Source organism: Hippoglossus hippoglossus, chromosome 14 (assembly GCF_009819705.1).
Source record: "Hippoglossus hippoglossus isolate fHipHip1 chromosome 14, fHipHip1.pri, whole genome shotgun sequence".
Taxonomy (NCBI): domain Eukaryota; kingdom Metazoa; phylum Chordata; class Actinopteri; order Pleuronectiformes; family Pleuronectidae; genus Hippoglossus; species Hippoglossus hippoglossus.
In genome coordinates this window covers 6,549,197-6,610,144 of record NC_047164.1, presented here as the reverse complement: position 1 = coordinate 6,610,144, position 60,948 = coordinate 6,549,197, and the positions used below count along the sequence as shown (strand labels likewise).

At 38.6% G+C, this 60,948-nt stretch overlaps 15 protein-coding genes across 16 annotated transcripts; 8 read left to right on the top strand and 7 right to left on the bottom strand.

The window, feature by feature from the left end:
* Positions 1-230: 230 nt before the first annotated feature.
* On the top strand, positions 231-1,214 carry LOC117774822 (olfactory receptor 52E8-like). The gene has a single exon (XM_034607479.1). The coding sequence runs from the start codon at positions 231-233 to the stop codon at positions 1,212-1,214; it is 984 nt and encodes a 327-aa protein (XP_034463370.1).
* A 1,680-nt stretch (positions 1,215-2,894) lies between these two features.
* On the top strand, positions 2,895-3,878 carry LOC117774816 (olfactory receptor 1500-like). The gene has a single exon (XM_034607467.1). The coding sequence runs from the start codon at positions 2,895-2,897 to the stop codon at positions 3,876-3,878; it is 984 nt and encodes a 327-aa protein (XP_034463358.1).
* A 1,693-nt stretch (positions 3,879-5,571) lies between these two features.
* On the top strand, positions 5,572-6,555 carry LOC117774815 (olfactory receptor 1-like). The gene has a single exon (XM_034607466.1). It carries the CDS (start codon positions 5,572-5,574, stop codon positions 6,553-6,555), a length of 984 nt encoding a protein of 327 aa, XP_034463357.1.
* Positions 6,556-8,248: 1,693 nt separating this feature from the next.
* LOC117774814 (olfactory receptor 1500-like) lies at positions 8,249-9,232 on the top strand. Its single transcript, XM_034607465.1, has one exon. The coding sequence runs from the start codon at positions 8,249-8,251 to the stop codon at positions 9,230-9,232; it is 984 nt and encodes a 327-aa protein (XP_034463356.1).
* Positions 9,233-10,909: 1,677 nt separating this feature from the next.
* LOC117774813 (olfactory receptor 1-like) lies at positions 10,910-11,893 on the top strand. Its single transcript, XM_034607463.1, has one exon. It carries the CDS (start codon positions 10,910-10,912, stop codon positions 11,891-11,893), a length of 984 nt encoding a protein of 327 aa, XP_034463354.1.
* A 1,707-nt stretch (positions 11,894-13,600) lies between these two features.
* Positions 13,601-14,584, top strand: LOC117774812 (olfactory receptor 1500-like). Its single transcript, XM_034607462.1, has one exon. The coding sequence runs from the start codon at positions 13,601-13,603 to the stop codon at positions 14,582-14,584; it is 984 nt and encodes a 327-aa protein (XP_034463353.1).
* A 1,917-nt stretch (positions 14,585-16,501) lies between these two features.
* Positions 16,502-17,473, top strand: LOC117774811 (olfactory receptor 1F1-like). The gene has a single exon (XM_034607461.1). The coding sequence runs from the start codon at positions 16,502-16,504 to the stop codon at positions 17,471-17,473; it is 972 nt and encodes a 323-aa protein (XP_034463352.1).
* Positions 17,474-19,215: 1,742 nt separating this feature from the next.
* Positions 19,216-20,643, top strand: LOC117773860 (olfactory receptor 146-like). The gene is made up of 2 exons (XM_034605625.1): positions 19,216-19,352; positions 19,434-20,643. The coding sequence occupies exon 2, from the start codon at positions 19,443-19,445 to the stop codon at positions 20,424-20,426; it is 984 nt and encodes a 327-aa protein (XP_034461516.1). The 5' UTR covers positions 19,216-19,352; positions 19,434-19,442; the 3' UTR covers positions 20,427-20,643.
* A 5,523-nt stretch (positions 20,644-26,166) lies between these two features.
* LOC117774809 (olfactory receptor 1M1-like) lies at positions 26,167-27,165 on the bottom strand. Its single transcript, XM_034607460.1, has one exon. It carries the CDS (start codon positions 27,163-27,165, stop codon positions 26,167-26,169), a length of 999 nt encoding a protein of 332 aa, XP_034463351.1.
* Positions 27,166-30,597: 3,432 nt separating this feature from the next.
* LOC117774808 (olfactory receptor 1M1-like) lies at positions 30,598-31,606 on the bottom strand. Its single transcript, XM_034607459.1, has one exon. It carries the CDS (start codon positions 31,603-31,605, stop codon positions 30,598-30,600), a length of 1,008 nt encoding a protein of 335 aa, XP_034463350.1. The 5' UTR covers position 31,606.
* Positions 31,607-34,805: 3,199 nt separating this feature from the next.
* On the bottom strand, positions 34,806-35,814 carry LOC117774807 (olfactory receptor 1M1-like). Its single transcript, XM_034607458.1, has one exon. The coding sequence runs from the start codon at positions 35,811-35,813 to the stop codon at positions 34,806-34,808; it is 1,008 nt and encodes a 335-aa protein (XP_034463349.1). The 5' UTR covers position 35,814.
* Positions 35,815-38,653: 2,839 nt separating this feature from the next.
* On the bottom strand, positions 38,654-39,726 carry LOC117773859 (olfactory receptor 2AT4-like). The gene has a single exon (XM_034605624.1). The coding sequence runs from the start codon at positions 39,724-39,726 to the stop codon at positions 38,671-38,673; it is 1,056 nt and encodes a 351-aa protein (XP_034461515.1). The 3' UTR covers positions 38,654-38,670.
* A 906-nt stretch (positions 39,727-40,632) lies between these two features.
* LOC117773862 (cytochrome c oxidase assembly factor 4 homolog, mitochondrial) lies at positions 40,633-42,450 on the bottom strand. Of its 2 annotated transcripts, none has more exons than XM_034605628.1 (3): positions 42,289-42,450; positions 40,989-41,281; positions 40,633-40,950 (listed from the first exon to the last, which is right to left on the bottom strand). In XM_034605628.1, the coding sequence occupies exon 2, from the start codon at positions 41,249-41,251 to the stop codon at positions 41,000-41,002; it is 252 nt and encodes an 83-aa protein (XP_034461519.1). In that variant the 5' UTR covers positions 41,252-41,281; positions 42,289-42,450; the 3' UTR covers positions 40,633-40,950; positions 40,989-40,999. The 2 variants fall into 2 exon arrangements, with proteins under 2 accessions (XP_034461519.1, XP_034461520.1); XM_034605629.1 differs by having other exon boundaries at positions 40,633-40,932.
* Positions 42,451-48,933: 6,483 nt separating this feature from the next.
* LOC117774806 (olfactory receptor 502-like) lies at positions 48,934-49,884 on the bottom strand. Its single transcript, XM_034607457.1, has one exon. The coding sequence runs from the start codon at positions 49,882-49,884 to the stop codon at positions 48,934-48,936; it is 951 nt and encodes a 316-aa protein (XP_034463348.1).
* Positions 49,885-55,357: 5,473 nt separating this feature from the next.
* Positions 55,358-56,305, bottom strand: LOC117773861 (olfactory receptor 2A12-like). Its single transcript, XM_034605627.1, has one exon. It carries the CDS (start codon positions 56,303-56,305, stop codon positions 55,358-55,360), a length of 948 nt encoding a protein of 315 aa, XP_034461518.1.
* Positions 56,306-60,948: the final 4,643 nt, after the last annotated feature.

Genomic DNA, 60,948 nt, shown 5'->3' with positions numbered 1-60,948 from the left:
GAATGATATATTATAATAAATGCAGTATAATAGTTGTATTGAGAAGTTTTTTCCTGCTTGCATACAGCAGACTCCAGGGACCAGACGCTGACCATCTATGATATAAACAGAGGATCAGTGAATAAAACTTGTCGGAGCTTCTTCATCAGAGCAGAGTGAGACAAGCTCACCTCCTTCATCCACACAACAGAACCTGCTGCACTCTTCTTCACCTCACTCCATCTTTCACAATGGAGCTTTTCAACTCGGCTCTCGGGAAGAACATCACCTTTGTGCGTCCTGCTTATTTCATAATAAGCGGATTTATCGGAATACCTCATGTTAAGTATTATTACATCTTTCTGTGTTTTGTGTATATCTTTTCAGTGCTGGCAAACACTGCAGTCATGGCCGTAATATGTTTGGATCCCAATCTGAGAACTCCAAAGTATATCATAGTTTTTAACCTGGCCTTTACGGACCTGTTCAGTAACTCTGCTCTGGTGCCGAAGGTCCTGGACGTCTTCCTGTTCAACCATCACCACATCCCCTACAACGACTGCCTGACCTTCCTGTTCTTCTGCTACACCTGTCTCTCCATGCAGTCTCTCAACCTGGTGGCTCTCTCCTACGACAGACTCATAGCGATCAGTTACCCGCTGCAATACCGAGTGAAAATCACTCACAGGTTCATGTTTTCTGTTGTCGCCTCTTTATGGCTCTCTGTCGTCACTGTGGTACTGATCGTAATCGGCCTTCTCACCAGACTCTCCTTCTGTCAGTCCGTAGTGATCAGGAGCTATTTCTGTGACCACGGCCAGTTGTATCGTCTGGCCTGCAACGACATCACAACCAGTTTTATCATGTCCAATCTGTCACTAACTCTCATCCTCTGGTTCCCTCTGATATTCATCTTGTGCACGTACCTGTCCATCAGCTATGCTTTGAGCAAAGTGACCACGGTTCAGGGCCGGGTGAAGGCCTTAAAGACCTGCACAGCTCATCTGTCACTAGTGGCCATCTACTTCATCCCGATATTAGTCACATTTACGTTTGGGAGGAATATTCATCCCAACGCCAGGATCATTAACTTGTCTCTGAGCTCCGTCTTTCCTCCCACGTTGAACCCGATTATCTATGTTCTGCAGACGCAAGAAATCAAAGACTCTGTGAGAAAATTATTAAAGATCAGAAAGAAATCTGGGATTAAAGTAAAGAAAGTTATTATCAAGTAACAATTGCTGTTCTGTTCAGGACATTATGTCTATTACAGTCAAATCAATGAGTGAGTGAATAAATATGTTAGAATCCCACAAATGTTGTGATATGAATTTATAATAATTATTATATTTCATCTTCAAATCAAGTGACATTTTTAAAAGAACAAGTGTGAAATAAAATAACTCATTTCAAGACAGAAGTTCGTTGTAAATTGCATTTATTTATACTCATGTACTGTGTGATAACTGCAAGTTTATTCTACAAACATGTAACTATAGTTCTTATTTTCATTTTAATGTTTTAATGTTGTTCTTTTATTGTTTCATTCTAGTTCTTTCATCTGTTTTGTTTCATTGTATTGCTGAGTATGATCTCTTATTTTTGATTTTGTGACGCACCTTGTAACTTTGGTTTTGTTAAAGGTGCTATAGAAATAAAGTTTATTATTGTTATCATCAGTTTCCTGTATATATATATATCAGAGTATTTTTCATTTTTCATATATTTCATGAAACACTTAAGATGGAAAAAAAAGATGATTTTCACAATTGTATTATTTAAATCAATGATTAAAGAAGAAAGATAATTTAAGATCAAACTTTTGGCTTCCTCGTGATTATTGATTCCTCATAAAGTAAAACAGAATGAGAGCTTTTCTGTCTTTATGTGTTTTTCTCTTCTGCAGCACTTCACTCTCTCCTGAAACACAAGTTCATATTAAACCTCTGCTGCCGTTCAAGGACATCATGACTTCTCTTTTATTGTGAATTTTATTGTGAGGCATCTTCAGGAAGTGCAGATTCTGTATATGTGAACTTTGAGATTTGTAAGATGATTGAGAAAAGATTCTTCAAAAGCTGTTCATCATCGTCGTCGTGGAACAAAGTCAGTTTCTGGGATATTTGAGCCGACAGTGTCTTTTTTTAGCTGCAGGAGGATTTGATGCACATCTTCATGTCTGTGAGGCCGATGTGTACAGATCATATCTTTCATTAAACTTTTGTGTTCCATATTATATATAAAAGCAAAGACTTCAGTATATCACAGAACCTGATTCTAGGCACATGTGCTTTGAGCTGCAGGTCCCTGGTTTGAATCCCGGCTCGACCATTTTCCTGAATCATTCCTCTTCTCTCTCTCTCACCCATCCGTCCATTCATTTTTTGACAAGAGAATATATGTTAATATCATTCATTTGGGTGTAAAAGTAAATAAATACAGAGCCTCATTGTATTTGCAGTATTCAGGTTGTGAGTGGATCTTATAACCTTTAAGATCCTTAATCATTTATACAAGTTTCCTCTTAACTGTGTAAATTGTGCCTTTAGTGTTTTTTGTATATCTGTGATTATCTATATAGAAAACAAATGAATTAAACACAGCAAACTAACCAAACTGTCACAAACTAAAATACATAAAAATAGATGCTCCGACTGCATTAATGTAATATAATATACAATATATGAATGATATACTATAATAAATGCAGTATAATAGTTGTATTGAGAAGTTTTTTCCTGCTTGCATACAGCAGACTCCAGGGACCAGACGCTGACCATCTATGATATAAACAGAGGATCAGTGAATAAAACTTGTCGGAGCTTCTTCATCAGAGCAGAGTGAGACAAGCTCACCTCCTTCATCCACACAACAGAACCTGCTGCACTCTTCTTCACCTCACTCCATCTTTCACAATGGAGTTTTTCAACTCGGCTCTCGGGAAGAACATCACCTTTGTGCGTCCTGCTTATTTCATAATAAGCGGATTTATCGGAATACCTCATGTTAAGTATTATTACATCTTTCTGTGTTTTGTGTATATCTTTTCAGTGCTGGCAAACACTGCAGTCATGGCCGTAATATGTTTGGATCCCAATCTGAGAACTCCAAAGTATATCATAGTTTTTAACCTGGCCTTTACGGACCTGTTCAGTAACTCTGCTCTGGTGCCGAAGGTCCTGGACGTCTTCCTGTTCAACCATCACCACATCCCCTACAACGACTGCCTGACCTTCCTGTTCTTCTGCTACACCTGTCTCTCCATGCAGTCTCTCAACCTGGTGGCTCTCTCCTACGACAGACTCATAGCGATCAGTTACCCGCTGCAATACCGAGTGAAAATCACTCACAGGTTCATGTTTTCTGTTGTCGCCTCTTCATGGCTCTCTGTCGTCACTGTGATACTGATCGTAACCGGCCTTCTCACCAGACTCTCCTTCTGTCAGTCCGTAGTGATCAGGAGCTATTTCTGTGACCACGGCCAGTTGTATCGTCTGGCCTGCAACGACATCACACCCAATTTTATCATAGCCTATCTGTTACCTGCTCTCATCCTCTGGTTCCCTCTGATATTCATCTTGTGCACGTACCTGTCCATCAGCTATGCTTTGAGTAAAGTGACCACGGTTCAGGGCCGGGTGAAGGCCTTAAAGACCTGCACAGCTCATCTGTCACTAGTGGCCATCTACTTCATCCCGATATTAGTCATATTTACGTTTGGGATGAATATTCATCCCAACGCCAGGATCATTAACTTGTCTCTGAGCTCCGTCTTTCCTCCCACGTTAAACCCGATTATCTATGTTCTGCAGACGCAAGAAATCAAAGAATCTGTGAGAAAATTATTAAAGATCAGAAAGAAATCCGGGATTAAAGTAAAGAAAGTGATTATCAAGTAACAATTGCTGTTCTGTTCCGGACATTATGTCTATTACAGTCAAATCAATGAGTGAGAATCCCCCAAATGTTTTGATATGAATTTATTCCAGAAGAATTCGAACATAATTATTATATTTCATCTTCAAATCAAGTGACATTTTTAAAAGAACAAGTGTGAAATAAAATAACTAATTTCAAGACAGAAGTTCTTTGCCAATTGCATTTATTTATACTCATGTACTGTGTGACAACTGCAAGTTTATTCTACAAACATGTAACTATAGTTCTTATTTTCATTTTAATGTTTTTATGTTGTTATTTTATTGTTTCATTCTAGTTCTTTCATCTGTTTTGTTTTATTGTATTGCTGAGTATGATCTCTTATTTTTGATTTTGTGACACACCTTGTAACTTTGGTTTTGTTAAAGGTGCTATAGAAATAAAGTTTATTGTTGTTATCATCAGTTTCTTGTATATATATATATATCAGAGTATTTTTAATTTTTCATATATTTCATGCAACACTTAAGATGGAAAAAAAAGATGATTTTCACATATGTATTTTTTAAATCAATGATTAAAGAATAAAGATAATTTCTGATCAAACTTTTGGCTTCCTCGTGATTATTGATTCCTCATAAAGTAAAACAGAACGAGAGCTTTTCTGTCTTTATGTGTTTTTCTCTTCTGCAGCACTTCACTCTCTCCTGAAACACAAGTTCATATTAAACCTCTGCTGCCGTTCAAGGACATCATGACTTCTCTTTTATTGTGAATTTTATTGTGAGGCATCTTCAGGAAGTGCAGATTCTGTATATGTGAACTTTGAGATTTCTAAGATGATTGAGAAAAGATTCTTCAAAAGCTGTTCATCATCGTCGTCGTGGAACAAAGTCAGTTTCTGGGATATTTGAGCCGACAGTGTCTTTTTTTAGCTGCAGGAGGATTTGATGCACATCTTCATGTCTGTGAGACCGATGTGTACAGATCATATCTTTCATTAAACTTTTGTGTTCCATATTATATATAAAAGCAAAGACTTCAGTATATCACAGAACCTGATTCTAGGCACATGTGCTTTGAGCTGCAGGTCCCTGGTTTGAATCCCGGCTCGACCATTTTCCTGAATCATTCCTCTTCTCTCTCTCTCACCCATCCGTCCATTCATTTTTTGACAAGAGAATATATGTTAATATCATTCATTTGGGTGTAAAAGTAAATAAATACAGAGCCTCATTGTATTTGCAGTATTCAGGTTGTGAGTGGATCTTATAACCTTTAAGATCTTTAATCATTTATACAAGTTTCCTCTTAACTGTGTAAATTGTGCCTTTAGTGTTTATTGTATATCTGTGATTATCTATATAGAAAACAAATGAATTAAACACAGCAAACTAACCAAACAGTCACAAACTAAAATACAGTGAAAATACATACAAATAGATGCTCTGACTGCATTAATGTAATATAATATACAATATATGAATGATATACTATAATAAATGCAGTATAATAGTTGTATTGAGAAGTTTTTTCCTGCTTGCATACAGCAGACTCCAGGGACCAGACGCTGACCATCTATGATATAAACAGAGGATCAGTGAATAAAACTTGTCGGAGCTTCTTCATCAGAGCAGAGTGAGACAAGCTCACCTCCTTCATCCACACAACAGAACCTGCTGCACTCTTCTTCACCTCACTCCATCTTTCACAATGGAGCTTTTCAACTCGGCTCTCGGGAAGAACATCACCTTTGAGCGTCCTGCTTATTTCATAATGAGCGGATTTATCGGAATACCTCATGTTAAGTATTATTACATCTTTCTGTGTTTTGTGTATATCTTTTCCGTGCTGGCAAACACTGCAGTCATGGCCGTAATATGTTTGGATCCCAATCTGAGAACTCCAAAGTATATCATAGTTTTTAACCTGGCCTTTACGGACCTGTTCAGTAACTCTGCTCTGGTGCCGAAGGTCCTGGACGTCTTCCTGTTCAACCATCACCACATCCCCTACAACGACTGCCTGACCTTCCTGTTCTTCTGCTACACCTGTCTCTCCATGCAGTCTCTCAACCTGGTGGCTCTCTCCTACGACAGACTCATAGCGATCAGTTACCCGCTGCAATACCGAGTGAAAATCACTCACAGGTTCATGTTTTCTGTTGTCGCCTCTTTATGGCTCTTTGTCGTCACTGTGACACTGATCGCAACCGGCCTTCTCACCAGACTCTCCTTCTGTCAGTCCGTAGTGATCAGGAGCTATTTCTGTGACCACGGCCAGTTGTATCGTCTGGCCTGCAACGACAGCACACCCAGTTTTATCATGTCCAATCTGTCACTAGCTCTCATCCTCTGGTTCCCTCTGATATTCATCTTGTGCACGTACCTGTCCATCAGCTATGCTTTGAGTAAAGTGACCACGGTTCAGGGCCGGGTGAAGGCCTTAAAGACCTGCACAGCTCATCTGTCACTAGTGGCCATCTACTTCATCCCGATAATAGTCACATTTATGTTTGGGAAGAATATTCCTCCCAACGCCAGGATCATTAACTTGTCTCTGAGCTCCGTCTTTCCTCCCACGTTGAACCCGATTATCTATGTTCTGCAGACGCAAGAAATCAAAGACTCTGTGAGAAAATTATTAAAGATCAGAAAGAAATCCGGGATTAAAGTAAAGAAAGTGATTATCAAGTAACAATTGCTGTTCTGTTCCGGACATTATGTCTATTACAGTCAAATCAATGAGTGAGAATCCCCCAAATGTTTTGATATGAATTTATTCCAGAAGAATTCGAACATAATTATTATATTTCATCTTCAAATCAAGTGACATTTTTAAAAGAACAAGTGTGAAATAAAATAACTAATTTCAAGACAGAAGTTCTTTGCCAATTGCATTTATTTATACTCATGTACTGTGTGACAACTGCAAGTTTATTCTAAAAACATGTAACTATATTTCTTATTTTCATTTTAATGTTTTAATGGTGTTCTTTTATTGTTTCATTCTAGTTCCTTCATCTGTTTTGTTTTATTGTATTGCTGAGTATGATCTCTTATATTTGATTTTGTGACGCACCTTGTAACTTTGGTTTTTTTAAAGGTGCTATAGAAATAAAGTTTATTGTTGTTATCATCAGTTTCCTGTATATATATATATATCAGAGTATTTTTCATTTTTTATATATTTCATGAAACACTTAAGATGGAAAAAAAAGATGATTTTCACATATGTATTTTTTACATCAATGATTAAAGAATAAAGATAATTTCTGATCAAACTTTTGGCTTCCTCGTGATTATTGATTCCTCATAAAGTAAAACAGAACGAGAGCTTTTCTGTCTTTATGTGTTTTTCTCTTCTGCAGCACTTCACTCTCTCCTGAAACACAGGTTCATATTAAACCTCTGCTGCCGTTCAAGGACATCATGACTTCTCTTTTATTGTGAATTTTATTGTGAGGCATCTTCAGGAAGTGCAGATTCTGTATATGTGAACTTTGAGATTTCTAAGATGATTGAGAAAAGATTCTTCAAAAGCTGTTCATCATCGTCGTCGTGGAACAAAGTCAGTTTCTGGGATATTTGAGCCGACAGTGTCTTTTTTTAGCTGCAGGAGGATTTGATGCACATCTTCATGTCTGTGAGGCCGATGTGTACAGATCATATCTTTCATTAAACTTGTGTGTTCCATATTATATATAAAAGCAAAGACTTCAGTATATCACAGAACCTGATTCTAGGCACATGTGCTTTGAGCTGCAGGTCCCTGGTTTGAATCCCGGCTCGACCATTTTCCTGAATCATTCCTCTTCTCTCTCTCTCACCCATCCGTCCATTCATTTTTTGACAAGAGAATATATGTTAATATCATTCATTTGGGTGTAAAAGTAAATAAATTCAGAGCCTCATTGTATTTGCAGTATTCAGGTTGTGAGTGGATCTTATAACCTTTAAGATCCTTAATCATTTATACAAGTTTCCTCTTAACTGTGTAAATTGTGCCTTTAGTGTTTATTGTATATCTGTGATTATCTATATAGAAAACAAATGAATTAAACACAGCAAACTAACCAAACAGTCACAAACTAAAATACAGTGAAAATACATAAAAATAGATGCTCTGACTGCATTAATGTAATATAATATACAATATATGAATGATATACTATAATAAATGCAGTATAATAGTTGTATTGAGAAGTTTTTTCCTGCTTGCATACAGCAGACTCCAGGGACCAGACGCTGACCATCTATGATATAAACAGAGGATCAGTGAATAAAACTTGTCGGAGCTTCTTCATCAGAGCAGAGTGAGACAAGCTCACCTCCTTCATCCACACAACAGAACCTGCTGCACTCTTCTTCACCTCACTCCATCTTTCACAATGGAGTTTTTCAACTCGGCTCTCGGGAAGAACATCACCTTTGAGCGTCCTGCTTATTTCATAATGAGCGGATTTATCGGAATACCTCATGTTAAGTATTATTACATCTTTCTGTGTTTTGTGTATATCTTTTCCGTGCTGGCAAACACTGCAGTCATGGCCGTAATATGTTTGGATCCCAATCTGAGAACTCCAAAGTATATCATAGTTTTTAACCTGGCCTTTACGGACCTGTTCAGTAACTCTGCTCTGGTGCCGAAGGTCCTGGACGTCTTCCTGTTCAACCATCACCACATCCCCTACAACGACTGCCTGACCTTCCTGTTCTTCTGCTACACCTGTCTCTCCATGCAGTCTCTCAACCTGGTGGCTCTCTCCTATGACAGACTCATCGCGATCAGTTACCCGCTGCAATACCGAGTGAAAATCACTCACAGGTTCATGTTTTCTGTTGTCGCCTCTTTATGGCTCTCTGTCGTCACTGTGGTACTGATCGCAACCGGCCTTCTCACCAGACTCTCCTTCTGTCAGTCCGTAGTGATCAGGAGCTATTTCTGTGACCACGGCCAGTTGTATCGTCTGGCCTGCAACGACAGCACACCCAGTTTTATCATGTCCAATCTGTCACTAGCTCTCATCCTCTGGTTCCCTCTGATATTCATCTTGTGCACGTACCTGTCCATCAGCTATGCTTTGAGCAAAGTGACCACGGTTCAGGGCCGGGTGAAGGCCTTAAAGACCTGCACAGCTCATCTGTCACTAGTGGCCATCTACTTCATCCCGATATTAGTCACATTTATGTTTGGGAGGAATATTCCTCCCAACGCCAGGATCATTAACTTGTCTCTAAGCTCCGTCTTTCCTCCCATGTTGAACCCGATTATCTATGTTCTGCAGACGCAAGAAATCAAAGAATCTGTGAGAAAATTATTAAAGATCAGAAAGAAATCTGGGATTAAAGTAAAGAAAGTGATTATCAAGTAACAATTGCTGTTCTGTTCTGGACATTATGTTTATTACAGTCAAATCAATGAGTGAGAATCCCACAAATGTTGTGATATGAATTTATAATAATTATTATATTTCATCTTCAAATCAAGTGACATTTTTAAAAGAACAAGTGTGAAATAAAATAACTCATTTAAAGACAGAAGTTCGTTGCCAATTGCATTTATTTATACTCATGTACTGTGTGATAACTGCAAGTTTATTCTACAAACATGTAACTATAGTTCTTATTTTCATTTTAATGTTTTTATGTTGTTATTTTATTGTTTCATTCTAGTTCTTTCATCTGTTTTGTTTTATTGTATTGCTGAGTTTGATCTCTTATATTTGATTTTGTGACGCACCTTGTAACTTTGGTTTTGTTAAAGGTGCTATAGAAATAAAGTTTATTGTTGTTATCATCAGTTTCTTGTATATATATATATATCAGAGTATTTTTAATTTTTCATATATTTCATGCAACACTTAAGATGGAAAAAAAAGATGATTTTCACATATGTATTTTTTAAATCAATGATTAAAGAATAAAGATAATTTCTGATCAAACTTTTGGCTTCCTCGTGATTATTGATTCCTCATAAAGTAAAACAGAACGAGAGCTTTTCTGTCTTTATGTGTTTTTCTCTTCTGCAGCACTTCACTCTCTCCTGAAACACAGGTTCATATTAAACCTCTGCTGCCGTTCAAGGACATCATGACTTCTCTTTTATTGTGAATTTTATTGTGAGGCATCTTCAGGAAGTGTAGATTCTGTATATGTGAACTTTGAGATTTCTAAGATGATTGAGAAAAGATTCTTCAAAAGCTGTTCATCATCGTCGTCGTGGAACAAAGTCAGTTTCTGGGATATTTGAGCCGACAGTGTCTTTTTTTAGCTGCAGGAGGATTTGATGCACATCTTCATGTCTGTGAGGCCGATGTGTACAGATCATATCTTTCATTAAACTTGTGTGTTCCATATTATATATAAAAGCAAAGACTTCAGTATATCACAGAACCTGATTCTAGGCACATGTGCTTTGAGCTGCAGGTCCCTGGTTTGAATCCCGGCTCGACCATTTTCCTGAATCATTCCTCTTCTCTCTCTCTCACCCATCCGTCCATTCATTTTTTGACAAGAGAATATATGTTAATATCATTCATTTGGGTGTAAAAGTAAATAAATTCAGAGCCTCATTGTATTTGCAGTATTCAGGTTGTGAGTGGATCTTATAACCTTTAAGATCCTTAATCATTTATACAAGTTTCCTCTTAACTGTGTAAATTGTGCCTTTAGTGTTTATTGTATATCTGTGATTATCTATATAGAAAACAAATGAATTAAACACAGCAAACTAACCAAACAGTCACAAACTAAAATACAGTGAAAATACATAAAAATAGATGCTCTGACTGCATTAATGTAATATAATATACAATATATGAATGATATACTATAATAAATGCAGTATAATAGTTGTATTGAGAAGTTTTTTCCTGCTTGCATACAGCAGACTCCAGGGACCAGACGCTGACCATCTATGATATAAACAGAGGATCAGTGAATAAAACTTGTCGGAGCTTCTTCATCAGAGCAGAGTGAGACAAGCTCACCTCCTTCATCCACACAACAGAACCTGCTGCACTCTTCTTCACCTCACTCCATCTTTCACAATGGAGTTTTTCAACTCGGCTCTCGGGAAGAACATCACCTTTGTGCGTCCTGCTTATTTCATAATAAGCGGATTTATCGGAATACCTCATGTTAAGTATTATTACATCTTTCTGTGTTTTGTGTTTATCTTTTCCGTGCTGGCAAACACTGCAGTCATGGCCGTAATATGTTTGGATCCCAATCTGAGAACTCCAAAGTATATCATAGTTTTTAACCTGGCCTTTACGGACCTGTTCAGTAACTCTGCTCTGGTGCCGAAGGTCCTGGACGTCTTCCTGTTCAACCATCACCACATCCCCTACAACGACTGCCTGACCTTCATGTTCTTCTGCTACACCTGTCTCTCCATGCAGTCTCTCAACCTGGTGGCTCTCTCCTACGACAGACTCATAGCGATCAGTTACCCGCTGCAATACCGAGTGAAAATCACTCACAGGTTCATGTTTTCTGTTGTCGCCTCTTCATGGCTCTCTGTCGTCACTGTGATACTGATCGCAACCGGCCTTCTCACCAGACTCTCCTTCTGTCAGTCCGTAGTGATCAGGAGCTATTTCTGTGACCACGGCCAGTTGTATCGTCTGGCCTGCAACGACATCACACCCAATTTTATCATAGCCTATCTGTTACCTGCTCTCATCCTCTGGTTCCCTCTGATATTCATCTTGTGCACGTACCTGTCCATCAGCTATGCTTTGAGCAAAGTGACCACGGTTCAGGGCCGGGTGAAGGCCTTAAAGACCTGCACAGCTCATCTGTCACTAGTGGCCATCTACTTCATCCCGATAATAGTCACATTTATGTTTGGGAGGAATATTCATCCCAACGCCAGGATCATTAACTTGTCTCTGAGCTCCGTCTTTCCTCCCACGTTGAACCCGATTATCTATGTTCTGCAGACGCAAGAAATCAAAGACTCTGTGAGAAAATTATTAAAGATCAGAAAGAAATCCGGGATTAAAGTAAAGAAAGAGATTATCAAGTAACAATTGCTGTTCTGTTCCGGACATTATGTCTATTACAGTCAAATCAATGAGTGAGAATCCAACAAATGTTTTGATATGAATTTTTTCCAGAAGAATTAAAACATAATTATTATATTTCATCTTCAAATCAAGTGACATTTTTAAAAGAACAAGTTTGAAATAAAATAACTCATTTCAAGACAGAAGTTCTTTGCCAATTGCATTTATTTATACTCATGTACTGTGTGACAACTGCAAGTTTATTCTACAAACATGTAACTATAGTTCTTATTTTCATTTTAATGTTTTAATGTTGTTCTTTTATTGTTTCATTCTAGTTCTTTCATCTGTTTTGTTTTATTGTATTGCTGAGTATGATCTCTTATATTTGATTTTGTGACGCACCTTGTAACTTTGGTTTTTTTAAAGGTGCTATAGAAATAAAGTTTATTGTTGTTATCATCAGTTTCCTGTATATATATATATATATATATATATATATCAGAGTATTTTTAATTTTTTATATATTTCATGAAACACTTAAGATGGAAAAAAAAGATGATTTTCACAATTGTATTATTTACATCAATGATTAAAGAAGAAAGATAATTTCTGATCAAACTTTTGGCTTCCTCGTGATTATTGATTCCTCATAAAGTAAAACAGAACGAGAGCTTTTCTGTCTTTATGTGTTTTTCTCTTCTGCAGCACTTCACTCTCTCCTGAAACACAAGTTCATATTAAACCTCTGCTGCCGTTCAAGGACATCATGACTTCTCTTTTATTGTGAATTTTATTGTGAGGCATCTTCAGGAAGTGCAGATTCTGTATATGTGAACTTTGAGATTTCTAAGATGATTGAGAAAAGATTCTTCAAAAGCTGTTCATCATCGTCGTCGTGGAACAAAGTCAGTTTCTGGGATATTTGAGCCGACAGTGTCTTTTTTTAGCTGCAGGAGGATTTGATGCACATCTTCATGTCTGTGAGGCCGATGTGTACAGATCATATCTTTCATTAAACTTTTGTGTTCCATATTATATATAAAAGCAAAGACTTCAGTATATCACAGAACCTGATTCTAGGCACATGTGCTTTGAGCTGCAGGTCCCTGGTTTGAATCCCGGCTCGACCATTTTCCTGAATCATTCCTCTTCTCTCTCTCTCACCCATCCGTCCATTCATTTTTTGACAAGAGAATATATGTTAATATCATTCATTTGGGTGTAAAAGTAAATAAATACAGAGCCTCATTGTATTTGCAGTATTCAGGTTGTGAGTGGATCTTATAACCTTTAAGATCCTTAATCATTTATACAAGTTTCCTCTTAACTGTGTAAATTGTGCCTTTAGTGTTTATTGTATATCTGTGATTATCTATATAGAAAACAAATGAATTAAACACAGCAAACTAACCAAACAGTCACAAACTAAAATACAGTGAAAATACATAAAAATAGATGCTCTGACTGCATTAATGTAATATAATATACAATATATGAATTATATACTATAATAAATGCAGTATAATAGTTGTATTGAGAAGTTTTTTCCTGCTTGCATACAGCAGACTCCAGGGACCAGACGCTGACCATCTATGATATAAACAGAGGATCAGTGAATAAAACTTGTCGGAGCTTCTTCATCAGAGCAGAGTGAGACAAGCTCACCTCCTTCATCCACACAACAGAACCTGCTGCACTCTTCTTCACCTCACTCCATCTTTCACAATGGAGTTTTTCAACTCGGCTCTCGGGAAGAACATCACCTTTGTGCGTCCTGCTTATTTCATAATAAGCGGATTTATCGGAATACCTCATGTTAAGTATTATTACATCTTTCTGTGTTTTGTGTATATCTTTTCCGTGCTGGCAAACACTGCAGTCATGGCCGTAATATGTTTGGATCCCAATCTGAGAACTCCAAAGTATATCATAGTTTTTAACCTGGCCTTTACGGACCTGTTCAGTAACTCTGCTCTGGTGCCGAAGGTCCTGGACGTCTTCCTGTTCAACCATCACCACATCCCCTACAACGACTGCCTGACCTTCCTGTTCTTCTGCTACACCTGTCTCTCCATGCAGTCTCTCAACCTGGTGGCTCTCTCCTATGACAGACTCATAGCGATCAGTTACCCGCTGCAATACCGAGTGCAAATCACTCACAGGTTCATGTTTTCTGTTGTCGCCTCTTTATGGCTCTCTGTCGTCACTGTGGTACTGATCGTAATCGGCCTTCTCACCAGACTCTCCTTCTGTCAGTCCGTAGTGATCAGGAGCTATTTCTGTGACCATGGCCAGTTGTATCGTCTGGCCTGCAACGACATCACACCCAATTTTATCATAGCCTATCTGTTACCTGCTCTCATCCTCTGGTTCCCTCTGATATTCATCTTGTGCACGTACCTGTCCATCAGCTATGCTTTGAGTAAAGTGACCACGGTTCAGGGCCGGGTGAAGGCCTTAAAGACCTGCACAGCTCATCTGTCACTAGTGGCCATCTACTTCATCCCGATAATAGTCACATTTATGTTTGGGAGGAATATTCATCCCAACGCCAGGATCATTAACTTGTCTCTGAGCTCCGTCTTTCCTCCCATGTTGAACCCGATTATCTATGTTCTGCAGACGCAAGAAATCAAAGACTCTGTGAGAAAATTATTAAAGATCAGAAAGAAATCCGGGATTAAAGTAAAGAAAGTGATTATCAAGTAACAATTGCTGTTCTGTTCAGGACATTATGTCTATTACAGTCAAATCAATGAGTGAGAATCCCACAAATGTTTTGATATGAATTTATAATAATTATTATATTTCATCTTCAATTCAAGTGACATTTTTAAAAGAACAAGTGTGAAATAAAATAACTAATTTAAAGACAGAAGTTCGTTGTAAATTGCATTTATTTATACTCATGTACTGTGTGATAACTGCAAGTTTATTCTACAAAGATGTAACTTTGTTATTTTCATTTTAATGTTTTAATGTTGTTCTTTTATTGTTTCATTCTAGTTCTTTCATCTGTTTTGTTTTATTGTATTGCTGAGTATGATCTCTTATATTTGATTTTGTGACGCACCTTGTAACTTTGGTTTTGTTAAAGGTGCTATAGAAATAAAGTTTATTATTGTTATCATCAGTTTCCTGTATATATATATCAGAGTATTTTTCATTTTTTATATATTTCATGCAACACTTAAGATGGGAAAAAAAAGATGATTTTCACATTTGTATTTTTTAAATCAATGATTAAAGAATAAAGATAATTTCTGATCAAACTTTTGGCTTCCTCGTGATTATTGATTCCTCATAAAGTAAAACAGAATGAGAGCTTTTCTGTCTTTATGTGTTTTTCTCTTCTGCAGCACTTCACTCTCTCCTGAAACACAGGTTCATATTAAACCTCTGCTGCCGTTCAAGGACATCATGACTTCTCTTTTATTGTGAATTTTATTGTGAGGCATCTTCAGGAAGTGCAGATTCTGTATATGTGAACTTTGAGATTTGTAAGATGATTGAGAAAAGATTCTTCAAAAGCTGTTCATCATCGTCGTCGTGGAACAAAGTCAGTTTCTGGGATATTTTAGCCGACAGTGTCTTTTTTTAGCTGCAGGAGGATTTGATGCACATCTTCATGTCTGTGAGGCCGATGTGTACAGATCATATCTTTCATTAAACTTTTGTGTTCCATATTATATACAAAAGCAGAGACTTCAGTATATCACAGAACCTGATTCTAGGCACATGTGCTTTGAGCTGCAGGTCCCTGGTTTGAATCCCGGCTCGACCATTTTCCTGAATCATTGCTCTCTCTCACCCTGTTCTCTCCTTCACTGAAAGACCAAAAAGATGAAAGATGTGAAAAAACATTGAGCTCAAATCCCTGTGAGATCCAGCAGAGACGCTCCGACACAGACGAGCCTGAGTGACTGGTCTGTAGTTGAAATCCTGCCAGAGGTGAAACTTGAATCAGTAGTTGTGTTTCAGTGGCTGACAGTCTGTGCTCAGGTCGGTTCAGCTCTGTGTCAAACTCAAATCCAGGAGAAGCAGAACAGAGAGATTCACTGAATCAGCTGATAAAGTCGTTTACTGATGTGACAGATGAATAAAGTGTCTGAACACTGATGTGATGGAGGTTTAGTTTGTTCCAGAGCCACAGACACAGTGGGGGGGGGGGGGGGGGGGGGGTGTTCAGATTGTGTTAAATTATAATCACCAGGAACTAGAGGAAGCAAAACAAATTTTAAATGTGCCACTGGCTAATGAACTTTAATGAATTTACATAAAATGAAAGAAAGACAGGTAGATAGATAGATAGATAGATAGATAGATAGATAGATAAACTTAACAGCCGCCACCCCTCCACTGCACGACCTTGTCTGATGATGAGGGGTGAACACGTAATAGACTCAGGGGATCAGACATTGAACTAATGTGATGGAGAAGAGGAAGAGTACGACCGGTTCTTCAGTTTCCACCTCTGTCAAACCAGATAAAAGCTTCTGTCATTAGAGCGACGGGGAGAAAGAGAGGAGGAGAAGACAGGAGGAGAAGAGAGGAGGAGAAGAGCTCACCTCCATCTCTATGCAGACACTTCTCCACATCCCTCGCTGCTCTCACACAGTTTTTAATATGAACTTATTCAACTCAGCTCTGCGGAAAAACATCACCTTCGTCCACCCGGCGTATTTCATAATCAGTGGGTTCGCCGGCATCCCAAATATAAAACTTTACTACGTCTTTCTGTTTTTTGTGTATATCATTTCAGTGCTGGGGAACACCGCCGTCATGGCCGTAATATGTTTGGATCACAATCTGAGAACTCCAAAGCACATCGCGGTGTTCAACCTGGCCTTCGTGGACCTGTTCGGGAACTCTGCTCTGGTGCCGAAGGTCCTGGACGTCTTCCTGTTCAACCATCACCACATCCCCTACAACGACTGCCTGACCTTCATGTTCTTCTGCTACACCTGTCTCTCCATGCAGTCCTTCAACCTGGTGGCTCTCTCCTACGACAGACTCATCGCGATCATATTTCCGCTGCACTACCAAGTGAAAGTGACCCACAGGTTCATGCTGTGTTTGATCGCCTCTTTCTGGGCCTTTGTTATCGTCGCTGTGCTCATATCAGTCGGCCTCATCACGAGACTCTCCTTCTGTGAGTCTGTGGTGGTTAACAGTTATTTCTGTGACCACGGGCAGATCTACCGGCTGTCGTGCAACGACCATTACCCCAATTATGTGCTCAGTTGTTTGTACCCGGTTCTTATTTTCTGGCTGCCACTCGTTTTCATCTTGATGAGTTACATGTACATCAGCTGCACTTTGGCCAAAGTGGCCACCGCTCATCAAGGTCTCAAAGCCTTTAAGACGTGCATCGGTCATCTGTCATTGGTGGCCGTTTACTTCATCCCTCTGTTGATCACATTCACCCTGATGGAGAAGATCCATCCAAATGCCAGGATCATAAACCTGTCCCTGACCTCGGTCTTCCCCCCCATGTTGAACCCCATCGTTTACGTTCTGCAGACGCAGGAAATCAAAGAATCTTTGAAGAAGTTGTTAAACATCAAAGGGAAATTCAAAAAAATAACAGCAATGTGACCATTTAGTCCTGGTTTATATTATATAGTGTATCTTAGTGCTTTGTTTGCTGTATATGGAATATTAGAAAAATATTCACATGATCGTTACAAATCTATACAAGAAGTAGATGTTTTATATTGAAATCAAAGCAGCATAAAATAACCACAAACTGTCACGTTTGATGTCGCTGAGGTAAAACTGTCTGTGATTTCAAAGTAAAGCTGCTGTTAATGTTGTCATAGGAATATTTAAATATGAAAACTATATGAAGTTTATTTTAATCTAGTTTATTTTGTATTAATTTATTGTAAACTGTGTATTGAAGCTGAATATAGTTTTTATAAAATCTGTGATGAGTTAGTTTTTGTTGTTATAGATATTTCTGTGCATTATAACTGAGTTAAATTTCTACATGTAGAAAACAATATTTGATTTTTATGTAAAGAATCTAAGAGTCTATAGTGATGTTAGTGCAGGGTACGGAGGCATTTTGAGTTGAATGCTATTAAAGAAATTATCTTTGTTTTCATAATTCATAGCAACAAGCCGAAGACACTTTATGTCATTTTTATAAACTGAAAGATTCACATCATGTTTAACTGTGTCACTGCCATTAAAACGGAGCTGAATGAGATATTTGTTGTGTCCTTTCTGTCTGACTCCACATAAAACCTGCATCTAACTGATGTGTAACAGGAGGAAACTGCCTCTGTCGATGGGTTAACGACTATATCAAGTGTAAAGAATTGTAACTGTCCAATGCAGATCAGTTTAAAGCTTTGTAATGTGGAACTTTGAGCTGAGATTATTTGACTACACAATTAACTGACTGTAAGAAATGAACCAATATGTGATTCAATAAAACACTAAGAGTCTCTATCTCGTTAATTTTCTTTTAGATTTTCTCGATATCTACCTTTATTTTGATGTTATTTCTAAATAAAGTATTTAATCATCCCGAGCAGGTTTTTCTTTTTCCTGATCTAGATTCCAAATCAACACAACATTTCAACATTTTTACTCTTTTTCCAGGGAATAGTTCATGAATGTTCATGAAAACAATCAGGCACATTTAGGGAAGTGATAATTATGAGTGTGTGTAATTTGGTGAGGATTTGGTGGATTTAAGAGGAGTGTTTGGGCTTCGGAGGAGGAACGTGCACTCGATCGAGTGTCATTCTATTTTTTCAGTGTGAAACCAGGTGAATCAGGACTGAATGAACTAAATTAAATTAAATATTGGTTCAGTCTGATTAAATCTGAGTCAGGTCATAGTGGAGCTTTAAAATCACAATTTAATACACCAACTAAAATAAAATAAAAAGTAATCCATGTAGGTTTCATTCCCTTTGAACATGAAAAAGTAAAACATCGAAGACCCATGATTATGTGAGTCTTGCGCCATCTAGTGTTTTAATTGTATTTTACTGTAGTAGGACAACTTGACATTTCTTTGTTTCTTCATCTCTATTATCAGCAAAGCTCCACAGGGAAAAATTCAAATTTTAAAGACTTCGTCAGACTTTCTGTTTTTAAAGATCCTTCAGTATAAAAACGAAACCTGAGATTCCACAGTGTATTTATGAAAAATCTTCATCACCAATTACTTAATTGTATTCACTTTTTAGCCTCTTATTTTACTTGTACACTCTTTGTTTGTATTTACTTTACAACACTTTCGGGTTGTTTCAAATAAATTAACTTGACTGTGACTTTGTTAACTCAACGAACCCTGTGGTGAAAAGTGAACTAAGTGGATTGCATCATCACACCAGAGTTAAACACAACAATAACTTTGGTGTGTAGTTTATGACCACGTGACCCGGCCTCCTGCCTCCCCCACAGTGAAGAGGATGACATATACCTGTCACTTCTGCCACACACAACTCAGTCTGAGGTGAGTCTGGTCACAACACTTCCCTGTCTCGTCTTTTATTATCATGTATTCTCTCATTCTCTCCTCTCAACATCTGAACAGATTCTCATAATGGGCTCAGAGGAGAAAGCTGCTGCCTTGCTCAATGCCACGTTTGTTCGTCCGGCGAGGTTCTACCTCAGCGGCTTCTCCAACATCCCTCACGTGAAGTATTACTTCGTGTTCCTGTGCTTTGTGTACGTCTTCACTGTCCTGGGGAACGGCCTCCTCCTCTCGGTGATCTGCCTGGCGAAGAGCCTCCACACGCCCAGATACATGATCGTGTTCAACCTGGCCGTGACGGACCTGTGCGGCAGCACCGCGCTCACCCCCAAGCTGCTGGACATGTTCCTGCTGGAGAGGAGGCACATCGCGTACGAGGCCTGTTTGAGTAACATGTTCTTTGTCCTGTTCTTTCTGGCCGTGCAGTCGTGGACGCTGCTCACGATGGCGTACGACCGGTGTGTGGCCATTTGCTTCCCCCTGAAGTACCACAGCGTCGTGACCGGAGCCTCCATCGGGGCCGTGCTGCTGTCGGTGTGGGCGTCGCTCCTGGGCCTGGTGGCCTTCACCGTGGGCGTCATCGATCGCCTCTCCTTCTGTGGCTCCGTGGTGGTGAGGAGCTTCTTCTGTGATCACGCTCCGGTGTACAAGCTGGCCTGTAACGATACGTATTTTAGCAACATAATGGCCTACGTTGGCTTCGTTGGAGCGATCGTCCTCCCTCTGATATTGATCGTGCTCACATATGTCTGGATTTCCGTGGCCCTGAGCAGGATCGCGTCGGCGGAGGAGCGACTCAAAGCTCTGAGGACTTGCACCTCTCACCTCATCATCGTGGCAATTTTCTTTCTACCGATTCTGGGCAGCAACATAGCATCTGTGGCGTCGTCCCTCCACCCCAACGCCAGGATCATGAACTCCTCTCTGACACACACCATACCCGCTTTACTCAATCCTATAATTTACTCCCTGAAGACGGAGGAGGTGCTGATCTCCATCAAGAAGCTTTATAAAAGAAACAGACTTAGTAATTTCACCTCGTCCAAAATATGATCTAAAAAGTGTTGCAGTAGCTGGATAATGATGTGATGTGTTGCTACTGCAAATTGACAAATTATTATTATTATTATAAATAACTGATTTCACCAGGAACTGTTGCTTTACAAGATTCCAGTGTGACTATGTATGTTTAAAATATGATAAAACATTAAAAGCAAATATTATATAAGAAATTACAATTATTAAGAAAACAACAACTGGAAAAGCAGGAAAAACAAATCTGTACATCCCAGTGGTTGGATCTTTTAGCACAACAGATATTAGGGCTACAAAAAAAAGGTTGAAGAGTTTAATAAAGTCGACTCAACAATCCTCCAATCTATTCTGTTGCCGGTGAGTTGATGCCACAACATATACGTGAAAAGTAAAGTAATGTAAACATAAAAAAGAACGGAAAGGAAATGTGGAAATGTGTTGAATGAACAGAACAAAATACCAGCCTGAGAGATTACGTTTATTTTTACCACTTTGTTTGTTTGTCTTTATATTATTTGTGTTCTAGTTATATAATTATTATCATTATTTTTACTATCATGATTTATTTGTTGTGTTTGTATCCAAGGGGCAACATCAGCCAAGGGGCTGAGCGATGAGGCCAATACGGAAGTGCAAAAAGCTGCAGTTCACTGGGTGGCCACTTGAGGCTGGCTCCAAGAAGGAGTCAATTCCCATTGACTCCCATGTTAAAAAGCCCGACTTTAGAGCAGAATTAAACCTGTTTACAGCATGGTTCAAAAAACGGTTTTAGTCTCAATCACTTAGTTCTTCCTTCATGACAACTCTGAGGGGGGTGAATTTTTTTCTAACTCACTCGTTTAAATTATATAGAGGTTTGATATTATGAATAATTATCACTTGATGGACAGGTGACGTCACCGTTAGCTCGCGACTCCAGCTCCTAGCCTGTTGCCTGCTCGGCTTCACCTGAGCTAACAGGCTAACAGGCTAACCCCCGTCACCGAACAGGACCTGAGTCTGTGGAGAGGTTTCACTCACATATCGGATGAATAATACGGTTTGATGTTCGGCTTGTTCTCCTGACGGAGAAGTTAAAGACGTCTGCGCTCCCGTTTCTGTGGTAAGTAAAGTATAGTATAGTATGTTATTTATGTGTTAGTAGTGATGAGCAGGTATCGGTGTCTCTGTACCTGGCTTGTTAGCTTAGCTCCGCTAGCCTGCAGGCAAGATACCAGCAGTAATGGCGATGCTAACGGGACCGTACGGGAGTTATTGAACCGACATGAACCGAGACAGGAGACTGTGTGTTTGGAGAATAAGCTCCACCACGTAAGATATCTAATGTTATGTAAAGTTGTTTCACCCGCCAACCCATTTGACTTGACTACGTTACACAGATTATTATTATTAGGCAGACTGTACTGAATTATTGTTAAATAAGTGGACATGCAGAATAATGTATTTTTTTTTCACATAAATCAATTATAGGAAGTGTAACTTTACTAGAATAGACATTCACATAGAGAACCTGAGGCTGATGTCCACCACCTATTTCCTAAGCTGAAATGATTATGATCTGATGAACTTTGAAGTAATAAACTTTTATTTTTACCATGTAAAAGTCTGTTAAGGAGTTAACCTGGCACATGTATGACTTTACATATCTGTGTATTTGTGTTGAATGTTCCTCTAGGTGACTCAGACAGCCTGCACCTGTGGATGTCCAACATGAGACACGAGTGGAATCCAACCAGACTGAACACTGAGTCATCACTTCAACACTGACTCCAGGTACAGACCTGTTTTCATAACTTACAAACAATCAAAGCAAAGTATTGCACATAATGCATTAAATTATAAATGCAATACTATTAATGTGGAAGAACTCCATACTGTACATTCATTGTCTTGGTAGTGCACTGTTTAATCCAAAACCATATTCAAATACATAGTTGAATATCCACAGAAAATAAGGATACAAACTTTGTTCATAAGTAACACTTCCTCTACAATAATGCCATACTTTTATGTTTCCTGTCATTTTATTAGGGACGGACGAGCCTGAAGGACACAGCTGTGCTGACCGTGTTCTGTCTCTTATGGCAAAGAAGAAAAATAAAACACTGGGTTTTTATCTAAAGTGTATCAAATCAGAAAGTAAAAGACAAACATTGTTCTGATAAGTGTTCATTTTTTTAACCAACCATAATGAATATAGAAATTAACTCTATTATCCATGACACTTAGCAATGACTCTAAACAGCTGCAGGCCATCTTTAGTTAAGGGAGGAAAACATGAAGTGTTGTGCAGATGAAGCTGGTGCAGGTCGTCCTCATGTTGACCAGCCTGAAGCTGCCGATCTCCACCATGTTGCTGCTGCCACAGTGGATGCTGAGGACATCAGGTGCTGCAGTGCTTCATCTAATGAAAAGAAGAAACTCACTATAAAAGGATGTTTTATGTTGTGTATGTTCCAGCAAAGACTGGTTCTTACAGTTTATTCTGTGTTCAGCAGGTGGAAGCACCACAGATTTCAGACAGAACCAATGTACTGGGCTCTGGGTTTGTACCCTCATGGTTAAATGCACATATTGTAAGTCGCTTTGGATAAAAGCATCAGCTAAATGAAATGTAATGTACTGAAAGAAATATAACATTGTACAAATAGATAAAATGTCTTTCTACCTCATCTGTAATATTCAAGGTGATAATCTCCCACAGAGCTGTTGATAACAGTCCACATCAAGTCTCTCCACTTCTCAGTGTGAAAACACAATTATATAATAAATATGAGAACTGTTTACAACAGTGGTGTGTGGAGATTATAATCTTATCTAAACTGTCTAATTCACTGTAAATTCCATAACAGGCTAAATAAACAAGGTGGCTATAATAATGGTGGTTATACCAGCCTGTATCAGAACATTTGTGAAACATATAGTTACTATCACATGCAACTTACACATGTAGCGTATTGATATTAATTTATTAACTTATTAAAATCAAGTCACAACCAAACACACGACTCTGTAGTAGTGTAGTTAATTTGCTTCAATCTGTTCATTACACGTGTTAAATAAACGGTTACTTTTATAACAATTACATATTAAAAACCCCTTGAGGCATGTAAGCATATGATTATGATAATAGATAAAGCAATGGGTTTTGTTGTTGTGTAGTTTCAAGGTTACTTACCTCTAGTGAGTTCGTTGTAAAGATCGCGACCATCCGGAACCAGCAACACCGCAGCGCTAGCCGGTTAGCAGCCGCGGGTAGCATGTAGCCTAGCTCCTTAGCCTGAGCTAACCAGGTAAATTGAGCTCTGCGGGCGTGGCTCAGCTGTCAGTCTTCACTCGCGCTCCTCCTCTTTGCCCATTTATTGGTTAGCCAGGAACTAGGAGGAGTCAGCACCGGCAAGATGGCGCCGGGTGAACGCCTACTACTAGCCTCATTTTCACTCTTCAGAAACCAACGGGTGACGTCACGGACCCTACGCCCATTATATATACAGTCTATGGTTTGTATGTCTTTCTCCACACACTGTGTCCACTACCTATCTGTATCCCTATCTATGTGTGTGTATATGCACTGATCGGTGAATAAAGGTTAATATTACATGTGTGTTTAAATGAAAACACTGTCGATATTTTTCTTTACGACTCTGGAAACTGCACAATGATAATGTGTTCATATGTCAGAGGTCTCAGAGATATTCAACTTCATTGCAGACACAAAAGGTTTATGTCTAAATGTTTATGTCTAAAAATGAAAATAAAGTACAAACAACAACATATAAATATAATCACAGCAGCTCACAAGTGCAAAATGTTGCTATCAAAACACATAAAGTGTTTCCAGAAACAAGAGGACTAACTTGTCACTCTGTCGAGGCTCAGTTAAGCAAATAAATGTTAAATATGTGATAATTTATTGACAAGTTCATTTTAAACAACATATATTTGCTGTTTACTTTTTCGTTAACAGAGATCATCATGAAAGTAACTCTAAAAACATGCAGCAACAATAATGATAATAATCTTTATTTATACAGCACCTTGAAAAACAAAGTTACAAGGAGCTTTACGAGGTGGAAATGAAGAATTGGAGTCAAACAATAGGAAACAATGAAAGATACTTTGAAGATCACACATTAGTTAACATTAGGGCGAAAGTGGCAGAAATATAAGGGTAACAATGTTACAAATTAGAAAAGAATAAAATGAAATAAAACAAAATGAAGAAAATTTAAATAAAATAGAGCTTAAGATCAGAGCCAGGATAAAGACTTTGTACAATAAAAACTAAAATGTTCTGAGGATAAGTACTGAAGATACAAAAACAACATGTATCATAGTCGTGCTAAAGTCCTTGTATGGAGAAGAACAGTAAATTACATTGAATCCTGTTGTCATGTGTAAATATTTTTCATAGCTATTATGTTTTTTCTTTATTCATTATTTTATTATCAATTTAACTCTCTTGATTGCACCTAATGAATGTTGTCTTTAAAACCGCTCTTGTTTTTTTAATGATCTGAGAAAGACTTTTTATTCCACTACACTTGAATTGAATTGAATAACAAACAGGCTGAACTGCACATTAACTTTACTGCCTGCTAACGCACACTTCTAGTCACCAGCCTCTCCTCCTCTTGCTCTTCCTCCCTCGTTGTTTGTCCTTTCAGTTTCCCTGTTGTCACATTGTGCTTCTTTTTATTCTTCTTGTTTATCTTCCAGATGTTTTCCCTGTGCTGCCTGAGCAGAGAGACATTTAATTTAAACCACAATCTTTATGATATAGATAACAATTTTTTCTTTTTTCATTATTTTAATAGGAATTTAACTCATTTAATTGCCCTTAATGAACGTTGTCTTTGAAACAGCTGTTTCTTTTATTCCACTATGTGTTTATGTATGGAATGCCGTTTGAGTCGAAATTAAATAAATAGGTAAATAAATACATAAATAACTAAATATGGCTATGAAATAAACCCTGAAATAAAAATATATGGCAAAAAATATATAAATATAACAAATTATAAATATATAACTGAAACCATTTACTTAAATAAATACAATTAGTTATTTCAAAGTGATATTTTTCAAAAGACGACATTTATTTATTTCACGGTACATTTATTTCATAATGCCACATTTATTTATTTCATGGGACTTTTATTTTTTAAGTCCCATGAAATAATATGTGAGGGGCGATTCACTGCCCCTCACATATTATACAGCACATCATACAACATATCATACAGCACTATACACATAGATCCACTAGAGGGCAGCCCCTCATCATAATATCATTGTCCATACTGTGAATACGAATGATATGAGGAGTACATGTACCGGGATGTTGTATTAGTGAGTCCAACTCATTTTCAATTTTTTCCAACAAAAGAAAACAACTTGTTTTTATCAGTTTCTCCAAAAGAACATCTTAGACTCATTTGCTGGTCAGAACATTTAAAATGCAACAGAGCACACAGATGTACATTTACAGCATAAAACCTTCAAGAGAAAACAAACTGTAAAGAAACTATTTATTTATATTCTACATTTGGCCTCCTTTGAAACCTTTCAGCTAATTTTATTCGAATACTGTACATGATTTAAACCATAGAAAGGCAACAATTCATCAGTTAATTAAAATCTGGAATGGCAAAGATTTGTGACAGTCTTGTTTCTAATTAAGAAACCTCCCAGAGCTCGGGGAATTTCCTAAAAATTCAACCGTCTTCAAAAAACACTCAGGGTCCAGATTTTTTTTTCATGGAAGAACCCTGCGAGATTTGCTCTTAAAACGGTCTGCCCCAAACTTATCTTTTCTCACCAGCGCCAGGGCTCTGGTTTTGATCTCTTTGGTTTTCAGAGAATACACAATGGGATTCACGCAGGGTGGAAGACAAGAGGCCAGTGACAGGCTCAGCACTCGCTGGTCCGTGTCGATGATTCGCAGGTAAAACCCTATGGTGAAAATGGTGATGAGAGGAATGTAAAACACAGCGACGAGGATCAGGTGCTCGACACACGTGGCCAAAGCTTTGACCCGACTGTCCAGCGATTTCATCCTCAACACTGTCACCAGGATGCTGAGATAAGACAGGAGGATAAAAGTGAAGGGTCCAACGAGGAGCAGGTAAGTGAACAGAGAGGCCACAGACCAGTGCATGGTGTAGTCATTACAGGCGAGTCTGAACACAGGTGCATAGTCACAGAAGTAGCTGAGGACTCTGACAGAGTTGCAGAAAGACAGTCGATTCATTATAGCCACAGAAAATGCAGTGATTCCCACAGCAAAGCACCACGTCAGGCCCACGATACAAGACATGTTCTGCAGGGTGTTGATGGAATTGTGACGCAGGGGGAAACATATCGCGATCAACCGGTCGTAGGCAAGTATAGCAAGAGCGCACGACTCCAGAGTTCCAAAAGCATAGTAGAAAAACATTTGAACCAAGCACAAGTTGAAAGGAATGAAATTGTCCTTCACCAGAAATATCTTTATCATGCTGGGAATCGTGCACGTGTTCAGGATCACGTCGATCACTGCCAGGTTGACCACGGCCAGAAACTTTGGCGTGTGCAAACAGTGGTTAAAGGCAATGACGTAGATCACCAAACTGTTGAAGAGAACCGTGACCACGTAGACAAACGCCAGGAAGATGAAGTAGACGCTGATGGAGGGATACATCTGAAATCCAATGATGTAGAAGCCCGGAGGACGAACGATGACAGAGTCGTTTAAAACAGTCCTGGGAAAAGACATAGTTGAGCTCACACAGCTTCTTCAGTCTGAGAAAGAGAGAAAATCACAACATGGTACAAACATGGATCACTGAAGGGTTTACATCATATTTAGTCCAGTTCAAAAAACTCAGTCACAGAATCTCACCTGATTTCCAGGTTGACTTCAACCCTGCGTGACAGCGACTCCTGCAGCAGAAGTGTCTGCAGCAGCTGTTGGACTCTTTGACGGCAGAAAATATACTTTCCTCATCAACCTCCAGAGATTTCTACGTCCAACTGATACAGAGGAAGTCAAAGCCGTTTAATTGAATCCATAGAGAGAAGCGCCAGAGGTCAGATTTGGATTTAACTGGATCAAAACAAACTCCTAATTGTTCTGATCTAAATGATTTGATGAGTTCGATCATCTCACCGTTCTTTGATAGAACTGTTTAACTGAATGTTTTATAAAGTGCTATACAACATGATTGTTGTTAGTACTCTTCTTCTTCTTCTTCTTCTTCTTCTTCTTCTTCTTCTTCTTCTTCTTCTTCTTCTTCTTCCAAATACCAATAATACAAATAATAATGATAATAATTGGGTTCAAGTATTAAAGACTTGATTTCATATATTTTATTTATAATATGTGAACCACTTTCTTTGGCAACTCTGGTCTTTATCTTTTTATGTAATGATCGGGTTGATTGGTTCCTTTTCCCTTCATCACCACCTTATAACCTTAAGTCATTTAATATCCCTGAACTGAATAATTGACAAAAACTACAAATGTGGAGGTTTGATTCACAAGTTTGTCATTCATATAAATTCAGTATTAAGTCTGAGTCTTTCCTGATCAAACAGCTGAGATCCAGTCCACTTTGACCATGAGCAAAGAAACCGTTCGACCTGCTGAGGACGACCTCTGACCTCCTGTGAAGAAGTGAAGAAGTCAGGAGGTCCACAGTTTCTCTCTTGTGCTTGGTCACATGAAATAATGTTGCTTATTTAGATACAAATAAATTTACTCTTCCAACACGTTCATGAGACACTTTATAAAACTTTGAGAACTTTTTGAGAACTTGGTTTTCACAGTGCAACAGACTCGTCTATTGCATCAAGTTCCCTGAGGATGAATTTCTCATTAAACAGACGATTGTGAGCAAACAAAACGACTCTAATGAGAGAAACGTCACCAGAGAGTCATAGTTAACGACCTTGTCTGAAACAACTGAAGCTTTTTGTGTTTAAACTTCACGCTAATTAATCTCAGTTGCACCTATTAAGAATAAAAACAATTAAAAACTTTAGGGGAACAAGTGCACAGTAATGTTTTTCTGGAGCTTTCATTATACAGTATGCAAAGTACATTCATTGTTCACCACTGACTTTTGCATTCATCACGACAACTGGAAAAGTAGATTTTAATTTAAGATTCCTATTTGCTTTTATAATTACTCACCCACTTGTATGTGTTTCATGTTCATGTAGCACTGATCTGTAGTTGGCATCGTAACTTACAGAGTCTTTAAAGTCGTTCAATAAATAACAAAGATAATAATACTAACAATAATAATAATAATAACATCAATAATAATAATAATAATAAGATTACACTTTACACACTTTTTAGTGTTCTGATTCTTTAAACCTGTTTTTTGTTGAGGTTCCATGTTCTCCCTGTGCCTGTGGGGGTTTTCCTCAGTTACTCTGAACGCTGCCCTCAGCTTAAACACAGTAGCAGGTTAAGTGGAGACCCTTAAAGTGTCTGTAGGTGTGAATGTGTGGTTGTTTGTCTCTGTATGTCGGCCCTGAGATGAACTGATGAGCTGTCCAGGATGTATCCTGCCTCTAGTACCCCGACCTCCTGCTCTCATATGACCCTCAATGGATAATGATGAGGAATGAATCAGTGATACAGTAGGTCACCTTCACCAGAAAATTATACTGAAATTAAGTTGGTGAATCATAAATGGTCATATTTGTCTTTTTTTGAATTACAGGAATTACATCGGAGAGCATTTCCTGATTTTACCTGAGTCCTAACTTTCTTTATAACTGTCTTTTAATTCATTTCGTTGAACATTTTCACACGGCACTGGTATTTATACACTAATTTATTTGACCTGTTTCTTCTAAACCTGATGTTTTATGATCGCTCTGTTTTTAACTTGCTGCCTTTGTAAAGCACTTTGTAACATATGTTTTGAAAAGTGCTCTATAAATAAAGATTATTATTATTATTATTATTAATATTATTATGATCTAACCACTAATGTCTGACCTAAAGATACATCAACCCTGTTCAGTTTTATCAGTGAAATGTCTCATCAGTTAAACTCAACATTAGTGAACAGCTGAAATGGTTTGAAATGTGAAAAACCTGCAACATTAACAAAATCACTTGCATGACATGAGGGGAGTTTCCCTGCAGGGTCAATCGCCCCAAACCATCTTCAGTGTGTGTGTTTGAGGAGCAACAGAACCTGGAGGACACGTTTCCCTTGTGTTAACAGACTTGATGGGTGTAGAATACTTGTGATGAGTGGATTGACAGGATGTATGATGGTCCATCTAGGATCGATTAAACCGTGAACACTAACTGTCAAAGTAAAAGTACTTTTAAACCTGCTTGTATTAAACAAGGATTCATACAGACAAGATATATATACTTATACATATACTTTAGAGCCCATTCATTAATTGGAAATTATATATAATTATATGAAATTATATATATATATAATTATATGAAATTTTATATATATATATATATATATATATATATAATTTCCAATTAATTAATGGGCTCTAAAGTTTATACAATTATTCATCCAATACATTTAATGCTATCGTGTGAATTTTTGTTCATCAAGCGACCGAAAGTTTATATGAGGCTTTCTTTTAAACACTTTTATTGATCATAATGCTTATTTAAAGACATACGGTCAAGATTCCCCATAAATACATGTTAATAAAACAAAAGAATCTCATTTCTCAGTGGCCATTGCAATCTGTAATATTTAAAAAATGTAGAATTAAAGAATGACCCTGACGGCCCCTCACTCATATAGCACTATGCACATAGACCCACTAGAGGGGAGCCCCTCATCATAATATCATTCTCCATACTGTGAGTAAGAATGAGATGATGAGTAAATGTACAGGGATGAAAAGCAAACATTTTATTTCATCAGTTTCTCCAACAGAAAAGTGGAATCATTTGAAAAGAAACAGAGCACAACGATGTTAAAACTACATTAACGGCATAAAACCTTCAAGAGAAAAACAAACTGTAAAGAAACAATTTATTTATATTTGACCAATTACCTATTATTATATTTGGCCTCCTCTGAAAGCCATTCAGCTCATTTTTTCAAATACTGTTAATGACTTAAACTATACAAAGGCAGAGGGTTAATTATAAATTAATTAAAATCTAAATCCAACCATTTTTCTGTTCATCCGTCTTCACTCACTTTTTTTTCACTGGAAGAACCCTCCGAGATTTGCTCTTAAAACGGTCTGCCCCAAACTCTATTCTCACCAGCGCCAGGGCTCTGGTTTTGATCTCTTTGGTTTTCAGAGAATACACAATGGGATTCACGCAGGGTGGAAGACAAGAGGCCAGTGACAGGCTCAGCACTCGCTGGTCCGTGTCGATGATCCGCAGGTAAAACCCTATGGTGAAAATGGTGATGAGAGGAATGTAAAACACAGCGACGAGGATCAGGTGCTCGACACACGTGGCCAAAGCTTTGACCCGACTGTCCAGCGATTTCATCCTCAACACTGTCACCAGGATGCTGACATAAGACAGGAGGATAAAAGTGAAGGGTCCAACGAGGAGCAGGGAAGTGAGCAGAGAGGCCACAGACCAGTGCATGGTGTAGTCATTACAGGCGAGTCTGAACACAGGTGCATAGTCACAGAAGTAGCTGAGGACTCTGACAGAGTTGCAGAAAGACAGTCGATTCATTATAGCCACAGAAAACGCAATGATTCCCAGAGCAAAGCACCACGTCAGGCCCACGATACAAGACATGTTCTGCAGGGTGTTGATGGAATTGTGACGCAGGGGGAAACATATCGCGATCAACCGGTCGTAGGCAAGTATAGCAAGAGCGCACGACTCCAGAGTCCCAAAAGCATAGTAGAAAAACATTTGAACCAAGCACAAGTTGAAGGGAATGAAATTGTCCTTCACCAGAAATATCTTTATCATGCTGGGAATCGTGCACGTGCTCAGGATCACGTCGATCACTGCCAGGTTGACCACGGCCAGAAACTTTGGCGTGTGCAAACAGTGGTTAAAGGCAATGACGTAGATCACCAAACTGTTGAAGAGAACCGTGACCACGTAGACAAACGCCAGGAAGATGAAGTAGACGCTGATGGAGGGATACATCTGAAATCCAATGATGTAGAAGCCCGGAGGATGAACGATGACAGAGTCGTTTAAAACAGTCCTGGGAAAAGACATAGTTGAGCTCACACAGCTTCTTCAGTCTGAGAAAGAGAGAAAATCACAACATGGTACAAACATGGATCACTGAAGGGTTTACATCATATTTAGTCCAGTTCAAAAAACTCAGTCACAGAATCTCACCTGATTTCCAGGTTGACTTCAACCCTGCGTGACAGCGACTCCTGCAGCAGAAGTGTCTGCAGCAGCTGTTGGACTCTTTGACGGCAGAAAATATACTTTCCTCATCAACCTCCAGAGATTTCTACGTCCAACTGATACAGAGGAAGTCAAAGCCGTTTAATTGAATCCATAGAGAGAAGCGCCAGAGGTCAGATTTGGATTTAACTGGATCAAAACAAACTCCTAATTGTTCTGATCTAAATGATTTGATGAGTTCGATCATCTCACCGTTCTTTGATAGAACTGTTTAACTGAGTGTTTTATAAAGTGCTATACAACATGATTGTTGTTAGTACTCTTCTTACTCTACTCTTCTTCTTCTTCTTCTTCTTCTTCTTCTTCTTCTTCTTCTTCTTCTTCTTCTTCTTCTTCTTCTTCTTCTTCTTCAAATACCAACAATAAAAATAATAATGATAATAAAATCAAATTTGCTACAGCCATCATTGGGTTCAAGTATTAAAGATTTGATTTCATATATTTTATTTATAATATGTGAACCACTTTCTTTGGCAACTCTGGTCTTTATCTTTTTATGTAATGATCGGGTTGATTGGTTCCTTTTCCCTTCATCACCACCTTATAACCTTAAGTCATTTAATATCCCTGAACTGAATAATTGACAAAAACTACAAATGTGGAGGTTTGATTCACAAGTTTGTCATTCATATAAATTCAGTATTAAGTCTGAGTCTTTCCTGATCAAACAGCTGAGATCCAGTCCACTTTGACCATGAGCAAAGAAACCGTTCGACCTGCTGAGGACGACCTCTGACCTCCTGTGAAGAAGTGAAGAAGTCAGGAGGTCCACAGTTTCTCTCTTGTGCTTGGTCACATGAAATAATGTTGCTTATTTAGATACAAATAAATTTACTCTTCCAACACGTTCATGAGACACTTTATAAAACTTTGAGAACTTTTTGAGAACTTGGTTTTCACAGTGCAACAGACTCGTCTATTGCATCAAGTTCCCTGAGGATGAATTTCTCATTAAACAGACGATTGTGAGCAAACAAAACGACTCTAATGAGAGAAACGTCACCAGAGAGTCATAGTTAACGACCTTGTCTGAAACAACTGAAGCTTTTTGTGTTTAAACTTCACGCTAATTAATCTCAGTTGCACCTATTAAGAATAAAAACAATTAAAAACTTTAGGGGAACAAGTGCACAGTAATGTTTTTCTGGAGCTTTCATTATACAGTATGCAAAGTACATTCATTGTTCACCACTGACTTTTGCATTCATCACGACAACTGGAAAAGTAGATTTTAATTTAAGATTCCTATTTGCTTTTATAATTACTCACCCACTTGTATGTGTTTCATGTTCATGTAGCACTGATCTGTAGTTGGCATCGTAACTTACAGAGTCTTTAAAGTCGTTCAATAAATAACAAAGATAATAATACTAACAATAATAATAATAATAACATCAATAATAATAATAATAATAAGATTACACTTTACACACTTTTTAGTGTTCTGATTCTTTAAACCTGTTTTTTGTTGAGGTTCCATGTTCTCCCTGTGCCTGTGGGGGTTTTCCTCAGTTACTCTGAACGCTGCCCTCAGCTTAAACACAGTAGCAGGTTAAGTGGAGACCCTTAAAGTGTCTGTAGGTGTGAATGTGTGGTTGTTTGTCTCTGTATGTTGGCCCTGAGATGAACTGATGAGCTGTCCAGGATGTATCCTGCCTCTAGTACCCCGACCTCCTGCTCTCATATGACCCTCAATGGATAATGATGAGGAATGAATCAGTGATACAGTAGGTCACCTTCACCAGAAAATTATACTGAAATTAAGTTGGTGAATCATAAATGGTCATATTTGTCTTTTTTTGAATTACAGGAATTACATCGGAGAGCATTTCCTGATTTTACCTGAGTCCTAACTTTCTTTATAACTGTCTTTTAATTCATTTCGTTGAACATTTTTACACGGCACTGGTATTTATACACTAATTTATTTGACCTGTTTCTTCTAAACCTGATGTTTTATGATCGCTCTGTTTTTAACTTGCTGCCTTTGTAAAGCACTTTGTAACATATGTTTTGAAAAGTGCTCTATAAATAAAGATTATTATTATTATTATTATTAATATTATTATGATCTAACCACTAATGTCTGACCTAAAGATACATCAACCCTGTTCAGTTTTATCAGTGAAATGTCTCATCAGTTAAACTCAACATTAGTGAACAGCTGAAATGGTTTGAAATGTGAAAAACCTGCAACATTAACAAAATCACTTGCATGACATGAGGGGAGTTTCCCTGCAGGGTCAATCGCCCCAAACCATCTTCAGTGTGTGTGTTTGAGGAGCAACAGAACCTATATTATATATATATATAATTTCCAATTAATTAATGGGCTCTAAAGTTTATACAATTATTCATCCAATACATTTAATGCTATCGTGTGAATTTTTGTTCATCAAGCGACCGAAAGTTTATATGAGGCTTTCTTTTAAACACTTTTATTGATCATAATGCTTATTTAAAGACATACGGTCAAGATTCCCCATAAATACATGTTAATAAAACAAAAGAATCTCATTTCTCAGTGGCCATTGCAATCTGTAATATTTAAAAAATGTAGAATTAAAGAATGACCCTGACGGCCCCTCACTCATATAGCACTATGCACATAGACCCACTAGAGGGGAGCCCCTCATCATAATATCATTCTCCATACTGTGAGTAAGAATGAGATGATGAGTAAATGTACAGGGATGAAAAGCAAACATTTTATTTCATCAGTTTCTCCAACAGAAAAGTGGAATCATTTGAAAAGAAACAGAGCACAACGATGTTAAAACTACATTAACGGCATAAAACCTTCAAGAGAAAAACAAACTGTAAAGAAACAATTTATTTATATTTGACCAATTACCTATTATTATATTTGGCCTCCTCTGAAAGCCATTCAGCTCATTTTTTCAAATACTGTTAATGACTTAAACTATACAAAGGCAGAGGGTAAATTATAAATTAATTAAAATCTAAATCCAACCATTTTTCTGTTCATCCGTCTTCACTCACTTTTTTTTCACTGGAAGAACCCTCCGAGATTTGCTCTTAAAACGGTCTGCCCCAAACTCTATTCTCACCAGCGCCAGGGCTCTGGTTTTGATCTCTTTGGTTTTCAGAGAATACACAATGGGATTCACGCAGGGTGGAAGACAAGAGGCCAGTGACAGGCTCAGCACTCGCTGGTCCGTGTCGATGATCCGCAGGTAAAACCCTATGGTGAAAATGGTGATGAGAGGAATGTAAAACACAGCGACGAGGATCAGGTGCTCGACACACGTGGCCAAAGCTTTGACCCGACTGTCCAGCGATTTCATCCTCAACACTGTCACCAGGATGCTGAGATAAGACAGGAGGATAAAAGTGAAGGGTCCAACGAGGAGCAGGGAAGTGAGCAGAGAGGCCACAGACCAGTGCATGGTGTAGTCATTACAGGCGAGTCTGAACACAGGTGCATAGTCACAGAAGTAGCTGAGGACTCTGACAGAGTTGCAGAAAGACAGTCGATTCATTATAGCCACAGAAAACGCAATGATTCCCAGAGCAAAGCACCACGTCAGGCCCACGATAGAAGACATGTTCTGCAGGGTGTTGATGGAATTGTGACGCAGGGGGAAACATATCGCGATCAACCGGTCGTAGGCAAGTATAGCAAGAGCGCACGACTCCAGAGTCCCAAAAGCATAGTAGAAAAACATTTGAACCAAGCACAAGTTGAAGGGAATGAAATTGTCCTTCACCAGAAATATCTTTATCATGCTGGGAATCGTGCACGTGCTCAGGATCACGTCGATCACTGCCAGGTTGACCACGGCCAGAAACTTTGGCGTGTGCAAACAGTGGTTAAAGGCAATGACGTAGATCACCAAACTGTTGAAGAGAACCGTGACCACGTAGACAAACGCCAGGAAGATGAAGTAGACGCTGATGGAGGGATACATCTGAAATCCAATGATGTAGAAGCCCGGAGGATGAACGATGACAGAGTCGTTTAAAACAGTCCTGGGAAAAGACATAGTTGAGCTCACACAGCTTCTTCAGTCTGAGAAAGAGAGAAAATCACAACATGGTACAAACATGGATCACTGAAGGGTTTACATCATATTTAGTCCAGTTCAAAAAACTCAGTCACAGAATCTCACCTGATTTCCAGGTTGACTTCAACCCTGCGTGACAGCGACTCCTGCAGCAGAAGTGTCTGCAGCAGCTGTTGGACTCTTTGACGGCAGAAAATATACTTTCCTCATCAACCTCCAGAGATTTCTACGTCCAACTGATACAGAGGAAGTCAAAGCCGTTTAATTGAATCCATAGAGAGAAGCGCCAGAGGTCAGATTTGGATTTAACTGGATCAAAACAAACTCCTAATTGTTCTGATCTAAATGATTTGATGAGTTCGATCATCTCACCGTTCTTTGATAGAACTGTTTAACTGAGTGTTTTATAAAGTGCTATACAACATGATTGTTGTTAGTACTCTTCTTACTCTACTCTTCTTCTTCTTCTTCTTCTTCTTCTTCTTCTTCTTCTTCTTCTTCAAATACCAACAATAAAAATAATAATGATAATAAAATCAAATTTGCTACAGCCATCATTGGGTTCAAGTATTAAAGATTTGATTTCATATATTTTATTTATAATATGTGAACCACTTTCTTTGGCAACTCTGGTCTTTATCTTTTTATGTAATGATTGGGTTGATTGGTTCCTTTTCCCTTCATCACCACCTTATAACCTTAAGTCATTTAATATCCCTGAACTGAATAATTGACAAAAACTACAAATGTGGAGGTTTGATTCACAAGTTTGTCATTCATATAAATTCAGTATTAAGTCTGAGTCTTTCCTGATCAAACAGCTGAGATCCAGTCCACTTTGACCATGAGCAAAGAAACCGTTCGACCTGCTGAGGACGACCTCTGACCTCCTGTGAAGAAGTGAAGAAGTCAGGAGGTCCACAGTTTCTCTCTTGTGCTTGGTCACATGAAATAATGTTGCTTATTTAGATACAAATAAATTTACTCTTCCAACACGTTCATGAGACACTTTATAAAACTTTGAGAACTTTTTGAGAACTTGGTTTTCACAGTGCAACAGACTCGTCTATTGCATCAAGTTCCCTGAGGATGAATTTCTCATTAAACAGACGATTGTGAGCAAACAAAACGACTCTAATGAGAGAAACGTCACCAGAGAGTCATAGTTAACGACCTTGTCTGAAACAACTGAAGCTTTTTGTGTTTAAACTTCACGCTAATTAATCTCAGTTGCACCTATTAAGAATAAAAACAATTAAAAACTTTAGGGGAACAAGTGCACAGTAATGTTTTTCTGGAGCTTTCATTATACAGTATGCAAAGTACATTCATTGTTCACCACTGACTTTTGCATTCATCACGACAACTGGAAAAGTAGATTTTAATTTAAGATTCCTATTTGCTTTTATAATTACTCACCCACTTGTATGTGTTTCATGTTCATGTAGCACTGATCTGTAGTTGGCATCGTAACTTACAGACTCTTTAAAGTCGTTCAATAAATAACAAAGATAATAATAATAACAATAATAATAATAATAATAACATCAATAATTATAATAATAATAATAAGATTACACTTTACACACTTTTTAGTGTTCTGATTCTTTAAACCTGTTTTTTGTTGAGGTTCCATGTTCTCCCTGTGCCTGTGGGGGTTTTCCTCAGTTACTCTGAACGCTGCCCTCAGTTTAAACACAGTAGCAGGTTAAGTGGAGACCCTTAAAGTGTCTGTAGGTGTGAATGTGTGGTTGTTTGTCTCTGTATGTCGGCCCTGAGATGAACTGATGAGCTGTCCAGGATGTATCCTGCCTCTAATACCCCGACCTCCTGCTCTCATATGACCCTCAATGGATAATGATGATGAATGAATCAGTGATACAGTAGGTCACCTTCACCAGAAAATGATACTGAAATTAAGTTGGTGAATCATAAATGGTCATATTTGTCGTTTCTTGAATTACAGGAATTACATCGGAGAGCATTTCCTGATTTTACCGAGTCCTAACTCTCTTTTAATTTATTTCGTTGAACATTTTTACACGGCACTGGTATTTATACACTTATTTATTTGACCTGTTTCTTCTAAACCTGATGTCTTATGATCGCTCTGTTTTTAACTTGCTGCCTTTGTAAAGCACTTTGTAAAGTGCCCTATAAATAAAGATCTAACCCTAACCCTTATTATTATTATTATTATTATCTAACCCCTAATGTCTGATCTAACGATACATCAACCCTGTTCAGTTTTATCAGTAAAATTTCTCATCAGCTAAACTCTGCAGTGGTTTGAAATGTGACAAACCTGCAAAATGAATGACAAGATTTTATAATGACATGAGGGGAGTTTCCCTGCAGGGTCAGTCTGCCCAAAACCATCTTCAGTGTGTGTGTGTGTGTGTGTGTGTGAGGAACAGAACCTGGAGGACACTTTGGCAAGCAGAGGGGGATCTGGGATCAAACCGCCGACCGCTTTACCCCCTCAGCCACAGTGTATATGTGGTGCAATCAGTGTGTGAAGCATTACTGATGAGCAAAATTATTCTTTTGATAAAATGTTTTATTAACAGTTATATCACATCTACACAGTAATAAGTCGGATATGTGGGGAAACAAAAGACAGTTTAAATATTATTAAGCTCGATGTTACACGACAGGGGTAAAATGAAACAATTATACATTTATTAATTCATCAGTTGACTCAACACAGCAAAAAGAATATGTTTGCATTATTTCATGCTAAAGTTGTGATTATTATTTGTCATAAGATTATACACAGTTTAGGCTTTAAACCATTAATCCTAAATTATTGCTGTGTTTTGTTGACCCAACAAGATTAGTTTTTTTGTAGTGTGCTGATTTTATGTTTTCTGATCAGTGCCAGGGCTCTGACTTTTATCTCTTTAGTTTTCAATGAATATACAATAGGATTCACGCAGGGGGGGATGCAGGAGGCCAGTGACAGGCTGAGCACACGCTGGTCCGGCTCAATGACTCTCAGAAAAAACCCAATCATGAAAATGACCAGTAGAGGAATGTAAAATATAGTAACAAGGATTAAATGTTCAACACACGTGGCCAAAGCTTTGAATCGACTTCCTAAAGATTTCATCCTGAACACCGTCACCAGGATGCTGATGTAAGACAGAAAAATAAAGATCAAGGGAAGTCCGAGGCTCACAAAAGTCATAGCAGAAGCTGCAGACCAGTGCATGGTATAGTCATTACAGGCGAGTCTGAACACAGGTGCATAGTCACAGAAGTAGCTGAACACACTGACAGATCTGCAGAAAGACAGTCGGGTCATTATAATGGTTGTAAATGCCGTCACTCCCAGAGCAACACACCACGTCAGGCCGACAATACAAGACATGCTTCGTAGTGTGTTGAACGAGTTCTGACGCAGAGGGAAACATATTGCAATCAACCGGTCATAAGCAAGTATAGCAAGAGCGTACGACTCCAATGAGACACACGTGTAATACACGTACATTTGTACAAAACATAGGTTGAATGGAATGAAGTTATCCTTCATGAGAAATATCTTTATCATGCTGGGAATCGTGCACGTGTTCAGGACCAAATCGATCACTGCCAGGTTGACCACAGCCAGAAACTTTGGAGTGTGTAAGCAACGATTAGAGACAATTACATAGATCACCAAACTGTTGAAGAGAACCGTGACCACGTAGACAAAAGCCAGAAAGATGAAGTAGACGCTGACGGAGGGAATCTTCAGAAATCCAATGATGTAGAAGCCTGGAGGATGAACGATGACAGAGTCGTTTAAAACAGTCCTGGGAAAAGACATAATTTGAGCTCCAGAGGCTGAGTGCTGGAGGTCGGCCTCTGTGTGAAGGCTCTTCAGTCTAAAGAACAAGGACATTAACATCTTATTCTACATTAGACCTCAAAAAACCCTTGTGTAATCTCATTACCGTTACATAGAATACATTCATAAAATACATTCAAAAGCAGAAAAATACAAATCTGGCTACTCCATACCCGATTCTCTGTTAATTAAAGGATTGTGCAGCAGCAGCTCTGTCTGATGCTTCATCCACACGCAGAAAATACATCTGACCAGGGAACAGTGGAAGATATATTATGTCCTCATTGATCTCCTGAGATAAAACTCTTATTATTGAGGTTACCTTGATCCATGGAGAGCAGGTTGTTGTTTGCTCCGCCTGAACTTCTCTGGTGCTCAAAATAAACATCCAATCATTGCTCTGAATGATAAAAAGTGAGTTTAAGTATCTCATGACGCCACTTTCAAAAACATGCAAACTTCTCAAAATAAAATATGATACGCGCGCTGATATAATACCTGGAGGTTTTAGTCACAGATGAGTCAGACTCACAAAACCTCCGTCTAAATAAGCATCATCATACTTTAAGAGAAGAAACTTGTTGTTCCAGCAAGTTCGCAAACATTGTGATTTCCTCTGGCCAGTGTGACCAACCTGGAAACCTTCTGCTCTTGTTCATATTGTAATACTGCAGATTTACCAACTGTGGGACTAATAAAGGATTAACATATCTTGTCTTATATTTAAATACATATTATAGTTAATACAAATAAATATCAGATATTTTACATTTTGATAGCCCCACATTTTGTTGCAGAATATTTTAGAAGTCGAGTTTGCAATGGCAATGCAATGTGTCCTCACCATACCTGACTGAGGACATACACTCAAGCCTCAGGTCACCAAGCCAGAAGTGAAAGTGTCTCTTTCTTTCATATCAGTAGAGGTGATCTAAGTTTCACTTGACACCACACAAATACATTAAATGACAAATAGAGTATTATTTTTAATAGATCAATAATTTATGTTGTTTATTCGTAAACAACATAAATTATTGAATAACTGTTCTGACCAAGATATGTTATGAGTGCAGTACATAACTGAAAAATGTACTTCTTCCAACATGCACATAAACTAATTTAAACTTAAATAAATCAGTATGAAAAGTCTGTTGTGATCAACAAATCATATTTATCATTCAGCTCTCCACAACACACCTAAAAATCGGTGCAGTGTTTTCATTCAAAACGTGTGTGTGTGTGTGTGTGTGTGTGTGTGTGTGTGTGTGTGTGTGTGTGTGTGTGTGTGTGTGTGTGTGTGTGTGTGTTTGTCTGTCTGTGTGGTTTGGTGAGTTCAGTTGGAAGCAGACTCAGTGGACATTGGCCGCTGCTTCATCAGCTGTTCTTTCCGGGCTTTTTGGAAATCCATCATGCAGTCCTTGAAAGTCTGGACCTGGCTCTGGCACACTCGCCAGTCCTGGTGCTCAGCCATGCACTCCTGCACAGCGTAGTGCAGCTCGGCACATCCAGTCTGGGATATCATCCGATCCACCGGGTCGTCCTCGTCATCATTCCGGCTGCGGTCATGGGGTGAAGGGGACGTCATTCTGCTTCAGAGTGTGGTTTCAGGCCACTGCTGAAGAAAACACACCATGTTACATATAAAGTAGTGATAGTTCGGTTTTATCAACTAACACAAAACAACTACACAACCCTGTAGCTGCTCCTTCACAGTCTTTGCTGTTCTCTTAGCATTGGAATTCATCTTTAAATGTTGTTAAACTCTTTCTTCTTAGCTGCCTTTTGGAGATTATTTTGAGGGATTAAGACACTTAATGAGGCACTGCCATTTTTTATCAGGAATTTATGCTATATTTCTGATTTAATCATATGGTTTTATCTTTTCAGAAGTATTTATAATTTATGTGTGATCTAAAACTTTTCTATGTGACCTTATTACTACTTGCTTTTGTGAAAAATTGGTTTGGTTTTATTGATAGTTAGGTCACTTGTGAATATAAATTTGTACGACATCATTATGCAACAGCAGTTTAGTGTGTAAGTACAGTTTGAAGATATTTGTAGTGCGCTTGCGTATTTCAATGTTATGCAACTATACCACGACATCGTAAATATTTAAGATGCAAATAACTTGCAAAAAAGTTTAAATAGAAAGAAAAATGTGATGATGAAATAGTTGAGCAATCGCTTTTTACTATTCTTTTAAATAAAGAATTGAGGCAAAACAAATTTTTGTTAGCGTAGATGTGTTTTCTTATTTTTACTTTACTTGAAGAAAATAACAAATGTTCACTACAGTATTACACAGAGATGGGCGTGTCTACGGTGGCCCTGAGGGTCAAAACACCATTTCACAAAGAACAATATTTTGCAAACAAATTAGAAACAAATTTCAGAAAACACTATGGTTTTCTGACCTTCAGGGCCACCGTACTTTTACCGTCAGGTAACAACACTGATGCTATTTTCATGTTGATTTTGAAAACAGGACTGTTACGTGTAATAGTTAATATGTTTGTAGTGTTGCTATCTTTGCTTCGTTGCTGTAAATATAAAAACACTTTCCCTGTGGTTAAGTGTCAAACTGCAGCAGAAACTCTTATTTATATTCCCATTTCTCACCACAGTCCTGAGCTGAGGATTCTGTCTCTGTGTCGACGGGTCCGTCCACAAACTCACTTCCACTCACAATAACCTGCACGACTCCACCGTGTTACAGGGGGACACGTTAGCGCGGCGGACCACAGTGCAACCGGAAAATACCTCCGACGGAAACGCGGACAAGAGTTGCGCTGTGTAGAGAGAACTACGGTGGCCGAGAGAGCACAACGCGCTGCTAATTAATAAAACACATTCGCCACGATCATTACATCATCACTGCCGAGCGGATAGAACCGAGGCTGAGCGATGGAGCCTACGCGGAAGTGCAAAAAGCTGCAGTTCACTGAGTGGCCACTTGAGGCTGGCTCCAAGAACGACTCAACTCCCATTGACTCAACTCCCATTGACTCCCATGTTAAACAGCCAGAATTTAGAGCAGAATTTAACATGTTTACAGCCTGGTTCAGAAAACGGTTTTAGTCTTAATCACTAAGTTCTTCCTTCATGACAAATCTACGCGGGGCGATTTTATTTATAACTCACTCGTTTAAATTATACAGAGGTTTGAAATCACGCGTAATTGGAGGGGCGTGGTCTCTTGAGTGACAACTGTGGCCGCATCAACGGACTGCGCCCAGGTGTCACTCAGGAGACCACGCCCCTAGCCGTTAGCGTAGCCGATATGCTAGCCGTTGGCATAGCCTGCATGCTAGCAGGCTGATTCCAGTCGCTGCACTCGACCTCTTCATGGCTTCAGTGCAGTTAATTGCACCAACAGACCGTCTAAGAATCTCCAGTTCTTTCGGTGAGTGAAAATATATTTTAATTTAATTTATATATAATAACCTTAGCACTAATTAGCATGTATGGTGGCTCACTATGCCTAGCTTGTGAGCTTATGTCGAGCTAAAGCTAATTAGCTTGTGTTAGCCGTTGGCCAACACCTGATGCTGAGTAACGGGCAGTCTCATTAAACCGGTTCGCATTTCTAAACATAGAAGTGTTTCTATGTTTAAAAATGTGGAGAATAAGTTACACAATGTGAACGTTAAAGTTGTGGTCATATAAAATTGCTTTTGTCATGTGTAAGCGTGGTCACAGGAATAACAACTTAAGAGTTTGTTATTGAGGCTAACCCTATTTGTTAATGTTAATGCTATTTACATCTGGCAAGGGTATATAATAGTAATTCTTATTATATATACTTATAAATATATAATTATAATGTGTATATATATATAATATTAGTTTTACTGGATGATGTGTCATTATGTGTGGTTTCAGTGTGTGTTGCATTCAGTCTTTAATTGTCCACTTTCACACTCACTTAAACTTATGTCACCTGTGTGTTACAAACGTGAATGTGGCATGATTTAGTAACTATTTGAATATGAAATAACTTCAAATATAAGTGAAAGAAATAGGGCCATAATAACACAAAAAGAGGGAATGTAACAGATGGATTATGTGAACTGTGATATCTACAAAGAGTGAAGTTATTGACATTTTATTGTTTGCATATAAATAGGTCTAGGAAGAAGGTAACCTAACAGATATATTATTTTATGTTGTTTTTTGTGTGTGTAGATTTCCTCAAGGTGATCCTGAGAGGCTCGACCTGTGGATGCTCAATATGAAGAGACAGAACTGGACTCCGCAGAAGAATTCTCGTCTCTGCAGTGAACACTTTGAGAGACAACACTTGAGCATTAACACCAGGGTACACAGAAATGTTTTAATAACTTCTGAGAAAACAAGCAACTTGATGGTTTAAATTGATCAATCAATCAATCAATCAATCATTCAATCAATCATTCAATCATACAATCATTCAATCAATCAATCAATTTTATTTGTATAGATCATAAATACAAATCACAATTTGTCTCATAGGGCTGAACAGGGGGTGAAATCATCTGCCCTTAACCAGAGTAAGGAAAAACTACACCAAAAAAACTCTATTAACAGGGGAAAAAGAACGTAGAAACCTCAGAGAGAGCCACATGTGAGGGATCCCTCTCCCAGGACGGACAGAAGTGCAATAGATGTCGCGTGTAAAGGAGAACATCAGCAAGATAAGGATATTTACAACATTGATTCGAATAAACAGTTTGTAGCATAATGGAAAGTGCATGAATTGAGGAGTTATTGTCAGTAATGGTAGAGTGTCTGAGTAGGCATATTGTATATCAAGCAGTCTTATTGTAATCATAGTCCACGATCAGCTGCCACCACGATCAGGATCCACCATCACGATCGGATGCCACCATAATCCATCGTCAGGATCCACCATCGGCTGCCACCTCAATCATGGTCCACCACCACCATTAAGTGTTGATCATAATACAAAATATTTATTGCATTACATTATCAATCAATCAATCAATCAAATTTTATTTGTATAGCCCATATTCACAAATCACAATTTGTCTCATAGGGCTTTAACATGGTGTGACATCCTCTGCCCTTAACCCTCAACAAGAGTAAGGAAAAACTACTTAAAAACCCTTTTAACAGGGAAAAAAGAACGTAGAAACCTCAGAGAGAGCCACATGTGAGGGATCCCTCTCCCAGGACGGACAGAAGTGCAATAGATGTCAAGTGTAAAGGAGAACATCAAGATAAAGGTTTTAGCAGCATTGATTAGGGTAAACATTTTGAAGTATAACTGAAGGTCAGTGAATTGGTGGATTAATGTCATTAATGGTCAAGTGTCTGAGGAGAAATACTATGTATCGAGCAGTCCTGCTGCAATCATAGTCCATGGTCAGCAGCCAGCAAGATCATGATCCACCATCAAGATCGGATGCCACTATAGTCCACAGTTATTGTCCACTGCCGCCATTAGGATCCATCATCAGCTGCCACCTCGGTCGTGGTCCACTACCAGTATCTGATGCCAACACGATAAAGGATCTGCCTTTGTTATCACGATCAGCCAGCACGATGCAGAATCCGCCATACTGGATCCACCATTACGACCTCTGATACGTGATCCACAGATCCTAATCCATGATGTGGCCACAGCCGCGGCCCTGGATCTGCGGACGATAAGGCAAAGGGACTCCGGGGAAGAAGTCAAGTCAGTAACATGTATTGATGGGATATGAATTACTTTGATGTGATAAAGATTGAGAAGAGGAAGGAGAAGCTGGAAAGAGAAGCTCCGTGTGTCATGTGTCCCCCGACCTTCTAAACCTATAGCAGCCTAACTAAGAGCAGGTCTAGGACAAGCCTGGACCAGCTCTAACTATAAGCTTTATCAAAAAGGAAGGTTTTAAGCCTACTCTTAAACGTACAGATGGTGTCTGCCTCCCGAACTGAAAGTGGGAGATGATTCCACAGGAGAGGAGCTTGATAGCTGAAAGCTCTGGCTCCTACTCTACTTTTAGAGACTTTAGGGACGACAAGTAAGCCTGAATTCTGGGAGCGCAGTGCTCTAGTGGGTTGATAAGGTACTAACAGCTCTTTAAGATATAATGGTGCCATATTGTTAAGGGCCTTGAAGGTGAGGAGGAGAATTTTAAATTCTATTCTAGATTTAACCGGAAGCCAGTGTAGCGAAGCTAATACTGGAGAAATGTGCTCTCTTTTCTTGGTTCTTGTCAGGACACGTGCTGCGGCATTTTGGACAAGCTGCAGAGTCTTTAACGACTTACATTACAATACATTTAATGTCTAAATGAAGACTTTACCAATAACGCAACAAGATAACTTTTTTCTTTGCCAATTTTCACATTTCATAGCATTTAATGGAAAGATCCTGTACCAATTTTTTTTTTTGCCCACATACCATAATGTTTGTAACATTTTGTTTCTCCAAGTGACACAGCCAAAGTTAGTCTAAGTAATCTTTCAAAGTAATTATTAATATTTACGTAGAAACTACAATTTTTATCTACAGAGCTTTAACACGGAAGCCTTTTTTATCAATTTGCAGTTACTGCGCAATAACATAATCATTTTATGTTACTTTTTTTAGGGAAGGGCTCGCCTGAAGGACACCGCTGTGCCTACCATTTTCTCACACTCCAAGGAGAAAGAGGACAACCCAGCGGGAGAGGAACTCATATTGTTAGGTATGAATAAGCAGGTAAGTGACATTGCTATTTCTGTTGGAAATAGCACGAAGGAGGTTGCAGATGTAGACAATGGCAGTAGTAGCAAACATCTTACTGCCAACAGGGCAATGTTGCTATGATGGCAGACACACCTGAACAGGCTTTTGTTACTCAAAATAACTTTATATACAGTCTATGGATGAAAAATAAGGTGCAGTTATTGTGTTTATCTGAGGTACTACTGTGCTGTAGTTGTTCCTCATCGGAAATGTATTTTGGATAAGGTCGATCCAAAGGTTCATTTCACCACACTGAGGACACAGGCCTCCAGGCCTCAACTTAAACGTGTTGTTCTTTATGTTCGTTAAAACTAGGAAAATAAAGACTATGAGTCTGACATGTAGAGAAAATAACTAAAGTAGCCAGAGGAAATTTGCCTTTGTCTTCAGACTTTTAGAAAGTATAGGTGTAACTTAAATTAAATGGCAGCCTCTCAAATCAGTCTGCACCCACATGTATCTTTGTATATTTTAATTGTTTTTTATCACTAGTGGGTACAACTGAGACTAATTAGTCTGAAGTTTATACAGTAAAAGGTTTGTTTGTTAATGACAAGATCATTAACCAAAACTCTCCAGTGATATCAACACAAATTGAGCTCATTAGACGTTAAGTTTTCATTCACTATGTGACCTGTTTAATTCTAAATGCATCCTCAGGGAACATTATGCATTAGGGTGATCAACTTAACCTTTGAACAACTATGTTTGCAACTTATGCAGCTCAGATTTCTGATGCAATAGAAGTAATAATAATAAACTTTATTTGTATAGCACCTTTCATTCAAGAAATGCTGCTCAAAGTGCTTCACATACAATATAGATACAAATTTTAAACATGTTAAAATGTACGTCAAATAAAAAGAGAACAGATTTTATGAAACAGTAGAACATGTTAAAATGACATTGTAGTGGCTATTGTCAAAAGATAATTCTGTCAAAATAAAGTTAACAAAAAGCCACTGAGGCATCAGTTCAGTTGGGTTGATTTATTTTTCCTGTTCAAAAGCAAAGATATACATGTGCTTCTCCTCGTGCTTTGGTAAATCAAAAAGAGAAATGTTGGAAAATAATCTGGGTCATCAAACTCCTTGTTGACTGGATCACTGTAATGGACTTTTTACAGGCCTCCCGAGGAAAACAGTGAATATCAGAGAAGCTAGTTCAGTGAATGTCTTTAAATTTGATCACTTTCTTTCTTTTCTGCTTTTATGCATTTTAAATTTTTTTTAATATGATTTATTTTTCTTTTTTATCCCTTTTTCTTTTAAATGTCATCTGAACATGTTCTTATGTTTATTATCTGTTCTCTTCTAAAAGTACATTTTATTTAAACACGTCTAATGAGCTCAATTTGTGTTGATATCACTGGAGAGTTTTGGTTAATTACCTTGTCTTTAACAAACAAACCTTTTACTGTATAAACTTCAGACTAATTAGTCTCACTTTTACCCACTAGTGATAAAAACAATTAAACTATACAGAGATACATGTGGGTGAAGATTGTTTTTGTTTTTGTGAGGCTGCCATTTAATTTAAGTTACACCTATACTTTCTAAGAGTCTGAAGATTTCCTCTGGCCATGTTTTTTTTTTTTTTCAACCGAATGAGAGGTTTAGGCTCAAACCTGCAGCTTCTGCTTTGTTTTATAAATTATAGGCTTCTCAAAGGCCTTAAAACACCAACGTCCATTCAGACGTTAAACTTAATTATCCACTGGTTGCTATAGATTCATTTTTAGGCAAGTGCCTGTCTTGAGATATAGATGTTATTTTATTTTCAGTCTCTCGGTCACTTCATGAAAAGGGAACATACAATAATGCATTTGAATTATTTCTAATTCTCCTGGAGCGCTGCACCAAACTGAACAAAGTGTTCCTACCCAAACAGTCTATATTCATCAATCAATCCTGAATTTATAGAAATGCACTTTTAAATTTGTATACATGTACAGCTTAAATTTGAGTATAATAACAAAGGACAGTTTACTGTACATATCTGAGCCTAAATAGAGTTAATTTCTCAACATATGTCGGACTCATAGTCTTTATTTTCCTAGTTTTAACGAACATAAAGAACAACACGTTTAAGTTACAACTACAGCACACAGGCTTAAAATCTCTGGTAGTACCTCAGTTAAACACAATAACTGCACCTTATGTTTCATCACATCATTTTAATTTTGAAAGTGTGAGCTACAGTAAGAGAAAGTTTAGAAGTGGTCAGAACAGTCAAATGTGCAAATATCATTACATTCAAATGCAATCATGTGTTCGTTACTTCATGTCTAAATAAGTCAGCTATATAGTGTTAAAAATGACTTCGGACATGTATTTTATTCAATCTCATATTTGTCTGTTACACATGCTGAGGAGTTAGAGAAACAATCGAAAATCAAAAAAACACGCTCAGAAAAAGTCTCTCTCACCCTCAAACACACACACACACACACACACACACACACACACACACACACACACACACACACACACACACACACACCCTCCACTCGCTGATTCAGGATGGGAAAGGTAGCTGTCAAGGGTTTAAAAAGGGTTTATTTTCACTCTCCACACCAGAGCCACAATTCTAGTTTTGATCTCCTTTGTTTTCAATGAGTAGACAATGGGATTAATGCAGGGGGGGATACAAGCTGCGAGCGACAGGCTGAGCACTCGCTGGTCTGGATCAATAGATCCTATAAAGAGCCCAATTAAGTAAATGCTGAATATAGGAGCATAAAAAATAAGCACAAGAATGAGGTGCTCAATGCAAGTGGTGAGAGCTTTCATCCTGCTGCTCACTGACTTCATCTTGAACACGGTCACAAGGATGCTGACGTAGGACAGAAATATAAAAGTTAAGGGGCCTAACAGATTCATCATAGAAGCTGAAGCTGCGGCCCACTGCAGTGAGTAATCATTGCAGGCGAGTCTAAACACCGGCGCATAGTCACAGAAGTAGCTGAACACTCTGACAGATCCGCAGAAAGACAGTCGAGTCATGATAGATGTGCTGTACGAAAGCAATCCTGCGCAGTAAACCCAAGTCAGACTGACAATGCAAAACATGATTGGCCGTGTGTTTAAAATGTTCTGCTTCAGAGGGAAGCAAATTGCAATCAACCTGTCGTAGGCTAGTATAGCGAGCGCAAAAGACTCCAGAGACGCACTGAAATAGTGAACAAACATTTGCACTAGACAGAGGTTGAAGGGAACAAAATTGTCCTTAAACAGAAACGTCTTAATCATACTGGGAATCGTGCTCGTGTTCAATATCACATCAATTACTGCGAGGTTGACGACTGCTAGAAACTTAGGGGTGTGTAAGTTCTCGTCAAGAGCGACTATGCACATCAATAACACATTGAACACGACTGTGACCAAATAGACAAATGCTAGAAAGATGATGTAGACACTGATGTAGGGAAACGTCAGGAATCCGATGACATAGAAGCCTGGAGGATGAATGATGGCAGAGTCATTTAAAAGAGACATAGTTGAGCTCCTCCTCTGGACCACAGCGTGAAATCTCTCAAGTCTGAATGAGAGGAAAACATGACATCTGATCACCGAGTGCATTAGTCCTTCCAATCACATACTTCAAAACAAACCAAAAACATGTGCATTTAGAAAACGTTTCACATTTTGTTATGATTTGAACACGGGACAAAATCCGAATTTACTGTTGCCGCACCTGGTCTGTTGCAGATCACTGTGCACAGTGGGACTCCATATGATGCAGACACCATCAGTAGCAGCCACTGACTGTCTGCACGTCTGACCTGTGCTCAGTAGAAAATATACCCTCTTCACTTCTCCCCCGAGGAATCATTCAACCTTCTAATTAAGAATTACAAGGACGAAATAGAAGATTCATCCAATGAGAGTCACCCAAACAAACTTCTCATGATGTTTTTCTGAAACTAAGCAATTCAACTTATTATCTCAACAGCAAACTATTCAAAGTGTAATAAAAACCATTCAAACCGACTCAGCGAGGTTTGGAACAGAAATGTAAAGCTCATGTATCAGATTTTAAACATCAATATAGCAGCCAACAGCTATTTTCTAACTGATTATAGTGGAGTTATGGTTTCTGCTCTGTGACTGTGTGGCCACCAGTCAATGGGCTACACATGGCATGGTGCTAACAATGCCAGCCATGCTAACTAGCACGTAGGCCCACTGAGAGTCTCACTCAGAGGTTCAGCACCTGGACAGGAACCTGCTGGATGTGTCAGATCTAGTTTACCAGTCTGCATAGCAGCTATCTGGATTTAGCTTTTTAGGTTTCTGAATTTGATTCAGTTGTGCTTCTGGTTGTTGCCACTTTTACTGGGTTTTGTAACACTTTGTAGACTGTGTAGTTGTGCGGCTTAGAACAGGAATTAAGGATGGAGGTTTGATCGATGCAGCATTTATTAATGATAATAATGGCTTGAATTTATATAGCGCCTTTCAAGAAACCCAAGGACGCTTTACATATGTCCGTGGAGACAATAGAGAAAAGAAAAGAAAGTCATCGCACAAAACAGGATAGAAATACATAGGACTAATGGCAGGGTGGAGCATTAACTGAGGCCAAAAGCCTTAGTGAACAGGTGGTGTTTGAGTAGTTTTTTTAAGCTGTCCAGAGATGTAGCTCTGCGGATATCGGCGGGGAGAGAGTTCCAGAGGGTGGGGGCTGCGACACAGAAGTCTCTGTGTCCAAAAGTTCCCAGTTTGGTGGATGAGGTTTGTTCTGAGATGCTGGTGCTACTCTGACATCTTGACCCCGTTCCAATCACATATGGTCAGCTCCGAGTACCAGTGGGAATGTGAAAACAACAACAACAACAACAAGACCCCTCCAAACTTTGCATAAACTTCAAGTGTATGAAGTGACTTAACAACAAGATATAATGACATTGGCAATGAACAGTTTAACCCCAGGGGACATTCACCAACATAGGACATGGTGACCCCAGACAAAAAGATTCTCTGACTCCTGGGAACCTGCTAATGAGCCTTATTTGTGATGTCATTACCAAAGGATGCTGGTTAATGACCTTGCATGTAACAAACACACTTTTAACTGTTTAGACTTAAGCCTAATTAATCTCATCTACATCCATTAGGAGGTTTGCAATTATAACCGGAGTCATCTCTTCTCTGAACGGCCGCCACACACCCCTGATACCCTCTCCAAAGTCCCTTCTCTGTAATTGGTGGGTTAAGTGTGACAAACAATGAACTTTAGGTGCCATTAAACTTCAGATTGTTTGCACAGTTCTTTGCTGCATAGACAAAGTTCTGCAGAAACAGAGGCTAAATTAATGTGTTTCACTGGAGACTGTCCTGGCAGCTCATAAAACATCGAGAAGTTACTTTTGTGCAACATCAGAACATTTCTAAACAACTTTAAAGAATCTCCTTGTAATGATGTTCGGAAAAATTTTAGTTTTAGGTTTTTTAAAGTGAGGTTTATTTGAGCTTTCAGAAATGTCAACAGTATTGGATGTTGATCAGCTGGCTGATATATGAACCGCTCAATATGGATCAATATCTGAACTGATACTTGTCCAGAATATTGTATCTGTGCATTTCTACAAATAACATGGCTTCCTGTGTAATGTATATTCACAACATGTTACGTCAGCTCCTTTTGGTCGTCAATAACTCTTTACCACCAACCTTGTGCATTCATACAATGAAGTACTACGAGGTTATATGAATATGAGCCTATAATAAATGTTATAGTGTCGAGTGTTTTCAGTAACAGTGTTAAACAGTGTTGAAAACATTTCTTTTAAATTCCTAATTTTTATTTTGACAGGTAGTTGTGATAAACTGGACCTGTTGTTTTTTTAGAGGGTTGAGGAGGATTTGAAAATTCATGAGGCAGGATTCATGAGAACAGAGCAAACAAGAATAATGTTGTAATATAAGGATATTTAGTTCATGACAAAATTAGTTTATCCTTTATAAAGTGTAAACCGTTAAAATTAGAGGATTTTTCATGTGAATCAGTAAAAATTATTATTTAGTACCAACATAGCCGGCTGGTCCATTTGGCAGTATAGCCCACTTCTAGGGCCCGGAAAGGGTTAACTATGGAAGCCCATTTCTGCCACTGTGCTGAAAAAAATAATTATCCTGGAAGTCATTATAATGAGAAACTTTCTCAAAATTGCACTTACTATCTCATAATTATAACTTAGTACCTCGTAATTATGATTTAGTATCTCATAATTAGAATTAAGATACTGACTGAGGCTGGGTGCAGCAGAGCAGGGAAGTCATGGTTAAGAGACAGTGAACCAGGTTAAGTAAAGATAAGGTTTGGTCATGTGATTCCTCCAAAACCACAACAAATTTCACGATTTGTGAATCTGCTAAATCATAATTATGAGAGAGTACTTCATAATTATGAGATGCTTAGTCATAATTATAAGAGGCTAAGTCATAATTATGAGATGCTAAGTCATTATGAGATGCTAAGTCATAATTATGAGATGCTAAGCCATTATTATGAGATGCTAAGTCATTATTATGAGATGCTAAGTCATAATTATAAGATGCTAAGTCATTATTATGAGATGCTAAGTCATTATTATGAGATGCTAAGTCATAATTATAAGATGCTAAGTCATTATTATGAGAGGCTAAGTCATAATTATAAGATGCTAAATCATAATTATGAGATGCTGAGTCATTATTTTGAGAAAGTTTCTAATCATAATGTCTGACAGGATCTTTATTTTTGTCATCACAGTGGCGGAAATGGACTTCCATAGTTCTAAGTGTGAGTGATTAGAAAACATCAGAGGAGCAGAGTCACTTGTTGACCAGCGGAGTCATGCACCTCAGTGCAGTGGGGCTGCTAAGGGGGGGCCACCTTGAAAGAGTAAAGGCTATAATCAGAGTTTGTCCTTTGAAGCCTTAGGTGCAGCACACAAGTCTAAAGTGAATGAATGTGAAATCAGTGTGGAGAGCACTGACCACTGTGATAGACTTACTGTTGTAGTCTGATTTTTGAATTGAAAACCTTATTTTGTAAATTACAGCACACGTGTGATGACAGTAACAGTCTATAATGCTTTTTAAAGCACTTTCTAAATATGAAGGGAGTTCATATTTGTCTGACTGATTTTATTAACTAGCAGCCATGTGCAGTAATACAGAAAATTGTGGATGTGATACATTGAGATGCATCGAGAGTTGTTTGGAGTTCAGAAGTCTTGACTGTCGGGACAGATTTTGCTCAGAGGGGTAGTTCACCGAAAACTTAAAATTATATCATTCTCTACTCACCACTATGTCGATGGTGTGGTGGGTGAAGTGTTTGAGTCCACAAAATACTTTTGTAGTTTCTTGGGTAGTACATTTTAGCATGTTTTTATTTGTATCTATATTGTATGTGAAGCACTTTGAGCAGCATTTCTTGTATGAAAGGTGCTATACAAATAAAGTTTATTATTATTACTTCTGTTGCATCAGAAATCTGAGCTGCATAAGTTGTTCAAAGGTTAAGTTGATCACCCTATTGCATAATGTTCCCTGAGGATGCATTTAGAATTAAACAGGTCACATAGTGAATGAAAACTAAACACGTCTAATGAGCTCAATTTGTGTTGATATCACTGGAGAGTTTTGGTTAATTACCTTGTCTTTAACAAACAAACCTTTTACTGTATAAACTTCAGACTAATTAGTCTCAGTTGTACCCACTAGTGATAAAAACAATTAAAATATACAGAGATACATGTGGGTGCAGACTGATTTTGTTTTTGTGAGGCTGCCATTTAATTTAAGTTACACCTATACTTTCTAAGAGTCTGAAGATTTCCTCTGGCCATGTTTGTTTTTTTTGTGTTCCAAAAAAGCTCAAACTTGCAGCTTCTGTTTTGTTTTATAAATTATAGGCTTCTCAAAGACCTTAAAACACCAACATCCATTCAGACTTTAAACTTAATTATCCACTGGTTGCTATAGATTCATTTTAGGCAAGTGCCTGTCTTGAGATATAGATGTTATTTTATTTTCAGTCTCTCGGTCATTTCATAAAAAGGGAACATACAATAATGCATTTTAATTATTTCTAATTCTCCTGGAGCGTTGCACCAAACTGAACAAAGTGTTCCTACCCAAACAGTCTATATTCATCAATCAATCCTGAGTTTATAGAAATGCACTTTTAAATTTGTATACATGTACAGCTTAAATTTGAGTATAATAACAAAGGACAGTTTACTGTACGTATCTGAGCCTAAATAGAGTTAATTTCTCAACATATGTCGGACTCATAGTCTTTATTTTCCTAGTTTTAACGAACATAAAGAACAACACGTTTAAGTTAAGGCCTGGAGGCCTGTGTCCTCAGTGTGGTGATGTGAATCTTTGGATCGACCTTATGTTAATATACCAAATACATTTCTGATGAGGAACAACTACAGCACACAGGCTTAAAATCTCTGGTAGTACCTCAGTTAAACACAATAACTGCACCTTATGTTTCATCACATCATTTTAATTTTGAAAGTGTGAGCTACAGTAAGAGAAAGTTTAGAAGTGGTCAGAACAGTCAAATGTGCAAATATCATTACATTCAAATGCAATCATGTGTTCGTTACTTCATGTCTAAATAAGTCAGCTATATAGTGTTAAAAATGACTTCGGACATGTGTTTTATTCACTTGATAAAATTGACAACTGTTAATGTAATAACAGAATATTGAAAACAATATTCTGAAAAACACTATTAAATCATAATAATCTCATATTTGTCTGTGACACATGCTGATGAGTTAGAGAAACAATCGAAAAAAGAAAAAAAAAACATGCTCAGAAAAGTCTCTCTCACCCTCAAACACACACACACACACACATACACACACACACACACACACACACACACACACACACACACACACACACACACACACACACACACCCTCCACTCGTTGATTCAGGATGGAAAAGGTAGCTGTCAAGGGTTTATTTTCACTCTCCACACCAGAGCCACAATTCTGGTTTTGATCTCCTTTGTTTTCAATGAGTAGACAATGGGATTAATGCAGGGGGGGAGACAAGAGGCGAGCGACAGGCTGAGCACTCGCTGGTCTGGATCAACAGATCGTATAAAGAGCCCAACTATGTAAATGCTGAATATAGGAACATAATAAATACCCACAAGAATGAGGTGCTCAATGCAAGTGGTGAGAGCTTTCATCCTGCTGCTCACTGACTTCATCTTGAACACGGTCACAAGGATGCTGATGTAGGACAGAAATATAAAAGTTAAGGGGCCAAACAGATTCATCATAGAAGCTGAAGCTGCGGCCCACTGCAGTGAGTAATCATTGCAGGCGAGTCTAAACACCGGCGCATAGTCACAGAAGTAGCTGAACACTCTGACAGATCCGCAGAAAGACAGTCGAGTCATGATAGACGTGCTGTACGAAAGCAATCCTGCGCTGTAAACCCAAGTCAGACTGACAATGCAAAACATGATTGGCCGTGTGTTTAAAATGTTCTGCTTCAGAGGGAAGCAAATTGCAATCAACCTGTCGTAGGCGAGTATAGCGAGCGCGTAAGACTCCAGAGACACACTGGTATAGTGAACAAACATTTGCACCAGACAGAGGTTGAAGGGAACAAAATTGTCCTTAAACAGAAACGTCTTAATCATACTGGGAATCATGCTCGTGTTCAATATCACATCAATTACTGCGAGGTTGACGACTGCTAAAAACTTAGGGGTGTGTAAGTTCTCATCAAGAGCGACTATGCACATCAATAACACATTGAACACGACTGTGACCAAATAGACAAATGCTAGAAAGATGATGTAGACACTGATGTTGGGAAACGTCTGGAATCCGATGACATAGAAGCCTGGAGGATGAATGATGGCAGAGTCATTTAAAAGAGACATAGTTGAGCTCCTCCTCTGGACCACAGCGTGAAATTTCTCAAGTCTGAATGAGAGGAAAACATGACATCTGATCACCGAGTGCATTAGTCCTTCCAATCACATACTTCAAAACAAACCAAAAACATGTGCATTTAGAAAACGTTTCACATTTTGTTATGATTTGAACACGGGACAAAATACGAATTTACTGTTGCCGCACCTGGTCTGTTGCAGATCACTGTGCACAGTGGGACTCCATATGATGCAGACACCATCAGTAGCAGCCACTGACTGTCTGCACGTCTGACCTGTGCTCAGTAGAAAATATACCCTCTTCACTTCTCTCCCGAGGAATCATTCAACCTTCTAATTAAGAATTACAAGGACGAAATAAAAGATTCATCCAATGAGAGTCACCCAAACAAACTTCTCATGATGTTTTTCTGAAACTAAGCAATTCAACTTATTATCTCAACAGCAAACTATTCAAAGTGTAATAAAAACCATTCAAACCGACTCAGCGAGGTTTGGAACAGAAATGTAAAGCTCATGTATCAGATTTTAAACATCAATATAGCAGCCAACAGCTATTTTCTAACTGAATATAGTGGAGTTATGATTTCCAATCTGTGACTGTGTGTAAACACATTTATAATAGTTACAATAATAATAACTTTATCTGTATAGCACTTATCTAAACATGGTTACAAAGTGCTTCACAAAAAATCCATGGCAATTGGAAGAATAAATTATAATAAAAGATATTCAATTCAGTTCAATTTCAAGGGCCAAATCATAACGTAAAAGGTCAAGACCTTAAAATTTATAGAGAAACCCAACAGTTCCCACAATGAGCAGCACTTTGGCGACTGTGGAGAGAAAACCTCCCTCAGTAACTGTAGGAAACCTCTAGAACCCGACTCACTGTGGGCAGAAATCTGCCTTGACAGGTTGGGGTGAGCAGAGAAAAATGGGGAAGAGAGAAGAGGTGGGTGGCAAAGAGTGGAGAGAAGAGAGAGAAAGGGGAGGGGAGACGGCAAAGAGACTGGTTGTTGTAAAGAAAATATAAATGATAGAATTTAATTCTACTCTGCAGTCATCAGGTGTTTCAGCCTTTTAATAGCAATAACGTTAAAAACCGAACCTGAGGGTATGCTGAGGCTAAAGGTAAATCTGACTGGCTACTGGCTTTATGGCAGAGCTATCAAAGCCATGTGGTCGGATCAATAGATCACACTACCTTACATCTATGCCTCTTTTTGAAACTAAACTAAATACCTACTCTCATAGGAGTCAAAAGCTGTCATATTTAAGAAACTACGTAAAATGTGGTTGCGATAAAATGAAGATAAATGGAATAAAGGATTACTACTACAATACAGTAGTACCAGAAATACATATTGCATGTTAAAAATGCTTTCCTATAAAAATGTGTTTTGAGCATTGATTTAAAGATAGCCAGTGATTTGGCGAGCCGACTCTCATCAGGCAGGGAGTTCCAGAGCCTCGGGGCCCTGACAGAGAAAACCCGGTCACCGTGAGTAGCTAGGGACAGCCAACAAGGACAGGCTGGCTGATCTCAGGTTGCAACTAGGATTGTAGGGAGTCTGGGAAATGTCACCTGTCCACCAGTCTATGGGCTACACGTGGCACAGTGCTAACAATGCCAGACATGCTAACTAGCACGTAGGCCCGCTGAGAGTCTCACCCAGAGGTTCAGACCCTGACAGAAACCTGCTGGATGTGTCAGATCCAGTTTACCAGTGTACGTGGCTGCTATTTGGATTTTTTTTGTGTGTGTGTGTGTGTGTGTGTGGCTTTCCTGCACGCAATAATTGTATCTTCAGTTGTGCTTCTGGTTGTGTTTTGATGCCACTTTTTAAGGCAATCCATAATCTCGCTCCCCTTCACTTTTCCAAACTCCTGCACATCGACACACACTCCAGCACTCTAAGGTCTTCTTCTTCCATCCACTTCACCGTACCACCTGCTCGCTTGACCACCATGGGATCTAGAGCCTTCAGCCTCTCTGCTCCCCCACCTCTGGACGTCCCTCCCACCTCTGGACGGGACGGGAATTTGTGTCAACGCCACACAGCCAGCAGTGTGGAAGACTTCCGCAGTGTTCAACACTACTGTAACACCGGCACAAACACAGAGCCCCCCCACTCGTTACGCCGGGTTACACCGGACGCGGAAGCGCCGCTGTGAGGCAGCGCAGCGCCGTTCTCAAGCGCGCAGCCGCCTGGCTGTTCACACGGGACGTGCATTTCTCCGCGCTGGTCAGCCCCATAGACTGTATATATAAGGTCAGCCCGCGATTCTGCGTTCGGGCGTAAATGATGGTCTTCATAGCCCCCCCCCCCCCCCCACCCCTCTCTTTCTCTCTCTGTCTGTCTGCTTGTGTGCTTGTAGTGGATGGGCAGAGCGGGACATTTAATTATGTGATTGGGAAAATTAAAACTCCAGGACAACAGAAGGGGAATACAAAGTATGGGATGCATATTTGATAATTTATATCATATAAAATATGTAATTTATATCGTTTAAAATCATGGGGGGAGAGGGGGGAGGGGGGAGCTGGCTCATTCGCATTTAAAGGAACAGGCACTCAAAACAGGTCACTCAGTGGAGGGCTGTTTTATACAGGGTAAAAAGGGTGCTGTTTTAAATGATCCTTGTGGTATTTTGACCAAAGTATGTTACAGACATTTCATTAATACCCCAAGGAACCATATCAACTTGTGGTAAAATGGGCATACAATGTCCCCTTTAACAACAAGATATAATTACATTGGCAATGAACATTTTAACCCCAGGGGACATTCACCAACATAGGACATGGTGACCCCAGACAAAAGGATTCTCTGACTCCTGGGAACCTGCTAATGAGCCTTATTTGTGATGTCATTACCAAAGGATGCTGGTTAATGACCTTGCATGTAACAAACACACTTTTAACTGTTTAGATTTAAGCCTAATTAATCTCATCTGCATCCATTAGGAGGTTTGCAATTATAACCGGAGTCATCTCTTCTCTGAACGGCCGCCACACACCCCTGATACCCTCTCCAAAGTCCCTTCTCTGTAATTGGTGGGTTAAGTGTGACAAACAATGAACTTTAGGTGCCATTAAACTTCAGATTGTTTGCACAGTTCTTTGCTGCATAGACAAAGTTCGGCAGAAACAGAGGCTAAATTAATGTGTTTCACTGGAGACTGTCCTGGCAGCTCATAAAACATCGAGAAGATACTTTTGTGCAACATCAGATTATTTCTAAACAACTTTTTTTTTAAATCCTTGAAATGATGTTCGGAAAAATACATATATCATCGTGTTTTAGGTTTTTAAAGTGAGGTTTATTTGAGCTTTCAGAAACGTCAACAGTATTGGATGTTGATCAGCTGGCTGATATATGAACCGCTCAATATGGATCAATATCTGAACTGATACTTGTCCAGAATATTGTATCTGTGCATTTCTACAAATAACATGGCTTCCTGTGTAATGTATATTCACAACATGTTACGTCAGCTCCTTTTGGTCGTCAATAACTCTTTACCACCAACCTTGAAGTACAATGAAGTACTACGAGGTTATATGAATATGAGCCTATAATAAACGTTATGGTGTGTATATATATATACATATATATATATACATATATATAGCAGTGTTCAGTGTTTTCAGTCATTTGTGATCATTTTCAGTCATATTTCAGGCGTCTGTTTAAATTCTCCATTTTTATTTTGGCAGGCAGTTGTGATAGACTGGACGTGGGTATTAGAGGGCTGGGGAGGATTTGAAAATTCATGAGAACAGAGCAAACAAGAATAATGTTTTAATATAAGGATATTTAGTTCATGATTAAATTAGTTTATCCTTTATAAAGTGTAAACTGTTACATTTTTCATGAGAATGAGTACAATTATTATTATTAAGCACCAATGACAAAACTGTAATACTTAATAGGGAAATTTTGATTTGACTTGTTTTTCAGAAAACGCCTTGTCTCTTTGATACGTTGACATTCCCACTGTCTCTCCCCCCCCACACCTAATGACCGAGGGAAGAGATTAATTAGACAAAAGGTTCAACGGCAGAGGATTTGTTTGTTTATGGGCAAAGTCATTAAACACCGTTCCCTGGTGATGCCTCGACAACTGGGACTCATTACAGAGACTCTTAGGAGCAGGGTCATCATGTCTTCAGAGCGCCAGAATGCCTCCAGGACATTTCTTCAAAGTTTTGCACTAACGTTTAATGAACTGACTAGAATTTGGTGGCTGAAGGTCAAAGGTCAAAGCCCTCATGACCTCAAAGACTCACACTTGGAGAACGAACAAGCGCACAGATGAAAACAAATGGAGGTAATTTAAACAATTTAAACCCAACCTCTAATGATAAACTGAAGAGGTCATGACATTTTTTTTTTCAAAGGTCGATGGTCAACTTCAGCATGATTCTAATAATCTGAATTCAAAACTATTGTCTGACCTGTATTAAAACCCATGACCCATATTCCCTGCGACCTCACTGATTGGCAGAGACGCGTACGACCACAAGACAGCAGTTCTAGTTTGATTATAAAATTAATGTTGGTGGTAAATTCCAAAGAGTCGCTCATGAAAGTGTCAGACTGCCAGATTAGACTAAATGTATG

Bases quoted from the DNA above. Each gene is read 5' to 3' on its own strand.
- LOC117774822 (XM_034607479.1), top strand. From the start codon at position 231: ATGGAGCTTTTCAACTCGGCTCTCGGGAAGAACATCACCTTTGTGCGT.
- LOC117774816 (XM_034607467.1), top strand. From the start codon at position 2,895: ATGGAGTTTTTCAACTCGGCTCTCGGGAAGAACATCACCTTTGTGCGT.
- LOC117774815 (XM_034607466.1), top strand. From the start codon at position 5,572: ATGGAGCTTTTCAACTCGGCTCTCGGGAAGAACATCACCTTTGAGCGT.
- LOC117774814 (XM_034607465.1), top strand. From the start codon at position 8,249: ATGGAGTTTTTCAACTCGGCTCTCGGGAAGAACATCACCTTTGAGCGT.
- LOC117774813 (XM_034607463.1), top strand. From the start codon at position 10,910: ATGGAGTTTTTCAACTCGGCTCTCGGGAAGAACATCACCTTTGTGCGT.
- LOC117774812 (XM_034607462.1), top strand. From the start codon at position 13,601: ATGGAGTTTTTCAACTCGGCTCTCGGGAAGAACATCACCTTTGTGCGT.
- LOC117774811 (XM_034607461.1), top strand. From the start codon at position 16,502: ATGAACTTATTCAACTCAGCTCTGCGGAAAAACATCACCTTCGTCCAC.
- LOC117773860 (XM_034605625.1), top strand. From the start codon at position 19,443: ATGGGCTCAGAGGAGAAAGCTGCTGCCTTGCTCAATGCCACGTTTGTT.
- LOC117774809 (XM_034607460.1), bottom strand. From the start codon at position 27,165: ATGTCTTTTCCCAGGACTGTTTTAAACGACTCTGTCATCGTTCGTCCT.
- LOC117774808 (XM_034607459.1), bottom strand. From the start codon at position 31,605: ATGTCTTTTCCCAGGACTGTTTTAAACGACTCTGTCATCGTTCATCCT.
- LOC117774807 (XM_034607458.1), bottom strand. From the start codon at position 35,813: ATGTCTTTTCCCAGGACTGTTTTAAACGACTCTGTCATCGTTCATCCT.
- LOC117773859 (XM_034605624.1), bottom strand. From the start codon at position 39,726: ATGTTAATGTCCTTGTTCTTTAGACTGAAGAGCCTTCACACAGAGGCC.
- LOC117773862 (XM_034605628.1), bottom strand. From the start codon at position 41,251: ATGACGTCCCCTTCACCCCATGACCGCAGCCGGAATGATGACGAGGAC.
- LOC117774806 (XM_034607457.1), bottom strand. From the start codon at position 49,884: ATGTCTCTTTTAAATGACTCTGCCATCATTCATCCTCCAGGCTTCTAT.
- LOC117773861 (XM_034605627.1), bottom strand. From the start codon at position 56,305: ATGTCTCTTTTAAATGACTCTGCCATCATTCATCCTCCAGGCTTCTAT.